The following is a 72,089-nucleotide window of genomic DNA, read 5'->3' as shown; positions in this document are numbered from 1 at the left end:
ATGTACGTTATAGCTATTTAAGATATCCTACAAAATTTTGAAAAATTCGGAATAATTTACAATATAGAAAACAATGTTCAAACAGTCTATTTTACACGCGTATAAAATAAAATAGTCACGCGTGCAATACACTGTTTGAACATAATTTTCGGCATGTTAAACTTTTCTAAATTTCTTAAAATTTTGCAGGATGTCTTAAATAACTATAACGTACATGACCATGAGAAAAAATTTGACTAAAAAATTATTTCGGATGCTAAAACAGATAGGGGTACATCAATATATCCATTTTAAAGGGGTGTATTGTAGAATTTTCCTTATTTTTTTATCTAAGAATAAAATAATATCATAAACTTAAAATATTAAAATTAAGGTAATTTAGGAATTTTATAAATTTAAACATAGTCAGAGTACCAAAGTATGTAATTTTTGTAAATACATGGTATTAATTAATTATTATCTAAAACAGAAAGAAAGTACTAAATATGTATTTTTACAAAATACAGGATACTAAATAAGTATTGGAAAATTCTACAATGCACATTCTTAAAATGGATATATTGATGCACCTCTATCTGTTTTAGCATCCGAAATAATTTTTTAGTCAAATTTTTTCTCATGGTTATGTACGTTATAGTTATTTAAGACATCCTGCAAAATTTTAAGAAATTTGGAAAAGTTTAACATGCCGAAAATTATGTTCAAACAGTGTGTTACACACATGACTATTTTATTTTATACGCATGTAAAATAGACTGTTTGAACATTGTTTTCTATATTGTAAATTATTCCGAATTTTTCAAAATTTTGTAAGATATCTTAAATAGATATAACGTACATGAATATGAAAAAAAATTAGACTAAAAAAATTTTCTGGATGCTGAAACAAGTTAAGGGTGCACCGGTACATTTCTTTTAAGGGAGTGCGTTGTAGAATGACCCATAAATATTTACTGTAATTAGTTATTGTTGCAAGTATATATGTCTTTATAAATGGAGGATATAACTTTTATAAACTTTTTCTTTTTGTGTATATATTCTTAAATGGTGAGTACCTTTAACATGTTTTGGAACCTTAAATATTGAAATTTGATTGGGACTAATTTTATTTTTTTATTCAGATAATCAATTATAAACTTAGGTAATGCTCTTCTCTTTTGTCCAAACCTTGATTTGAGTTTTTGTAGGATTCATGCATTATTATTCTCTATCCATTTAAATATTAATGCACTTATCTTATTAGACTATTTTGATATTAATGTATCCATCATAATTATATTATATATACTCTCTGAGTTAAGTTCAGTTACACATTTTAGAATATATATATACACTATAAATCTCATAATCATAACAATAGTTGTTTATTATTATTATTATTATTATTATTATTATTATTATTATTATTATTATTATTATTATTATTGTTCATCTATTCTCAACACTTATTTTTACTCTTACTCTCATTCATACTCCTATTAACTTCTCAATAAAATAAATATTAATGAAATAATATATACATTAATTACATACTCTTAATTTTCTTTAAAGTTTGAATACTTACTTTTGTAGGGTTTTTTCAATTAAAGTTTTTTTTAGTATTTTTTTAAAGATAAACATAAATTTTTATTAATAGCTAAATTGGGCATAATCCATTATATGTAGAAATCACTCATCGAACAAAATCAACAAAAATAAGTTAACTGTTATAAATATTAATAATTATGTGGATGTCCAAATCTTTTATTTATTACCATGAATTGTAATCAACATTCCTCTTTTCCTTAGTTTCCCTTTTTCTTAGTTTCTTAATATCTCACTCTTGTATTTGTATAAATAGGGGTTCACCCCATTAGAATAAACAACTCAGAAATTCTCATTCACTTTCTCTTTCTCTCTTCATCTTCTTCTTCTTTCTTCTCTTCTACTTTATATTATTTTATATTATTTTATAACACGTTATCAGCACGAGTCTCGCAGCAGCTTCAAGCATGAGTCTCTGCCTAAGACCCAATGTAAGTATTTTGTTAAAGTTCTTGAATTGTTTCAAAGTCACAATACACTAAATATATATTTATATATATACTCATCTGACTGAAATAATTTCAAGAATCATTTGGTTTCCTTTTTCTTTTTATCTATATATTATATATGTATGTATATATTTTTATATATTTATTATTACTTTCATATATATATATATATTATGTTCTTATCATTCATAATATTTACAATGTATGTGTGCCTATGATATGATAGAGAAAATCTATATAAATTATACATATATCCAAAAGATTATGTATTATCGATAAAATATTGCATATATCCTAAAGATTATGCATTATCGATAAAATATTGCATATATCCTAAAGATTATGCATCATCGATAAAATATTGCATATATCCTAAAGATTATGCATCATCGATAAAATATTGCATATATCCTGATGAATATGCGTCCTCAATAAAATCTTGCATATATCCTGAAGATTATGCAAACGTAATATTCATTATATAGTTGATGGATATATAATGAAAGAGATGAATACATATTTATATATATGTTCTTGTATTCTTTGTGGACAATGAAAAATAATCTAATATCGATATAGATTTTGACAAACATTTCCTGAAGTAAATGTTTTATATTTATCGAAGAAAAAAAATGATTGTATTTATGTGAATACAACTAATGAATCATTAAAAATGATTATTATTGATGCAATTTTATAGTGGGTTTTGAATATCCAAAAGAATGTTAAGAAAATTGCATTGAAACATCAAAGTATAAGAATAACAATGAGCATGACTAATGTTATTTAAATACATGAGGCATGTATTTATTGTTCATCATTCACTGCAGAGAATGATACGAATTGAAGTCAATTACTTTTAAAGATTCCTCGTATTAGTCATGTTATTATACATTGTTATTACTTGCAATGTTGAAAATTATTGAATCTGACATATATTAAAGATTAAATTTTGCATACATCTTGGAGACTATGCGAAAATTACATTCATATATTCTTTAAAATATCGTAAAAGAAATTGTTGAATAATTTCTTATATTTTTATGGATGAACAAGTAATAAATTTTTAAGAAATTTATAATAATGTTCTACTTGTTCAACGTCATTCCCCGAAGTGAATGTAATGATTTTAAATAATCAATGACATTATTTACTACTCAAATATTTCCAGAAAAAAGTGGAAACAACCAAAAGATGTGATACCACACACAATCAAAGTGCATGAAATCTATATATCATGTGTGGAATTGAATTATAGTGGTCGCGTACCTGTAGTACGGACACAGTTATAATCAAGATAAAAGTATACTTGATTATTTAATAGAATGTGAATTGTACAAATTTATTGTACATTTAGAATATTTAAATATCATTACCTAAAGAGAATGAATAGACATGAAATTCTATTTCAAAGAATATAGATTTCACATATATTGGTAATGCCAGAAGCAAATTAATATATACATATTTTATTATTTCTTGAAATCAATAGTTTCAAACTATTGGTGGTACAAGATATGTATATATATAGTTACTATATAATTCAGTTTGCATATTCCCAAAAGTGGATATATAATTTACTAATATTTGTTAGTGATCCAATATAATCAAAGTGATAAAGAATCACAAAATGATTATTTGAAAAGCTTCCTGAAGAAGTCTTACATACAATTGCTACTTTGAGTAGTAAAATATTTTTGTATGTACCTAGATATATAACTTTTATCTAGTTATGAAAGTGATAAGAAATAACTTATTATATGTACTGGTTGTACATTTAAATATATAATATATCAAGTCATGATAATTAGACTGATGAATAGTCTAAATAAATTAGACGACTTGTTAAAAAGATACCAGGAAAAATAAATGATATATTATGGTTATATCTATTTAACCATTACAATAACATGATGAAGTTGTCATGTATCTTTTAAATTATACACATCATTGAATTAATGATAGTGATTCCTGAAGAAATATAAAGTTTGATAAACATAATAGTGACTCCTGAAGAGTGTATATGTTTTGGAGAATAATATAATTATATTATTCGTGTATATAAAAATGAAACTTATAATGATTATGTTGTAATAAATTTACATTACCTTTGAAAGTTTCATTGAAATACAAATTATAGTGAACCTGAAGTTCATTAATTGAATTATTTTGACATGATAAATCATATGCAATAAATTGTCAAAGGATTTGACTAAATTTTGTTGAAGAACCAAAAGATTCTTCTCATTGTTAATTTATAAGGCTCAAAAGAAGAATGTGCATATATTTGCACATAGAAAATATTTAAATTATATTTCTTTAACAATCTTGAGCCATTGTTAGATTTTTATTGCATAGTTTCTTATCGATGTGATAAGATTATATGATCATGCATTTACAAAATGTGTAAATTTATGTGTTTCTAATTATACACGTATGACTCATTCTTAAAAATGAATTAAGTTCATAAGTATTGAACTTGAAACTGAAGTTATTGAACCTGAAGTTCAATGTCATATAATATATATGAGTTTAAATAGATATTGATTCATTGTGATATATTGAAATCCCTACAGGTGTATTAATATTATCAGATATCACAATTTTTAAAAATTCTCTCGATCAGGGGGAGAGAAGCAGTTGGGATCGATGATAATTTTTGAAAAATGATCCTTGCACAAAGTATATAAGAACAATATAGTTCAAAATGATATATACCAACTGCAAATCAATATTATTCAAAGTTGAGATAGAATGAGTTGAAAACGCCTGAAGCGTAAATAAACAATGTAGAAATTATTAATAAATGTTCATTTGATTTGCCCTGAAGTTGTTAAATCTAGAGGTACTCATGGAGATACCTTATTGTTATAAAGTATTAAAATGATAACCCTGATGAAAACGGTACTCGAAAAGACTCCCAAGAGAAGTTAGATATAACACATTTGATCATAATTGAATCCCTGAAGTGATTTTATATAGGTATCTATAAATGATAAACATATTTGAAAATATGTAATTTAAAGAGATCTCTATAAGTTATGTCAATATGGGAGGAAATTATCATTTATTGAAATTTTTGTCGACAATAAATATTGAATGTGTGCATATGCAATAAACTAACATGAGATAGCAAGGATCATGGTATTAGATTTGTCGAGAATTATCGGCATACATTTTGTTTTTGGCCAAAATATTATGACGCAATCCAGGCAAATTTACTCACATAAAGTGAAGTAAGACCTGTAGGGTGTGCAAATAAATATTTCTAATGAGAAATTTGCATATATGTATTTGTACATGATGAATTGTTGTACAAAGTTTGCGTAGACATGAGATTGATTGAAGTAAGGCTTAAATATTGAGAAAATATAATCATGATTTGATTATAGCCTGGAATATATTTTATGAGAATTTATAAGCGTCACATAAATGTTGCAACAAAAGGTTATTTATTTGGAGCTCCTAATATAGTATAGTGAGAATTTGAAATAAGCCTTATCTAAAAATTCTAGAAGAATTTAATACATGTCTTAAGTGATATAAATTCTAAGTCGCGCGCACTATATGACAAAGATCTTTGTATGAAATAAAGACATGTAAGTAAATTATTATTTGAAAAATACCTATGGTTGTCTATGCAATATAAATACGTAAATTATACGTTGTGATAGACTCTTGAAGAGTTTTTGATTAATTGAAGAACAAACTTTTATTTCTTTTGTATTTCGAGAAATATTAATGTATAAAGTTTGTTCATTAGTATTGAAGTCCTAAAGTACTTCATATGTATCAAGAATTATAAATATATGATCATTTGATATGGAAATTAAGATCATAAAACAAGATGGAATAAATATATGGTCTCGGAGTACCATGATTGTCACAAATGAAAATTTATAGTACCATTAATGTGTTATGTTCATATCTACTTGAAATTTTAAATTTTCGTATGAACAAAGTTGTGTACACACATGAATGATACAATTAGTTGGATAAAGACTAATGTTCCACGAACCCCTCATCTATAATTTAGAAGTCCATACATACTCTGGAAGAGTTATAGAAAATATATGATCAAAGATTATATATGGTGATATTTTAAAAGTGATAACAATAATCTTATGAGATATATTATCACCAAAAGAATTATGGATCATATGTGCATGAGGGGGAGACATATTCATGTTGCACTCTTTTTTCCTTAGTTCAGGTTTTGTCCCAATGGGTTTTCCTGACAAGGTTTTTAACGAGGCAACTTGCAAATAATTATGAATATGAAATATATATTGTACTCTTTTCCCTAGCTCAGATTTTGTCCCACTGGGTTTTTCTGGCAAGGTTTTTAACGAGGCAACTATAAATCATGTTAACATACTTGCATTTTATGAAGCAAGTAGAGAATGTGTGTGAGTGAGATCATTGACATAGCATATTTGGGAAACATATGAATTGCACTCAATAAAGAAGTATCAACCCAAGCAATTCTCTATGGATAATACTGCTTGCATCGTTCAACTAAAAGGAGGTACATTGAAGGAGATAGAGTTAGAACACATTTCACGAAATTCTTCTTTATACGCTTCAAGAAAATGCATATTGGTGTTCAACATATTTAATTAAGTGTCAATCTTGTAAACTTATTCACAAAGTTATTACCAACATCAACATTTGAGAAGACGGCAGATAAGATCGAAATTCGTCGATTAGAAGATCTCCACAAATGCCTAAATGAGGGGGAGTTAGTTTACACTATACTCTTTTTCCTTTGATCAAGTTTTCAGCAAGATTTTTAATAAGGTAGCTTATTATGGACATCCAAGGGGAGTGTTATAAATATTAATAATTATGTGGATGTCCAAATCTTTTATTTATTACCATGAATTGTAATCAACATTCCTCTTTTCCTTAGTTTCCCTTTTTCTTAGTTTCTTAATATCTCACTCTTGTATTTGTATAAATAGGGGTTCACCCCATTAGAATAAACAACTCAGAAATTCTCATTCACTTCCTCTTTCTCTCTTCATCTTCTTCTTCTTTCTTCTCTTCTACTTTATATTATTTTATATTATTTTATAACATTAACCAAATTGTTTACAATAATTTTTTTTTTTTTTTTAGAAAAATCTAGATTTTAGAAAACCACACCCAAAGAAAAATCATGAAAGAATAGATCATAATTGATTTTAAAAAATGAGCTAATATAAAACAAATGTACGTGAACCTAATCTAATTTCTCAACTTACTCTTAATTTAATTTTCTATATAAACCTAATATAAACATGAATATTTTTTAATAGATCTTACATGAATGCTAATTAGTTTAATTTATATTATATTTTTTTTAAAAGAATATATATTAAAGAATTATTATATAAAAATATATAATTAGTAAAACAAACCAAATAGATGGTTAGTTATTTTAAACAAAATCTTTTAATAATATTATTTTATTATGTAGATATTTAATTTATTTTTTAATTTTCAGTCAGCAATATTTATTAATAAAAAAATTTAAATTTTTAGTAGTTTGTTAGTTATATATATTTTTTAATAAAAAATATTAATATTATAATAAAACCAAAGAAAGAAAATGAATGTTGTGAGTGTATATTATAGAATTTAATGATGGAAGAAATAATAGTTCACTTTTTACTATTTTAAAATCAATTAATTAGGTATTTAAGTTTAAATTTGTAAAATTATATAACTAATTGATTTTTTTTAAATTAAGAAATTTAAAAATAATATTTTTTTAAAAAAAATAACAACTCCGATTTTTTTTTAGAAAAAAAACTCTAAAATTTTTGGCTATAACGTTTTTTTTTTTTGGTTTTGATTTTTTTTTTTAAAAAAAATATATTTAAAAATTAAATGTTTTTTAAAAAATAATAACTCCAAATTTATTTTTAGTTTTTTGGCTTTTAGATATTTAAAAAATGATCATTTTTTCCTATCACTTACTAAACTCTCTATATATATATTTTAATTTATTTCTCATAATTTTATAATTCAATTTATTACTTACCTTATCTTTTCTTCTCTCATGATGGAGTGTTCTTAGTTGGAACATAAATATTAGAGCTTGTAGAATATGAGAAAGAATGGAGAATTGATAAGTCTGATATGATTCATAAATATTAGAGTTTGTAGAATATGAGAAAGAATGGAGAATTGATAAGTCTGATATGATTTTTATTGATAAGAAGGTGATTATTATTTGTATTCATATATTTCCTCTATTAATTTTTTTATCAATTATTAAATACACAACGTGTCTACCATTTATTTTATAGGAAAATCTAATGCATGCAACAATAGGAAAAAATTTAGCTTCTAAGTAAGTTTAAGAAGCTATTGAGTGAAAAAAATTTGTACTGTCTGTAAAATTTGAAAATTATGGCAACCACAGGTAAGTAAAGATCACTTTCAAATGACTATAAAATTTTATTTTTGGTTACAACTTCAGTAGAGAGACTAAAGGAGAAATACTAGTTAACATTCTCACTAATGAGTTTCAATTCATAACTCCAAATTTAACTCATTTACATGTTAATGTTGATGGTGAGTGTTGACGCGGTTTTTCGTCAACGGATCTAAGAAGATCGTAAAATGAGCAAGATGAACACAAGCAATAGTTAATCAAAGTAAACCGGTTTGCAAAAGGAAATTCACCAAAAACAAACACAAGAATTTTATAGTGGTTCACCCCCTTTTAACGGTAATAGGCTAGTCCACTTGGAGTGTTATTGATCTCAATGCTTGAGGAGAGTTCTCCAAAGTTATGTTCTACAAGAGTTCATTCCTCAAGTGAGTTTTTAGAATTTGAGAGAGGGAGCTCAAGAGTATGATCTCGTGAGTATCAATTTCAGGGTCCCTTTACAAGTGATTTCACCCCCTTATATAGATATTCATCTAGGATTTAAAATCCCTTAAATGTAGGTATGCCCTCCCGTAACTATAGTTGTATTAGGTTCAAGATACAAAATAATAATAAAATAATTATTTAAAAAATAAATATCTCTTCACTTATCATTTTTTGACTATATTTTTGGAGCAGCTCTAACAGCACGTGTCCCTCGTATTTAGCGAACCCAGATGGTCATGGGTACCTGAGGGGAGCTAATTGGGTCGGTTCATGCCCATCAGGTCCTTAAGATAATTTGACAGCTGAGGAGCTCTTTGCACCTTAGCACCTGACGGAGTTGGGAGCTTAGTGCGTCCAAAATGCCTATTGAGCTCCTCCTTGGCCAATAAGCTCCTCCAAGGCCCATGAGCTCCTCCTTGGCCCATGAGCTCCTCTTTGGCTATTGAGCTCCTCCTTGGCCCATGAGCTCCTCTTTGGCTATTGAGCTCCTCCTTGACCCATGAGCTCCTCTTTGGCCAATAAGCTCCACCTTGTTGGACCTCCATATCTAGAATAAAAATTCATGCACAATTATTTTGGATTTTTTTGAGAGATAACATTTTCTCCCCCAAGTTTATCATAACTTTATAATGTTATGATGGACTTGTAGAAAAAATAATCCCCGTCTTCTTGGACTCCATACCCGCATATATCAGTACTGCTGAGTGTAGACATGTAGAAGACCACCAATATTTTTAAGCATCTTTGGACACAAACAAAAGAAGTGAAATAATAAGAATAAAAAAAAAATTAATTAACCCTTATAGCCTTTAAATAGGTCCTCTCCTTTCTTTACAAGCCACCCATTCTACTCTTCACTCTACATAAAAAATAATAGCTCTTCTAAAAATCCTCTCAAATAGCTCCAAGAACCATTTCAAAGGAATGCTCAAAGTGGAAACTAAAGATTATTGGAAGGGATTCAAGCTTGGGCATCACTATTGAGTAACTTTCTCTCATCCACTCACTATTTAATTCTATTTTCCATGTTAAAATTCATAGAAAATATAGTGTTCTTTAGACTTTTTCATAAAACCCTCTTTTTACATATTTGCTTTTTTTTTTTTTTTTTAATGTTGTGAAATTTGGCTTGTAATTTTTGGAATCTATGAATGAAACTTAGCAATGTAGGCTATGGGTTATCTTAATCCACTCTTTATTTTAGAAATGAGTGAGATTTATGTATTTGGTGTGATTTGGGTAAACTTTTTGGGAAAAAATGAAGAACATGATGATGATAGTGATGAACATTTGAAATTCCTAGTTTTGATCCAAAAGAAATTTAAAATGGAGGAAAAAATGTGTTTGTGGCTATTTAGGCTTTAGAGGGTAAAGACTAAAAAAGTAGAATAGATTGGAGTATGTAGGAATTGATGAGTGTATATATGTATATACCATCTCCACGCCTCATTTTGCATATGTATATATACATACATATATATATATATATATATATATTTAAATAGACAATTATGCCAATTGGGTCTCCTCTTGTGCCAATTGGCTCCATTATGCCATGCGGCTCCTTTGTTGGAGCTCATGGAACCATTGCAATCGGCTCCACTTTCTCTTGTTGGAGCTCATGGAGCCATTTCAATCGGCTCCACTCTCTTTTTTTCAGCTCCACTTTCCTTTGTTGGAGCTCATGGAGCCATTCCAATTAGCTCCACTTTTTTTTCAGCTCCACTTTCCTTTGTTGAAGCTCATAGAGCCATTCCAATAAGCTCCACTTTTTTTTTTTTTCAGCTCCATTGTAAGAGCCTATGGAGCCATTTGATCCCTTTGTGGGAGCTTATGGAGCCATTTGGCTCCTTTGTTGGAGCTCATGGAGCCACACATATTGTTTTTTTTTTCTTCTTTATGTATATACCAAGAGCATATAGAGAAGGTTGATGCCTCAATAAAATTCTAATATACCAAAAACAAGCCAAAAAATAGAATAAAATACCTTTTTTTTTAAATTAAATTCATTCAGCTTAGTTAATTTAAATTAAGTTTATTCCAATCCAATTTAACACAATTAGATTTTTTCAATTTGATTTACATCAAATTTAGTTTACATCTAATTTTTGTAATTGAATTAGTTTTTATCTAATTTATTTTAATTAACTAGCCTAAATACTTTATCAAGTGATTTTAACTTAGTATTTTTTTTTTTTTTTTGAACATACCCATATGATAATATTATGATGTTCTGTGTGTTGCGATATTAATTTTTTTTTTCTTTTCTTACAGATTCAGATATGTTCCACCAACTGATTGCAAGTTATGGTGAGACTGAGGATGTGAGTGAGTCTGGAGGAGAGGAAAGCGCTCAAAACCTTCCTCTAGTCCCTCGAGCCTGCTCCCAATTGAGGAAGCCTTGTCCTGCAGCGGTAGAAGGCGAGGAGAATGCTCAAGCCTCTCCTTCTGTCCCAAATATCAGTGGCTGCATGAGGAGACCTTCCATCGTGGTTACCAGACTTCGTCCCAACGACGCTACGATTCAGATGCTAGAGTCTGTGCACGACAACATTGACCTCCTTGTTCTACAAACTGCAACTGTTGAGGTGGTGCGTGACATGTCCAACTACGAAGGTGATACTGTCACTAGAGGAGTCCAAGATATCCTTCGGGTAAGTGATGGACTATTCATCAAAATATATTGATAATAGCCTATCTTCTCACGTGCACGCTCATATTTATATGATCTCATATCCTTTTATTGTGCTAACACCCTTTCATTCTCTTATATTTTTTTAGGGTGTAACTCAATTCATGGTCTCCAATCTTAATTCTTCAAATTTACAAGAGAAACTGGTTGCCGCAGAAGCAACCCTTAAGGAGCAGAAGAAGCTCTCTGCTCTTTCGGATGCAAAGTATGAGTGTGACAAGGATGAACTTAAGGACATTCTTGGTAAGAGGTTGACAGAACTCAACGATGCGCAAACACAGCTGAAGGAAAGAAAGGGCCAAGTGGTTTATTACATTGATCAGAACTTCGCTCTTGCAAAGAAGAATACGGAGCTAGAGAAGGACGCTAAAGAACATGACTCAACGGTTAAGGCTTTGAAGGACATTATTCAGAAGCATGAGGAGAGGGCAGCGAAAGACCATCAGAAATACAAGCGTGCCTTCGACGACCAATTTTATCAGTTGTGGAAAAATAACCAAAATCTTAACCTTTCGCACATGCTTCCCCAGACTAAAGATAAGGAGCTTATGAAGTGCAAGGCAAGACTCCTTCGAGAAGCCACGCTTCCTCCCACTACTAATATTCCTAGTGCTGCTACTTCTATGGACCTGCCTGAAGATACTCTTCCTTAAGAGTTTTATCCTTTGTGCTATTTATCCCGAGCGCATGTGCTCCTTAGTTTTATTATCTTTAGACAACTTGCATGGGTAATTTGTGTTTTTCTTTCCTTGGTTACTTTTCATCCAAGTACTTGACACACTCTATTTTTTCTAAGTTATCCTTAGTTAAATAGCTAATTAAATGAGTTTGCTCTTTAAGCTCTCTTGATGAACATGTTTGACTTACTAGTTTTTTTTTTTTTGGAGTTAATACTCTTTTCTAGATTAAGTGCTTATCATGTATATGATTAAATCCACTCTCTATCCATTATAGTTTTTAGTCTAAGTGTTTGTGATTTTAAGAAATTCACCACTTTTCTAAAATTATTTTTGTTTATGGAAATTGTAGGATTAGGAACGAGTATAGTCAAATTCATACCCTTATGCCCCCCAAGTTACTAAGGTTTGATTATTATCCTTGGTGACTTGTTTTTGGGTTTGGCAATGTAACTATCTTTTGAATAAATAAATATTTTTATTCAAGCTTTAAAAATAACAATTATAAGAATTTCTAAGAATATGACAATCTAATAAAGATCTTGGACATGAAAAAATAAATAACTAAGTAATTAACTAAGAGGAAACTTGGCTAAACATCAAAGTAAGGTAAGGACCCATGAATGAGGAGGACTTCCACCTACTGGTAGTATCGCCTCAAGTGCTCACTGTTCCATGCTCGCGGCACTTGCTCCCCGTTAAGGCGAGCGAGCTTGTACACTCCAGGCCTTAAGACGGTTTCGATCTGATAAGGTCCTTCCCAATTGGGCCCAAGGACCCCAGCTGTCGGGTCACGCGTCGATAAGAACACCCTTCTTAACACCAAGTTGCCTATTATAAACTCTCTATTCCAAACACGAGAGTCATAATACTTCTTTACCCGTTGCTGGTGAGCGGCATTACGTAATTGTGACTCTTCTCTTCTTTCATCGAGTAAGTCTAGTGCTTCCTCCAGGAGTAGGCGGTTACGGTGTTGTTCATAGTACTGATTTCGGTGTGAGGGGACTTGGGTCTCAACTAGGAGCATCGCTTCTCCCCCATAGGTGAGTGAGAAGGGAGTATTTCCTGTAGTTGTTCGGTGTGAGGTCCTATAGGACCAGAGTACTTGTGGGAGCTCCTTCGGCCATCTTCCTTTGGCAGCCTCTAGGCGCTTCTTTAATGAGTCTTCAATGTTTTGTTTACTGCCTCAACTTGTCCATTTGCTTGTGGGTGAGCTACTGAAGCAAATTCTTGACTATACCATTCTTCTTACAAAATTCCGTAAATAAATCACTACCAAATTGTTTTCCATTATCTGATACTATTTTTTGTGGAACTCCATAGCGACTTAGAATGTTTTTCACGACGAAGTCGAGCACCTTTTTTGAAGTTATGGTGGCCAAAAGTTCCGCCTCAACCCATTTTGTGAAGTAGTCTACTATGACTACTGCATATTTAACTCCATCCTTTCCTTGTGGTAGAGATCCAATCAAATCTATCCCCCACACATCAAAGGGCCACGGGGAGGTCATAGAAGTGAGTTCCACTGAAGGGGCTCGTGGTATTGTTGAGAAGCATTCGCACTTGTCGCACCTCTTTACGTACTGGCGAGAGTCTTGACTAATAGTAGGCTAGTAGTATCCTTGCCTTATTATCTTTTCAGCTAAGCTATCCACTCCGGCATGGTCCTCACAAAATCCTTCATGGACCTCCTTCAATATGCCTTGTGCTTCTTCAACTGTCACACACCTCAATAATGGCATGGAGTATCCCCTTCTGTACAATTTTCCATCCAACAGAGTGAATCTTGGTACCTTATACAGTAACTTCCCTGCTTCACTCTTATCAGAGGGAGACTCGCAATAGTTAAGTAATCAATAAGTGGAGTCATCCACGTTATTTGAGTATCGAACAGCTCCATGTTAGCCTCTTCGTTCTCCTCCACATTGATACTTGATTTAGGGAGGAACTCTACTGGGACGACGTTGAGTGTATCAGCTTCCTTAGTGGTGGCCAACCTCGCTAAGGCATCAGCATTCGAGTTTTGTTCACGAGGTACTTGTTCTATAGAGTAATACTCAAATTGTTGGAGTTTTTTTGCACTTGCGAAAGGTAAGCTGCCATTTTTAATCCCCTTGCCTGATACTCACCCAATACTTGATTGACTACTAGCTGGGAGTCGCTAAAACAACGAATTGCTTTCGCACCAAGCTCCTTTGCTAACCTCAGCCCAGCCAATAAGGCCTCGTACTCGGCCTTGTTATTGGATGCTTCAAACCCAAACCTCAAGGCTAAATGAATTCTATACCCATCCGGGGTGACAAGAATGATTCCTGCCCCCGAGCCATGCTCGTTAGATGATCCATCAACAAACAAACGCCATACACATTCTGGTAATTCTCTTGCACTATTCTCCTCTGGCAACCCAGTCCATTCGGCGATGAAGTCAGCAAGTGCTTGCCCTTTATGGTCGTTCTAGGATGGTATGTGATCTCAAACTGACCCAACTCGACAGCCCATTTAAAGAGTCGACCTGAGGCCTCTGGTTTCATTAATACTTGCCGTAAGGGCTGATTAGTTAGGACATGGATGAGATGTGCTTGGAAGTAAGGTCGTAGCTTCCTTGACGAATGGACTAGGCAAAAGGCCAGCTTCTCCATGGTGGGATAACGTGACTCCGCTCCCACAAATCGTTTGCTGATGTAATACAATGGCTTTTGAATCTTCTCCTCTTCATGCACCAATGCCGCGCTAAATGCATGCTCAGTTACAGCCAAGTATAGGTACAACACCTCCCCCATGATTGGTTTTGACAAGATAGGGGGTTCAGCCAGGTGTTTCTTCAATGATTGAAATGCTTGTTCACACTCTTCTGTCCATTCAATCTTAGTGATTCCTCGCAATAAGTTGAAGAATGGTAAACACCTATCGGTGGATTTGGACACGAACCGATTGAGTGCAGCTATGCGTCCTGTCAGGCTTTGGACATCCTTCTTTCTTTTTGGGGAAGGCATGTCAATCAGTGCCTTTATCTTCTCAGGGTTTGCCTCAATACCTCTTGAGTTAACGATAAAGCCAAGGAACTTGCCTAATGATACCCCAAAAGGGCACTTGAGTGGGTTCAACTTCATGTTGTATCTTTTCAATATAGAGAAACACTCTTCCAAGTCGTCAACGTGGTTCTTTGAGAGTTTGGACTTGACGAGCATACCGTCCACATACACTTCCATATTGATTCCAGTTTGGTCTGCGAACATTTTATTTACAAGTCGCTAGTAGGTAGTGTTGGGTTTTGTGCCCTAAATAAAACTCATTTCAATATAATCAGATTTACTTATTAATAAAGATGAGAAATAACATTTTATGTTGCATGGTTCACATGATTTATTTCATGAATATATATATAATGTATGAATTCTATTTAAGTCCAGAACATATGAATTTGTTAATGATTATAGTGTTGTCAGCACAGTGAAATATAATCTTAATTATATGTTCGAAAGTTTAATTCCCTGATTTGTCGGTTCTTGGATTTAGACTGGCATGATAATCAGCGATAGGTATGCTTACACCTTGGATAAGTGTTATGTCCTTTCCAGGGCATTGGCAAAGTTTACCAGTATAAGATGTATGGAGTATACATCGGAAGGGACCGATATTGAACTTTGATTAGATATATTAAAATTTACCGTAATATCTATTCAATTCAATATCACTTGTTGATCCTAGATCAAATGATCTTAATCCTGATATGGTTAGGTTCGATCTCAAGAGTATTATACATGTTCTTTGATTTGTTAGTTAAGCCTACTTTTGGGTCAGGGTGATACGTACATTTCGGGAACATGATAATATAATTGAGTGGGAGCGCTAACATAAATATGGAGTCTATAACTTCTATAGGAATTTAGAAGTGAAACGATGATATCCTTCGAGCTTGGCTAAACAGAGATAAATGGTGGAGATCTCATTTCACTTCGCTGAAATATCATTTATACGGAGCTAAGTGTTTTAAGGATAAAATACATTGAAGGTGTAGCGGTAATGTAGTGCCTATTCAATGTAGATCATCTATTAGAGGGTCGTTGATCAAATTAGGATTATAACAATGGATAACTAATAGCGTATATATATCGTGGAACATATAGAGCGTTCTGTATGACTGAGAGTGCAATTTCAAGTTCTAAGTGTGGATTCAATAAGGAATTAATAAGTTAGGGAATTTACTTGGTAAATTTGGTTCGACTTATTGGAAGCTCGGAAATATAGGCCCATGGTCCCCATACTAGTTGCGACCATACTGCTTGTAAGACTCAGTTAATTGATTTTGATTAATCAATTATAATTCTAAAGTTAGACTATGTCTAGTTTATGAATTTTCACTAAGCAAGGGCGAAATTGTAAAGAAAAGAGATTCTAAGTTTATTTATTAATTAAGAGACTTTATATGTCTAAATTAATAAATATATTAAATGAAAATATTATTTAATAATTAATTTTTAGTTATTAAATAATTAGAATCAGCATTTAAGTAGTTAAATTAGAAAATTGGCGTTTTTGAGAAATTGGGATGAAAAAATGACAAAATGGCAAAATTGCAAAGTGGGACCAATCCAACATCCTATGGCCGGCTACACTAAGCATTTACCATTTATTTTTCTATTATTTTAATGCCAAATAAATCTAACCTAAACCTAGGTGGTTACCTATAAATAGGTAGTGATGGCTTCAGGAAAAGATGATGCATCTCATTCCTTCAGAGAAAATCTTCTAGCCGCCACCTTCTCTCTTCTTTTCTTCTTCAATTTCAAAATCCTTGAGTGATAGAGTAGTGCCCACACACATCAAGTGGTATCTCAATCATAGTGTGTAAGACTGTAGGAGATTCCAAACAACAAGAAGGAGAACCAGCATCAAAGGAAGTAGAGAAAGAGATCCAGGTTCAGATCTTAATTATGTTATGCTACAGAAAGGAATCAAGGGCTAGAGATCTGAACGAAAGGAGTCATTATATTCCGCTGCACCCAATGTAAGGTTTCCTAAACTTTATATGTGTTTATTTCATTATTTTAGAATTCATATTAGGATATTAATGAAACATACATGGTAGTAAGTCTAGATCCTGGTAAAATATTTCCAACAGGTAGCACCGGTATTCTTCAACCCAAAGGGCATCACATTGTAACAATAACCCCCATGTCAGTAGTGAAGCTCGTGTGCTCCTGGTCCGCCACATTCATGAATATTTGGTTATATCCAGAATACGCATCCATGAAAGACATAAGTTCATGACCAGCGGTAGCATCTACTAGTTGATCAATGCGAGGAAGTGGGAAGCAATCCTTGGGACATGCCTTGTTTAAGTCAGTGAAATCGATGCATGTTCGCCACTTCCCGTTTGGCTTTGGCACCAAAACGGGGTTTTGTTGCGATATTTTGCACACACAAGTGTACGTATCGTTACAAGTAGTAAACTCACCAGGAGTGAGGTCGATCCCACAGGGATTGTAGTTAAGTACGTTGAAATTAAAATTTTACTTATATTTGGTTAAATAAAAATTAAGGAAGAATTAAAAATAATAAAACTACTAAGAAGCAATTAATTAAGAAAATTGACAGTTAATAAAAACTAGGGCTTCGATTTCAATTGTTTCTATTGATTATGGCCTAATATGATTCTTTTTCTAATGTTAATTTCTATGCAATAGCAGGTTTACTAAGGTAATTTATAGTCTTCTCAGATATATAAATCTCAATTACATGCAAACTTTCTACTCTCGTGATAAATTTAACATGCAACAGGCATTAAGCATAAAAACCCTATAAGCTATCTAAACCATGCAGGTACTCTCGTCCTATATCGAAATTCAGTTCTATTTTACTATAGCATATTTGACACTCACTTCTCAGATCTCGCATCAAAATCATAGACAGTTAAGTGGTGATCAGGCAATTAAAAGTAGTTAAGCACAAATGAAATAGAATACATAGAAATTAGGGGGAAAATAAATCATATTAAAACTATAAAACAATGTTAAACAATCTCCACCTAACCCTATTTAAATGTTTAGCTACTCATGTTTATGAGAGCACAATCACACATATTAACTTTAAGAAAAGAGATGAAAATAGAGAAGCGAAGAATGCTGAAAACCCTCAGAAGAATGCCTCCAATATTGCAGTTGATCTCTCCACTTTGCATCTGTATTCACTCTTTTTTCTCTCTAAAATTTCTTGCTGAAATCAACTCCCTTCTTCCCTTTATATAGGCATTGAAGGCCTAAAAAGATGAAAAAAACGCATATGTTTAAATTCCCATTCGGATTTAAATTTTTGGGAAACCTCAGACGAGATATTTTTTCTACTACGTCGACTGATAGTATTTTAGCCATAACTCTCTCGATATTACTTGGAATTGGAAAATTCAAGATGTTCCGAAAAGATAAAAGAGAGATCTAGAACTTTTATGTTTTGACTTTTTTAAAAATCTAATCAGGAGATAGTCGAATTCAGGCTTGAAGTTTCAATTTTATTTTCTTGCACAATTTTCTGTATTTTAAATATCATCTTTTTGTGAGATATTTTTATCTTTTTTCCCATCTTTTTCTCTAATATTTTTCTAATCTTCTTTTATTTTAAATCTGCAAAAATAAAAGATAACAAGCGTAAAATGCTCCAAACACGATTAAAACTCAATTAAAAATATACTAAACTTAATCTAAAATTAATACTAAAAATAACCTAACATATTCCCCCAAACTAAACTTTTACTCGTCCTCGAGTAAAACACTAAATAAACATTAAACAAGTCAATCTCCAAAACATGAGAAATTTTCAAGTAGCTTCAATAACATGATTATGAAAAAAAATTCACTTAATTACACCTTTGACAGATTTCAATTTATTTTCATTTAGCTCATGAAACCATAAAATGAAATTAACTAATAATTAAACCACTTTATGCATGCCAATTACAATCATCCATCCACTAATCCAAAATTTCATATGCTTGCAATACTTACTATTCTCCACTAATATAAATTAATGCACAACCAAGAATGAGAAGGTCTTTCTAGGCTTGTATTGTTAGGCTTAGGTAAGGGTAGATGAGATGGTCATTTAGGCTTGTCTATACCATAAGCTTTTCCAATCATGTCACCCAAAATATTTTTCACACAATCCCAATACCTCTTTTTTCTAATTAAATGAGAGATATTATGCAACAACTTTATGTTTATCTTTTTTTCTAGATTTGACACTGATTGTCATATTTTTTTCTTTTTTTTTTCTTCTTCCAAGTTGTTGTCAATCAAACTTTTTTTACATTCTCTCAATTTTCACACATTTTCCACACACATACAACAAACTTCCCATCCAAATTCCCCAAAACTAAAAATCTACTTATGGTATGACTAGGTTTGAAATTTTGGATATTTATGGATTTATCTTTTTAGGCTCAATATGTGTAGAACAAAGAATAGGTTAAGGCTCAAAAAAGGGTAACTAGGATAAAAATTGCAAGGATGGCTTGAAAGGCACAATCGATCCAAAAAATTGCCTAAATCACTTTCCTAGTCACGCATAATTTATTATTTTGCCTCAAATAGCAAGCAAGCAAGTTCTAGAATTTATCAAACAACTTTCCACATTTCACAATTAGCATACATAAACCAATTCAATTACTAGAAAATTACCTAACATTATTCCATGTTCTTTTAAAGTATAAAATTGAAATTAGTCACAAGTATAACATCACCAAGCACACAGATTTTTCAAAAAAATAAATAAACTTTTCAAATCATGCTATCTACCTACTTTCAGATTGACTCATATTAAACAAATTAACTCACAAAAAAAAAAAAAAAATTAGAACTAAAAAAAAAATTAAAAATTAAAAATTTAAGTTCACCCCCCCTCCCCCAAACTAAAGTGACACAATGTCCCCAATGTAACATTAAAGAAAAAGGAAAGGAAACTTACCTGAGCGCCACATCAACAAGCGGTTTATGCCCGTAATAAGCGTCATGCAAGACAACTTGAACCTTGTTATTGTACTTACCTTCAAGCTTGGCAAGCGATGAGTTTGAACCAAAGTCAGCACCAACAACATAAGACTTTGGATGATGAGCTTGGGGAGAAGCCTTTCGTAGCTCGCAGAGGATATAATATGGTGTTGATGAAATATATGGATTCATTGGTGGTTTATTTGTCAATATCATTGATGAATTCGAATCAATGATGCCATGTTCTTCCTCATCCTCCAATGTCACCGTATCTACACTTTCATCTAACAACCTTTCTTCTTGTTGCTCACTCTCCGCTTGGCTATCCATACCCTCACTTGTGATTTCATATTCACTGATTTCTTGATCATGGATGAATTCATTATCTTCCATGATTTCATTCACTTCACGACATTCATTATTTACCAAGTAAGAATCTGATGTAGCCAAATTTTGAGTTAATACCACTTCAAACGGATCTTGATCTTCAATTGTAGGCTCATTATCTTCCTTGTATTCAAATAATAACCCTTCTTCATTGTACCAATAACTCTCATAACTTTCATCATTGGAGTTATTACATTCTGAATCATGAGCTATTGAATTATCACATAAGAATCTCACCATGTCAGTTAAGCGATTAATCTCTCCTGGAAGTGATTGTAGAAGTGCTAGTAGTTGCTCCTCTTTTTCAGTTTGTTGGGATGAATTTGGGCAATAAGGTGGGTATTGGTGACTCCAACCCTGAAGTGATGGATCCCAATAAAGTCGTAATCAAAATCTGCCATATTATTCAATAGATCTATTACGCCATAGCCTCTCATTAATAGAGGCGCTCCAGTGACCTCTGCTCCATAATCAACCCATCTTCTTGTTTCATCATTAAGTCTGCTATAAAATAGCCACGTAAAACACCCACTTGAGAAAGTGGGATAACATCTCTCTCCACAGTCTTTAAATCTCCTTCAAGCAGAATAGAATGGCTCATTGTGTTGTTGGGTAAAATCCTCGAGGTATAACATCTGAATTTACCTTGCGAGTCGAAGCTCATCAATAAAACATTAGTAAAATAAAAAAAAATAAAACTAAATTAGTACTAAAAAGATAAAATTTGAAATAACAAAATTAATACTAAAACTAAGAAGAGAAACCAAATTAGAATAAAATTTAATTTTTAATAATATTAACTAACAATTCCCCGGCAACGACGCCAAAAACTTGTTACGATATTTTGCACACGCAAGTGTACGTATCGTTACAAGTAGTAAACTTACCAGGAGTGAGGTCGATCCCACAGGAATCGTAGTTAAGTACGTTGAAATTAAAATTTTACTTCTATTTGGTTAAATAAAAATTAAGAAAGAATTAAAAGTAATAAAATTAGTAAGAAGCAATTAATTAAGAAAATTGGCAGTTAATAAAAACTAGGGCTTCGATTTCAATAGTTTCTATTGATTATGGCCTAATATGATTATTTTCTTAATGTTAATTTCTATGCAATAGCAGGTTTACTAAGGTAATTTATAGTCTTCTCTGATATATAAATCTCAATTACATGCAAACTTTCTACTCTCGTGATAAATTTAACATGCAACAGCATTAAGCATAAAAACCCTATAAACTATCTAAACCATACAGGTACTCTCGTCCTATATCGAAATTCAGTTCTATTTTACTATATCATATTCGACACTCACTTCTTAGATCTCGCATCAAAATCATAGACAGTTAATTGGTGATCAGGCAATTAAAAGTAGTTAAGCACAAATGAAATAGAATACATAGAAATTAGCTAGGGGGAAAATAAATCATATTAAAACTATAAAACAATGTTAAACAATCTCCATCTAACCCTATTTAAATGTTTAGCTACTCATGTTTATGAGAGCACAATCACACATATTAACTTTAAGAAAAGAGATGAAAATAGAGAAGCGAAGAATGCTGAAAACCCTCAGAAGAATGCCTCCAATATTGCAGTTGATCTCTCCACTTTGCATTTGTATTCTCTCTTTTTTTCTCTCTAAAATTGCTTGCTGAAATCAAATCCCTTCTTCCCTTTATATAGGCATTGAAGGCCTAAAAAGATGAAAAAACGCATATGTTTAAATTCCCATTCGGATTTAAATTTTTGGGAAACCTCAGACGAGATATTTTTTCTACTGCGTCAACTGATAGTATTTTAGCCATAACTCTCGATAGTGCTCGGAATTAGACGATTCAAGATGACCCGAAAAAGATAAAAGAGATATCTAGAACTTTTATGTTTTGACTTTTTTCAATATCTAATCAGAAGATAGTCGAATTCAAGCTTGAAGTTCCAGCTTGATTTTCTTGCACAATTTTCTCTATTTTATATATCATCTTTTTGTGAGATGTTTTTATCTTTTTTCCCATCTTTTTCTCTAATATTTTTCTAATCTTCTTTTGTTTTAAATCTGCAAAAATAAAAGATAACAAGCGTAAAAATACTCCAAACACGATTAAAACTCAATTAAAAATATACTAAACTTAATCTAAAATTAATACTAAAAATAACCTAACAGGTTCGCAACCCCATACGGGGTAGAAGGCTTCACGAATAAAATTGCTGGCTAAAAGTTTGCTTACTTCCTCTTTTAAAGGCCGCAGCTCTAACCTCTTCAAGTAATCTCCTTGTTTAAATTGTCGTTTGGCGGGCACGTCCTTGTTTAAATTCAGCACGTGGGTCATTACATTTGGACTTATACCTACCATATCAGAATGTGCCCAAGCAAATACTTCTTGGTTGTTACGGAGGAACTGAATAAAAGCCTTCTTACTCTCCTTACTTAAGTGCTTCCCCACTTTCACGGTTTTTGGTTGGCTCCTTTAAGTTAAGAGCAACTTCTTCAAGTTCCTCAATGGGACCTAGGTCAACACGGTCATCGCCCACACGAGGGTCTATCTTTTCTATATCAGGAATTTCTCTTGCTCCCCTGTTTTCCAATTCATTATCGTTGTTTACGACCAACATCTGGGCCCCTGGTCGGGTTTGTCCCCTCATAGCCACATTGTAGCATTCACGTGCAACTAGTTAATCTCCTTTGACTATTCCATTCCTGGTAGCAGTTGGAAACTTTAAGGCCAGATTCTTGATCGATGTGACTGCCCCCAGCGTGTATAACGCCGGTCTACCTAAAATGGCATTGTAGGCAGATGGTAGGTCTACCACCACAAACTCTGTCATTCGGGTGACTGTTTTTGGGGCCTCCCCGAGTGTTAATGGGAGAGTGATTCTTCCTGTGCTGGCTACGCTATCTCCAGTAAATCCAACCAAATTGGTAGTGCATGGTTGTAGATCTTGCACACTTAACCCCATTTTCTCCAAGGTTATCTTATATAACAAGTTCACGCTACTACCGTTATCGACCAAGACTCTCCTTGCCCTCCTGTTGGCGATTTGAGATGTTATCACGAATGGATCATTATGCGGACTTTGTACATGATGAGTATCCTCATTAGAAAATGTTATGGTTTGGTCCTCCATTCGACTTTGCTTTGGAGCACGTTGTTCTGGTGTGAAATGAGTCTTATTTGAGTTCTTGAGCTCATTAATATATCTCTTTTGAGCCCCATTGGTGGTCCCTGCAAAGTGTGGTCCTCCTGATATGACCAATACGTCATCTCCTTCCACAAGTGGAGGAATGTTCGGGTTATGTCCTAGTTGTCCCCCTTGTGGTTGTGTCGGCAGGTTAGGATCATTATTTTCGGGTGCCCCCTGTGGTTGCACATTGGCATGTGGGGCTACAGGTTGTTGTGCATTTGCTCCTTGTTGGTTGTATTGCCTATTCCTTGCATAATGAACAAGAGGCCTATTACGTATAAGAGTCTCTATCTCATCTCTCAAGTTTCAACATTCGTTGGTGGTATGGCCAATGTTTTTATGGTATTGGCAATACTTGGATGGATCCCTCTTCGCACGACTTCCTTTCAAGGGTTCAGGTATCTGAAAGGCCACCCGATGTTCGTTTGCCACATATATGGTTTCTTGTGTCTCCACAAGTTCGGAGTATATTGTGAACATGGACTGATAACCTTTGCTCTTTTTGGCATTATTCTGATCTCCTCCATTGTTGCCCTTTCTCTTATTATTGTGCCCAAAGTTATTGGTGGCTGGAGGGTTGGCAGTTGTTGCCTTTGGATTGGTGGAAGTTGTTGTTGTAGTAGGTGAAACAGGTTGTCTTGAGGGAAGAGGTAGGTTGTTAGCTAACCTGGCTTCCTCAATGTTTATATATTTTTGGGCCCTTTTCATAAATTCCTCAATAGTGGGGGCACCTCTCCCTTGGAGGCTATCCCATAGTAAAGATCCATGAGTTATGCCTGCCCCCAAGGCCATGAGTCTCCCACTGTCATCAACGTTCTTCACCTTGGCCGCCTCGATGTTGAACCTATTAATATAGTCCTTTAGACTCTCACCAGGTTGTTGTTTTACGTTGGCCAAGGAAGAGCATTCAGGTTTTTGAGACCTGGCGGCACAAAATTCTTTTTTGAAATCACTCAACAATTTGTCCTAAGAGGTGATTCAATGTTTCTTGAATTTATAGAACCATGTTTTTGTTGCTCCTGTCAAGGTCACCGGGAATAAAATGTATTTCAGATTGCCACTCACTTGGCTTGTCCTCATTAATGTGTTGAAATCACTAATGTGGGCTCCCAGGTCAGTACTTCCATCATATTTTGTCATGGTGGGCATCTTGAACCTTTGGGGGTATGGCAATGCCGAAATGTGTGGAGCAAAAGGCTCAAGTTCCTCATCAGAATCGTATCTGCTGACTCTTCCTTGGGCATTCAATAACTGTTGAATTTGTTGTTCTAATGCTGTAATTCGTGGTTCATTTAAAACAGGAGCAGGAGCATTGAGACTGGCTGGTGGAGGAGCGTTCACATTAAGTTGGGGCACATATTCTCCTTGTTGTGGAGGAATGTCATACTGTGCTCGATAAGGAGCCTCCCTCTATGCGTGCCCCCCATTCAAGTGGTCTCTCAAATCAGGTTTTCGCCTTTGGTTCAGATGGTCCCGAAGGTTTGAGCTCCTTCCGTCATGTGGGGGGTATCGAGGATGCTCCTCATAATATGGAGGAGGTGCATTGTCTTGAATGCTCACGAACCGACTCCTTGAGTCGGAACGGTAATTCTCCCCCATGAAGCTCACCGTTCTCTGTTGCTGCACCCCCCGAGGTGCAGGCTGTTGTTGGGCATAAGACTGCATTGCGGCAGCCCGAGATCTTGATAAGTAACTATCATCTCGGGGTGAGTGAGGTTATGCACGCTGTGGTCTAGTTTCCCTGGGTGCTGGTCTCGGACGGACATAGTTATCATGGGAGATGGTGCGTCGTCTTTCCCATACATGTCCCCTAGGTTGAGGTACTGTTATATAGTGAGATTTCTCTCACTTAGAAACTCGAGACCAGACCCCTCTTTGAAGGACACGTGTATCCAGACTTCCAGTGAAGGCTGAAATGTCCAGGGGAGACTTCTCGAAGTTTAGACCTCGCCCAGGATAAAACCAGCGAGGTATCGTGGATGCGACTTAATTCATACCGCATAACTGTAATCCTCATCATACAGGGTAGACCCAGCTCGCATATGTCAGAACATGTGCGAGTACCTCCCTCTATACCTCCGCGGCAAGTATAGAGGCCAATGCCCTATGATGCAGTTTTGGTCCCAATGACCCAATAGCCCTAACGGACCAGTGTAAGTTCGCATGTCCAGATGCTACCAACTTCAGCATGCGACGTCCGTATCGAGCGATCACCTAAGGACGCAGACGTTCCAAACGTACGTGCGACCCTACGAACTCAACAGACGGAACACGAACGGTCAACTCGCAGATGCGAAGGACGCATACGTTGATGAGTTCAGTAACTGTCATATATTTATTAATGTTAACGTTGTCTGAGTTTAATCATGGCAATTCAATGTGTAAATAATGGATTAACAATAAATGTGATCCTCATGTAACCGATTGGGCACCTGCTTTGTATATAAAGGGGTGATCCACCATGAAAATGCACCTACGAATCCCTTGCTACAGTGGACTAAGCAGAACAAAATCTGACTGAACCACTATATTTCATTGTCTTCTGTATTTTTTCCAGCTTTATTGTCTGTTATCGCATTCCTATTGGAGTACTCGCCGTTTTAGGTTGAATACTCGCATTTATCATCTCCCAAACAATTCTATCTTTTACCAGCTAAATTACACTTCTTGGTGTTGTGAAATTCTAGTAACAACATTTGGCGCCGTCTGTGGGAACGATTGTAAGATTTTATTTACCTCAAAGAACATTACTCAACATGGCTGGAAATCACGCTAACAGAGCTAACAATGAATCCATCAACATTGGAACGATGAACGTACCATTGCCTGGAACCGGAGTGCCGCCTGTAGACGTCATCAACGGCGGGGTAGGAAGGAGCAACATCAGACCACTCAACTTTGTTTCCGAAACAAGCTGGTCCTCAAGCCGGAGGCACATCCACACCGCCGCAACCATGCACTTTCCCCCGTCACCCGGCGGTCGTGTCCGAAGGAATGGTCCGGCTCACGACCGATCAATACGCCGCAATCCGGGATCAAGCTCGCGAGCACTACAAGCCGAGGTAGACGGACAGAGTCGCGCTCGAAACCCTCCTCGGGTCCCTGCCGTTCATAATGAAAACCCTCGGGTAACGGTTCTCGACGTCAAACTAACCGTGTACGCGGGGAGCGAAGAACTGATCCTGAAATCTGGGATTTGAATCCCCCGACGTCGAGAGATCACTATGCAAGGGTGCCTAACCGAGCACGCGAACCGACGAGGATCCCGAGCGCCGCAATCCTCGCAGTCGTCATCTTCGAGATAACGACGCGGAATCAGCCTCTTCATCCTCGCATAACCGCACTCCAAGCAGATATACGAGGTCCGGCTCTGTGCAAACACAGCAGGGAGGACGCTACCGTGTACACCGAGGTGATCTGCGTGATCATCTCAATGCTGTCTTTAGGGCGCGCTCCCGCGGCCCGCGCAACACGGAGACACTCCATGACCCCCATATGGGCGATCAGGGTGTCAACGCAGTTGCCAACCCGCCTATCGCGCCGATCGCGACCACAGGGATTAACATCCCTTCCAACCTTGCCGCAGTGGCTGCGAGCCCCACTGTTGTAGCGACTCCACCTCCTGCGACAGGAGGAATCGATCAAAGTATGCTTCTGCAAGCTTTGAAAATGCTCGAACAGCAGCGTAAACCCGTATACAAGCTGCACGGCACCTCTCCATTTACCGCAGAAGTGCGACAGGCCCAACTTCCAAAGGGATTCCGTTTATCTGAATCCCTCAAGTATAAAGGTACATCTAACCCATTAGACTACCTAGAGAAATTTAACACCATAATGGAAGTGGACCAGGTGCCGCAACTCGCGAAGTGTCGCATTCTCGCGGCTACGCTTGAAGAGAATGCCCATGACTGGTTCACCCAATTGCCAGAGGCATCGATATCGACATGGGAGAACTTCGTCGATCTATTTCTCACACACTTCCAGGCCACGATGACGTATAGGCCACCCTATACGACTTTGGCAAACATCAAGCAAGAATCTGGTGAGTCTTTGCAGAATTATTTCAAGCGTTTTAACGCTGAGGTAACGAAAGTTGAGAAGGCTCCCGAGTCTTCGCTTGTGTGCATGTTAATAACAGGTGTCCTGCCAAGAACCGACTTCTGGAAAGAGCTGCAGGCTCGAAGGCCAGAATCCTTGGTAGAATTCTTCGCCATGGCCGAACCTCATAAGAGAATCGAGAACTCCCTGGCGGAATTGGAAAAGGGCAAGAACAAGAGGCGATCACCCATACCGCGGTCGCGATCCCGCAGTCCGCGAGGAAAGAATTCCAGGGGCCGAAGCCCCAGAAGACGCAGTCCACGCAAACCGCGGAGCCCGAAGTTGGCTAAGTCGCCACCTAAAAAGGAGTCCTCGCCCAAAAGAAAAGGAGGACCTCGCTTCGTCAACTATACTGAACTCGCCGTCCCTCGAGACCACATCTATGCGGTTGAGGAAAGGAACGGCGTCTTCAAGAAGCCGCCCCCCATCAGGGGAAATCGCGACCGAAGAGACCCCAAGAAGTTCTGTAAGTACCACAAGGATATCGGTCACACTACCCTTGAATGTTGGGTCTTGCAGGATGAGATTGAAGAATTAATCAGACGGGGAAAATTCGATAAGTATAGAAGAAACGAGGAAAGTCATCCCCGAGCGGATGACAAAGGAGAAAATCAGAATGCGAGTGGCTCTAGAGCACCTCGCAATATCTTGACTATAATTGGAGGACCACACATCGCGGGCGACTCTCGCAAATCCCAAGAACGGTATGCCAGAGAAGCCAAGGAAAAGCCGCTTACCAATGTGAACAATCTTGGTGAACGGCCAGAGAAGCTCTTCAAGAGAGACTGCGAGGACATTGTCTTCATGGAGAGCGATGCGAGATGGGTCCACCACCCGCATTCTGACGCACTTGTAATAATTGCCAATATAGGTGGAGATAACGTCCATCGCATATTGGTCGACAATGGAAGCTCAGTAAATTTACTGAATTTCCAAGCTTTCAAACAAATGGGGCTACAAGAAAAAGATTTGCGGCCCATGACATCGAGCATCTATGGCTTCACGGGAGATGTCATAGCCATAAGGGGGATGATCAAACTCCCAATCACTTTGGGAACTGCCCCGATAACTGCCAAGTCGATGGCCGACTTCGCAGTAATTGATCAATATTCGGCATACAACGCCGTGATTGGACGGCCGATTCTAAAGGAGATGAAGATCGTAACTTCGATCTATCATCTAACAATGAAGTTCCCCACTCCTTCTGGAGTAGGATCAGTGAGGGGAGTCCAATCTGACTCTCGAGAATGTTACAACGCAGCTGTAAAGCTCGCAGAAAAAAGGACGGTGAACGTTATCCACCTTTTGGACGCACCACCACCTCGCCAGGAGATCCTTCGGATCGAAGAGGTACCGCATATAGACAAACCAGACTTGGATCCGAGAATCCTTGATCACACGGCCGCAGCCCAAGCCGCGGAAGATACAATCGAGGTACCTATAGATCCTATAGACAATAACAAGGTTTTGAAAATTGGTTCTAGATTAAATAAACAATTGCGAGAACAATTGACGACTTTTCTAAAACAAAATCTTGATATTTTTGCCTGGAAACATTCAGATATGGTCGGGATATCTCCACAGGTCATGTGTCATCGCTTGAACATTGACCCCGAAGTGCGAGGTGTCCGACAAAAGCGCCGCAAAATGGACCCCGCGAGGTACCTAGCGCTGAAAGAAGAAGTTGACCGCCTCCTTGCCTGCGGCTTTATACGGGAATCATTTTACCCCGACTGGTTAGCCAATCCGGTCACGCACTTTTAAGCTTCATGGATGCATATTCGGGATATAATCAAATCCCGATGTACGAACCTGACCAAGAACATACCTCGTTCATTACTGATCGAGGACTATACTGTTATAAGGTAATGCCCTTTGGTTTAATAAACGCAGGTGCGACTTATCAAAGGCTAGTGAATATGATGTTCGCAGACCTCATTGGAAAGACAATGGAGGTATATGTTGACGATATGCTCGTAAAGTCGCAACATGCGAAGGACCATATCACGCACCTACAAGCCATGTTCGGCATATTGCGAAGATATAAGATGCGTCTGAACCCCTTAAAATGCGTCTTTGGGGTAGGTTCCGGAAAGTTTCTCGGTTTTATGGTAAATCAACGAGGAATAGAAGCCAATCCTGCGAAGATTAAAGCGTTGGTAGAAATGCCATCACCGACTAAGCCAAAGGAGGTTCAGAGCCTCACAGGCAAAGTTGCGGCTTTAAACCGCTTCATATCCAGATCCTCTGACAAGTGTAAAGAGTTTTTTCAGATCTTGAAGGGTAACAAGAGGTTCCAATGGGATGAGAAGTGCGAGCAGGCTTTTCAGGCGTTAAAGACGCATCTGGGGCAACCTCCAATTCTATCAAAACCGTTGCCCGGTGAGGTTTTGTCAATTTATTTAGCCGTCTCCGAGTATGCGGTCAGTTCGGTACTTGTCCGCGAGGACCAAGGACATCAACACCCTGTATACTATGTCAGTAAGCGATTACTAGACGCCGAGACACGTTACCCTCAGATGGAGAAACTAGCCTTTGCCTTAATAATATCGTCAAGAAAATTGCGACCTTATTTCCAGGCTCACAGCATCGAAGTTCTGACAAACTTCCCCTTAAGGCAAGTTTTAGCGAAGCCAGAGGCATCGGGGAGAATATTGAAGTGGGCCATGGAATTGAGTCAGTTCGATATCAGGTATAAACCAAGAACTGCGATCAAGGGGCAAGCCCTCGCAGATTTTATACTTGAGCTACCAAGAACAGAGATAGCGGTTATAGACGGTGGAAATGACGTCGTCATGACAGGCAAAGACGTATGGACATTGTATGTCGATGGAGCCTCAAATAATGAAGGTTCTGGTAGTGGGATATTGTTAATCAGTCCCAACAATTTCAAGGTCTGAAATTGGCCCTCGAGATGAAAGTCGAATACCTACAAGCATTTAGCGACTCTCAAATCGTGGTATGTCAAGTAAGTGGAGAATACTTAGCGAGAGGCGGAAGATTGGTTAAATACTTAGCCATCGTCCGTGAAATCATGCAGAAATTCAAACATGTAGTTATATCTCGAGTACCGCGTACTCAAAATGCCCATGCAGACGCCCTGGCCCGACTGGCCTCCACCAGAGAAGCCGAGTTACTCGACGTAATTCCGGTAGACGTATTGTCACATCCAACCATAGATCGAGAAAAGTAATGCCAAACACCAAAGTCCAATCCCACGGAGTCTTCGGAGACAATTGGGAAGGACCGTACATGATCGCAGATCAAATTGGTGATGCCACTTATCGACTCGCAACACTCGATGGGACCGCGATCCCACGAGCATGGAATAGCGAGAGCTTGAAATTCTATTATCAGTAATATTCGCGTCCTTTGATTCGAGTACTTATACTTAGACATTTATTATTCAATATAATTCCTAAGTATAGGGGCATGTATACCCGCATGTATTACTGATTGTTTGAATAAAAGTGCCTGTTAAGTTTTTTCTACTTTGTTACACCAATTTGTAATTAAAGTCGCATATATATATATATATATAATCGCGGTCACACCAAGTTGTGATCAAAGTTGAAAATAAAATCGCAAGTACCCATGTACTGCGTAAATATTAAAATGCATACTATCCCCGCGTGGATAGAAATTTGTCCAAAAAGTAAGAGGAAATTCTTTAAGTACAAAGTGCGAGTACCCGCGTACCGCATATATAAAAAAAAAACAGCGAAACAAAAGTAAAACTAAGATAGAAAATAATCAAGCAGCGGGAGTAGTCTCATCAGGAGCAGCCTCATCCACGATCTTGCTCACAACTTCATTCTCGACCTCCTCAGCCTGCGCTCCCTCGATTTCATCTGGAAGGTTGCCTTGAGTCCGGGTAGGAGACATCGAGCGAAAGGCTTCAGCCATTTCAGCAGCTTCATCTCCAAGCAGCGAGAAGTCGAAGTCAGGGACCTTAGAGAGAGTAGTATAAATATAATCAGACACAGCCTGATCATACTGTTTTTTCCCACTCTCTCTCTCAGCCTCTAAGTCGCGAGCCATCTCAGCGATCATGTCCTGCGACTTCTTGAGCTCGAGCTCCAACTGTTCTTTGGCCCTGTTGGCTTCCTCGAGCTCCTTGTGAAGTTCCTCCATCTTGGCCACCTCCTGCTTCAGCCTCTTTATGTTTTCCTGAAAATGGGCGTTCTGCCTCTTCAGCGAGTCAGTTTCCTTCGAAGGCGTGGCCACGGCTTTCATAAACAAAGCCACAGATTGTGCGGCCAGTTCAGTTGATCGAGAAACAAGTTCCTCATAAGGAATCTCGGCCAGTAATTTTTCCTGCATAGCCAGGAAGTCGCGAGGGCGAACCGGAGAATCAATGACAACCTTCTTCCCCTTATCCTGAGTGGTCTTGGCCAACTTCTTGGAGGAATCTGCAGCGAGCGAAGTCATCACATCGCTCTTCCTCTTCTGTGCGACGACTGGTGAAGAAGCCGGTGTCCCACCCTTTTGCTTGATCTTCAGGACAGGGGCAGACTTCAGGAAAGTCATGTCTGCGAGCATAAAAGACAGATAAGTAAAAAAAAAATCACGACACTACTCATCACGTTATGGCGAAAGGACGAGTTACCTGAAGTTTCTCGAGGAGTTTGCTTGGAAAGCCGTTTATCTATCCGCTCCTGCTGTCTCTCAGATGGTTCTTTATATACTGGCTCCCGTTGAAGACTCGCGTTCTCAGGGATCAGTTTGTGTTCTCGCAATTTGGCAGTCGTACACAGCAATCGCCAGTCGCGATCTTGTGCGGAAGACTCCCAAGAATTTCAGCTACCCCCTTTTTATGAGCGTTAAGCGTTGGTCGAGCTGGTCTATCTGCGATGACAACAAAAGAACGAGTTAGCAAAAGATCTCGAAAAACAGAGTAACAAACCTTATCTAAGTCAACAAATATGCGACATACTGGGTCTGCGATTAAAGTCGGTTCTGATCCCAGGAACCTTAAAAACGTAGAACCATTTTGACTTCCAATCACCCATGTTCGAAACCATCCCCTCAACCCCGTTGATTTCAGAAGTCGCCCATTTACTAAAGCAAAAGAAGCCGTTATGAAGGCCCACGCTCTTTATGTCATAAAAATAACTAAATTCCTCTACTGACGGAGCTCTATGGGCGTACTCCATGTACATCGCATAGAAGGCTAGAACGGATGCGATAACTGTTGGGTGTTAGCTGAAAAGGCGATACGTCATAGCGTCTAAGAATGGCTGCGACGAAAGGATGAAATGGGACTGTTACACCACATCGAAGAATGGGTATTGAGATGACCACGTCCTCCGTAGGGATGATCGCAGGGTTGGTGAACGGAAGATGCGCTCTCTGAGAGGGTTTGGGACTCTGAAACGCAAGCCGCAACAGATTTAACCTCACGAAAGTGGTGAAGTCAGACTTGACGACTCGCGAGACTAGGTCTTCGCATGAGAAAGGCTCGTTCAGTTGGGAGTCGTCAACCGAGTCCATCCCGCTCCCTTCCGCTTCCTCTTCTTCCCCACCTGACTCGCGGGCTGGAGTAGTCCATCCCTCCTCCACCTCCTCGACCTCGATGTCAGGAGCCTGCCTCGTACGGATGAGGTAGTCGCGAGCTGACACTGTGGATTCGCTATCTCGGATATCGATTGCCCCAGGTTCGGTAAGCTCCCGTACCATCTTCTCGATCTCCACAGAAGACATAGGACCTAACTCTATCTCCGCGGCCTCCATTTCGGAGATGTCCGTAGGGAGAAAACTGTCCCTCTCCTGGTCCGATTCCCCGTCAAAGGCGCGACCTCCTGATCCGAGCTGCTGGCTATCCGATAGATCGCTCATCTGAAAGATACAAGATCTTTTCAGCGTGATGAATGTGTGAAAAGATAAAGATAAGTGATCTCACCCGCAGTAAACTATAAAAGTCGCATTCAACAAGAAAGTCAGACTCTGTGCGAAAACTGACCCTTCTATCGATATGCGAGAAGAAACGTAACTATCTTTGGGCGAGTAATTCACGCATCCTTGGTTGTGCGGTGTACCTCCAGAAACGGCTGGGAGTTTCCCAGTGACTCAAGAAGTATGCATTTTCGAGCATAACCCTGAAGTTACTGGGAGACACCCACCGTTTCGAGACAACCTACCAACCAAAAAATACGATCATTCGAGTATTAACGCACGTCAACAAATGGCTGGGCGTATCACAGTATCTCAAGGGACATATAATCGCGTATATGGCCATTAGAATACTGTGACACACCCACCATTTGAAAAGGCAGTTAATACTCTTACCACTCAGCCCGCGACACGAAAAGATCCTAAAAAGTCTAATCAACAGTTAAACAGAAATAAGTTTGGAAACATGCGATTATTCAAGTTGTTCGACCGAGCCCTCGCGAGTATTCAAATTGTTCATCCGAATATCCGCGAGCATTCGAAGACGTGAATCAGTAGTGATCAGTTTTTTGCGATTATGTCAATTTACAGGCCCTACACTATGAGTATTACCCAGTATCATTTACCAAAACACATAAATACCCACTAGCATACCTTCCTAAAAAGAGTTTTCCATGAGCACCCAAAACCAGAAACACATTTTCTTCAAAATGCAGAAAACGAAAATGCAGGGGTTTAGAAGCTAACCTTTAGTTTCGATTCCTGCGGTTGTTCTCGATCACTTCTGAGAATGAAAATGCGGTGGGAAATGACAGAAAAGTTGGAATGAATTTCTTTTTTCTGGGCTGTATATACTGGGGAGAAGTTAAGAGAAAGGAGGGAAAAACGGGATATTTGATTCGTATCAAAGCGTTTAAATACCCCTATCCCTTATTTATTGGGATTGTGACACGTGGCAACCAGAATGCCTAAGGTCGCCCAATCCAACGGCCAGCTATGGCCACGCCTACACGAAAACCGAAGAGTTTCGTGACGTGGCATCCTAGAGATAATGAAAATTAATCATTACAGCCGTCATTTTTCGAAACCCTCGATGGGACAACCAAAAGGTCACCTCCTCGTGACAACCTTTCACCTGTCTCTCGAGCAGTAGTTTCCCTCAGTGACCGCTCAAGTCACATCGCGAAACTAGGGGCATGTGTTATAGTGAGATTTCTCTCACTTAGAAACTCGAGACCAGACCCCTCTTTGAAGGACACGTGTATCCAGACTTCCAGTGAAGGCTGAAATGTCCAGGGGAGACTTCTCGAAGTTTAGACCTCGCCCAGGATAAAACCAGCGAGGTATCGTGGATGCGACTTAATTCATACCGCATAACTGTAATCCTCATCATACAGGGTAGACCCAGCTCGCATATGTCAGAACATGTGCGAGTACCTCCCTCTATACCTCCGCGGCAAGTATAGAGGCCAATGCCCTATGATGCAGTTTTGGTCCCAATGACCCAATAGCCCTAACGGACCAGTGTAAGTTCGCATGTCCAGATGCTACCAACTTCAGCATGCGACGTCCGTATCGAGCGATCACCTAAGGACGCAGACGTTCCAAACGTACGTGCGACCCTACGAACTCAACAGACGGAACACGAACGGTCAACTCGCAGATGCGAAGGACGCATACGTTGATGAGTTCAGTAACTGTCATATATTTATTAATGTTAACGTTGTCTGAGTTTAATCATGGCAATTCAATGTGTAAATAATGGATTAACAATAAATGTGATCCTCATGTAACCGATTGGGCACCTGCTTTGTATATAAAGGGGTGATCCACCATGAAAATGCACCTACGAATCCCTTGCTACAGTGGACTAAGCAGAACAAAATCTGACTGAACCACTATATTTCATTGTCTTCTGTATTTTTTCCAGCTTTATTGTCTGTTATCGCATTCCTATTGGAGTACTCGCCGTTTTAGGTTGAATACTCGCATTTATCATCTCCCAAACAATTCTATCTTTTACCAGCTAAATTACACTTCTTGGTGTTGTGAAATTCTAGTAACAACAGGTACCTATCGAGCATGGTTGTCTCGCTAGTCCTCTTGCCCGTTTTGAGGGGGTCGAGGCAAGTCTTGACTTGGAAGGCGACTAGGAGGTGCTTCCCTCTGTCTGACCTCTCCCTTGGGGCTGGTGCATTAGTACGTGGAGGCTCAGGATGCCTTATTGGTGATGGGGGGAACCGATTGGTGAAGGAGGGTTCCGAACATGATCTCTTCCCCTCTCGTCCACACCAATATCCCTAGGTGCTGGAGGTGGTTGAGATGGTGGGATCCCATTATTGCGTGTTGTGCCCCTCTCCTCACGGGAGTCTCCCCGTGGGGGATCTACAGCATTGTCTCGTGGGGTAATAGGTCTTTGTGCATCCCTCCTAGTTTGTTACTGTGTAGGAGGGGGTACATTATTCCTCCTATTCTCAAAACCTGAGGTTGTTACTCGTGGTCTTTGTTGGGATGGAGGACGCTCGCTCCTCCCGCCGTGGTTTTCGTTCTCACGAGAAGGTCGTTGTGGTATGGTACTAGCATCACGACCTTGGGTTGTTGGTGACCTAGATCTCTCTTGACCTTCAGGAGGGTAACATGTTGAACGACTCCCACGGGGCCGTCCCTTTCTCGCTGTACCAGGATGCCCGTGGATTCCTCTTCTTTGTGGCCTTGTGGCCTCCTGGGCTCCATACCTCTCTTGCCACTCTCTGTTGAGTCTGAGAGTTTCATCTAAACGCTGGCGCAATGCCTCGTTCTCCATGAACACCTCATGGACATTGGTAGATCGCCGTACACCATGGGATGGTGATGATGAGCATCCTGCATCTTGGACCTGACCTTCGTCGTCAGGCATAGCTTGTTTGTCTGGACGTCGAGAGGTCCCTTCGCCAGCGGGCTCAGCGGGTTGGTACTCTTCACGGTGTTCCACGGTGTTTCCTTCGTTCATAGGGTCATCATGGTCCTCCTCCTCATAGTTTGTCCGTCTTGTACTCACCATGATGGTAAAGGGTGATTAACACTTGTGTTCCCTGCTCTCAATGAAAGCACCAAACTGTTGACGCAGTTTTTCATCAACGGATCTAAGAAGATCGTAAAACGAGCAAGATGAACACAAGCAATAGTTAATCAAAGTAAACCGGGTTGCAAAAGGAAATTCACCAAAAACAAACACAAGAATTTTATAGTGGTTCACCGCCTTTCATCAATAATAGGCTAGTCCACTTGGAGTGTTATTGATCTCAATGCTTGAGGAGAGTTCTCCAGAGTTATGTTTTCCAAGAGTTCACTCCTCAAGTGAGTTTTTAGAATTTGAGAGAGGGAGCTCAAGAGTATGATCTCGTGAGTATCAATTTCAGGGTCCCTTTACAAGTGATTTCACCCCCCTTATATAGATATTCATCTAGGATTTAAAATCCCTTAAACATAGGTATGCCCTCCCATAACTATAGTTGGGTTAGGTTCAATATACAAAATAATAATAAAATAATTATTTAAAAAATAAATATCTCTTCACTCATCATTTTTTGAATATATTTTCGGAGCAGCTCTAACAGCACGTGTCCCTTGTATTTAGCGGACCCGGATGGTCATGAGGACCTGATGGGCATGAACCGACCCAATTAGCTCCCCTCAGGTACCCATGACCATCCGGGTTCGCTAAATACGAGGGACGCGTGTTGTTAGAGCTGCTCCGAAAATATAGTCAAAAAATGATGAGTAAAGAGATATTTATTTTTTAAATAATTATTTTATTATTATTTTGTATCTTGAACCTAACCTAACTATAGTTACGGGAGGGCATACCTATGTTTAATAGATTTTAAATCCTAGATGAATATCTATATAAGGGGGTGAAATCACTTGTAAAGGGACCCTGAAATCGGTACTCACGAGATTATACTCTTGAGCTCCCTCTCTTAAATTCTAAAAACTCACTTAAGGAGTGAACTCTTGGAGAACATAACTCTGGAGAACTCTCCTCAAGTATTGAGATCAATAACACTCCAAGTGGACTAGCCTATTACCGCTGAAAGGGGGTGAACCACTATAAAATTCTTGTGTTTGTTTTTGGTGAATTTCCTTTTGCAAACCGGTTTACTTTGATTAACTATTGCTTGTGTTCATCTTGCTCGTTTTACAATCTTCTTAGATCCGTTGACGAAAAACCGCGTCAACAGTGAGGATTGGTTCCATTTCAGTTTGTCATTCATCAATTGCGATTGGTCAAAGGCTCGTCTACGATGGGGAATTATCAAAGGTGGCAGATTTCTATTGTGGTATCTTTTTCAACATTTCTATTTTTTCTTTCGTGTATAATTTTGATGACTTTTTGTGCTAATAAATCCAACTATCTATATTAGTTCATCTTTAATTTGAGCATCATTAAGCATTGTTAGTGGTACTCTGTATATGTCAAATTGAATTAGACCTTCTATTAATATTATTCTATAAAAAAAATATGTATGACAGTGATAATATAAAGGAGTTTTGTTTGTTATTTTGAATTTTTATTGATAAGTGAGCATGATCTTAAAGTATGAAAAGATTTGAAAAAAAAGTATAGTTATTGAATTAGTAGTAATTTGTTTTATTTTCTTTGATTTGGTTCATATTCATAATGTTAATCAACATTGTTGTTTTTGTGCTAAAAAAAAGAGGAGTTTGAGAACCCTCAAGGTTGTTGATTCATGATTGTGCTTTAGTGTTCATTCATACATACTACTTTCAATTTCTGAACTTTTAAGCCTAATAGTTACTAATTTGAGATTATATCTTTTTTTTTTTTTATGAAAGTTAAGGATTATATCATGGTTGCAAGTTTTTTTTATGCCGATTTTGATGTTTAATATAGTTTTTATTTGATTTCTATATTTTTTTTTTCTATTATGTTGCTTGTGCAAGTTCACCGTTTGTTTTTTTCTTTGTTTGTTTTGTGTGTGAAAATAGTGTGTGGTGGTGCTTAATAAGGTAAAAATTTCTATTATTAAATTAGTGTCCAATAAATTTTTGAATCCCCTGAAAACAACAAGTATGAACTTGAAATTTCAACAAAAGACAAAAAAAAAAAAAAAACAAGTGTGAACTTGAAATGTTTGACAGAGAGATTTTCTAAATTCAACATATTAAAGTGTCTTTATATGCCTCTTTTGAACAAATATATTGATATTGTCTTTATTTTTCTTGGAGGAAAGATAAACAAATAAGAAAAAATATTGCGATCTCACTACTAATTTCATTAATCTTTATATGCCTCTCTTGTGGCACGACATGACTGTTATTCTAAATAATCACATTTGTATATTTTCTTGTTCATAGTTTTTTATATTAGTGTATTGTCTTTATTTAGTTTTAATTGAACAAATATATTTATATTCTCTTTAGTTCTCCTAAAAAATGGAAGAAAAAAATATTGAAGTCCCATTGCTAGTTTTATTAATCTCTATATTATTTTCTCTGTTTAGTCTGCTATTTCTGAAGAGTAATCATCTCTGTTTGTTAATTCTTATATAGTTTTATTAATCTTTAATATATCATATTTGAGAAAGGCTCTATATAATTAATAGTAGTTTGATTTTTACTTCGAATTGTTATTATATGAATTAGTTGTGGTTGTTAATTTGCATGTCAATTATAATTATTCGACTTCATATTTTAACATAGCTTTACTTTTTGTAATCTAATTTTTTTACTTTGTGGTTACATATGTTGGGATTGAATATCTAACTATGCTTATAAGATTTTGTCATCCTAGTGTTCATTTCCAAATTATTATATATTGTGCAGATTATTTATTGTATTGTTATTTTTCTCTAGTTCTTTGCCTAGAAGATTTTGTTTTTAAAGGGAGATTAGGTTCAATAGATTATTTTGTAATAACGAAGTTTTTTATAAACTAAATTACCAATAGCTGATAGTTTTTTCATTTCTTGTTTCCCTTTTCTATTTGTGTTATAAAGATTATGAAGTAGAAGCAATAATTGAAATTAAATTTTCGTATGTTAGCTTATTGATTTTATTCTTTACAGTTGAATGTGTTATTATTGAAATTAATTCTTTTCATGTTGTCACTTACAATATATTATAACTTTTAATTTTCAGATAAAGTCACAAGTATAGGAATGTGAGAAAAAAAAAAGATAGCTTATGGGAGAAATATTGTGCATTTTCTTTATTTTTGTATCTTGGAAAATTTATGGTATTAATTATGTGTTAATAATTGTATATATAAAGTTATGGTGGTATGAATATATGTAAAAAATATTTTGATTATCATTTATAAATATAATTTGTATAGGGTAATTCTATAATACACCCCCTTAAAAGGATATACTGATGCACCCTTAACTTGTTTCGGCATCTAGAAGAATTTTTTAGTCTAATTTTTTTTTTCATATTCATGTACGTTATACCTATTTAAGATATCCTACAAAATTTTGAGAAATTCGGAATAATTTACAATGTAGAAATAATGTTCAAACAGTCTATTTTACACGCGTGTAAAATAAAATAGTCACACGTACAACACACTGTTTGAACGTAGTTTTCGGCGCGTTAAATTTTTTCGAATTTTTTAAAATTTTACAGGATGTCTTAAATAACTATAACGTATATGACCATGAGAAAAAATTTGACTAAAAAATTATTTCGGATCCTAAAACAGATAAGGATGCATCAATATATCCATTTTAAGGGGGTGCATTGTAGAATTTTCCATTTGTATATATGTGAAATATACATAATATAGACAAAATATGTATGTGTTAATATATATAAGGGATAATTATATAAGACATTATTTTTTTGTAAAAAAATTATATTTTTACGGTTAATTTTTTTTTACATATTTACTTTCCATAAAAATAACAAGAAAACTACATAAAAGTAACATGAAAATAACATCTATATAACATCAAAACAACAACAAAAAATAACATACATATAACCAAAAAAAAAAAAAATAAAAAATCAACAACAAATTAACATGAGTACAACATAAAAAGACTGTATTTTTTGTAAATAAAATAAAAAAAATCGTAAAAATATTTAAAATTCCGTGAGACCGTATTTTTGTAATTTTTTTGTTGTTTTTGTGTATTTGTGAAATAATCCCTATATATAAGGGTAAATAGCGGCATAAATACTCAAAGTCTTATGTTTGTAAGTGGCATAATTTAATGTTTATTTTTTGGGCATAAGTACCCAACATTTGTAAAACTGTAATTTTTTTTTTCTAATTTCGTCAATACAAATTATGTTATTGTCTTAAACAGGGCACATATAAGGTCTAAATTCTTGATCATTGGGTATAGATAGAAATGTGTATTATCAATTACTTCCAAATGCTCTTTTAATAAATTCAAAACAGAGTTTGCACTGATGAAATTAGAAAAAAATTACAGTTTTACAAACATTGAGTACTTATGCCGCTAAAAATAAACATTGTGTTTATGTCGCTTACAAACATAAAACTTTGGGTACTTATACGACTATTTACTCTATATAATATGAGAAGAATATGTATGCATTAAAAACATAGGACTTTTTCTTTTGGTTTTTATAGAAAAATTAAGATTAAAAGGTAGGTGTTTATTCCAGTTATTTATAAAAATCGAGATAGAAAATGAAAATGGAAAATAAAAAAATTAATAAAAATTACGGGTAAAAGTTTTAATTTCGGTTTTTTTATGAAAATCAGGATAAAAGGGTATCTTTTTATCCCCATTTTATGAAAAAATTAGAATTAAATGTACAATTTTATTCCAGTTTTTATGAAGACTTTTTTTCTTACTGACATATATTCCGATCTCTATTTTAACGAAAACGTGAATAAAATGGGACAAAAACTTATTTTTGTAGTAATGAAAAATAAAATAAAAATATAAAAAAACGAAAGAAAGTAGTTACTGTCAAATGAATGAAAAATTGGGATAAAACACGTTCACAATAAAAATATATGTTTTATAAGGTGGTTTTGAGAGATACAGTTCACCCTCCCTCTTAACAGAATGCATGTGTACTCCATTAATTGTTAATAATAATTTTAAAATATAAAAAAATTAAATAAGAGCAATTATTGGAGAGTTTCTTTCATCACTCCACTACCCATTCATTATTATTCAATTACGTTCTACTGTATCTGTATGCACCATCTCCAGACCTACAACTGTATATTAAGTGTTACTACTTATTAATATCTTTTGTGTTTGCTACACTGTTTTTTCTGTCTTTTTTTGTGCTAAACTTGTTTGATAGACTGTTGCATTAACTTTTGATAAGGGGTACTTTGTCTAATATATAGAATACAATATACTTTATAAACTATATATATAAAGTACCTTGAACCTCAGTACCTCCACTGAAGAAAAACTTGCTCTTGAGTATCTTCACAAGATTTTCTAGCTACAGGCCCAAAGCTTAAGGAAACCCATCTTTAGAATTTGATTAAAAACAAAATTCTGTCCTCTTATAAAATCCATGGCTTTTTCCTGCACCAACTCCTCAACTCGTTTTCTCAGTCACCTTGTGGCCAAGACCCCCACAAGTGTTAATATTGAGAGTAGGCTTTTTGGGATTTCATGCAGTGGAAGAAACTTGAAGCAAAATGCTGTGTGTGGTGTAGTCCAGACCATATTTGATGTGAGTTTGGAAAGTCATGTAACAAAAGTTACAAAGCCAAAGGTATTAGATGGGAGTCGTATGGAGCTTGATGTTGTTTCAGAGAAGGAGTTGAGAGAGAAGGGTTTTCTGGGTTTGAGGAAGACTAAGTTGGTTTGTACTATTGGACCTGCTAGTTGTTCTTTGGAGGAGTTGGAGAATTTGGCATTGGGAGGAATGAACATTGCTAGGCTCAATATGTGTCATAACACAAGAGAGTGGCGCCATGAAGTCATTAGAAATATCAAGTGGCTGAATGAGGAAAAGGGGTTCTGTGTTTCGATCATGATTGACACTGAAGGCTTTCAGATTCATGTAGTTGACCATGGACCTCCTTCATCTGTTAAAGCAGAGGTAAACGAAAATAATAATTAGAAAACCATTTTATGTTTGCTAATAATGATATGTAATACTCTTCTTCGAATCATCAGGAAGACTCACTCTGGCTTTTTACTGCTGAGAAGTTCAATGGGTCTCGTCCATTTACAGTTCAAACAAACTATGAAGGTTTCTCTGAAGGTAGCCATTAATGCCTCCAACAAATCAAGAAATTCATACATACATACATATGATGATATGAATATAAATATATATTTATGCTTTTCTTTTTTCCATTTGAATATATTTTGAATGATAGGTATCAATGTGGGTGATGACCTTGTAATTGATGGTGGAATGGCATGCTTTGAAGTCATTGAAAAGATTGGAAATGACCTTAGTTGCAGGTGCTCAGACCCTGGCTTAATTCTTCCAAGAGCCAGAATTAGCTTTTGGAGAAATGGAAAGCTTGTGGAGAAGAATCATAAGCTCCCAACTGTTAGGACCTAGGATTAGTGTGGTGTTCTATCATATATTAAATAAAAGGGTAATTGGGTCATTGTATTAAGGGGAGTGTTTGAGTGAGATTACAATAGTATATATAGAATACTTAGGAGGATTGGTGGTTATGCAATGTTTTGAGTAAATCTCTAATTGCTTCAAAGGGGCCTAAGGGCTCCCTTACTTTGTAATTGAGTTTTTCATACATTCAATACACATTTTCTACTGTTTTGGCTATTGTTCTACTCCTATTATTGCTATTGTTTTGTTGAGTTCTTGATCGGAAGATCTCGGGGCTTATCAATTGGTATCAGAGCGAGTGATTCCGGTGGAGGCCGACTACTCGAATGGAGGAATTAGAGGAACAGTGGAGATCGGAGGCTTATGATCGTCCCTCTGAATTTAATACACTGGAGGACCTTGCTTCGCTTTTGGATCAAGTACTTCTTGGGCAAGTAAGGCTACTCCGCCTCTCCCGCGATCTCCGAATTCATGTCACAACAAGATCGGAAGACAACGAACTCAATGAGTGGATCCACCAAGCTGTGCAATCTGTTCGGGTTCGCAAACGAGAAGGAATACAGAACTGCTACGCGCCGAATCTACCTTCTGGATCTCCTTCACCACTAGAGGCGGAGGTTGAATGTGATGAAAAGATGGAAATGGCAATACGGGAACACAAACGAGCCTTTGCTAGACTCGACAGTTTCAGCAAACACAAACAGTAGGCAGCAATACAATCGGAGTTCCTAAATGAAGACTCTCTGCCTTCGGCGGCCTCACCTGAGATTTTTGATGTTGCGAAGATCATCTCCGATGGAGAAGAAGATAAAGGGTTAGAGAAAAATTAGCAACGAGATTCGCCGCCTGAAAGGAGGAAGGAAGAGGTGCGGCTGCTGGTGGAGTCGTCTGAGGAGAAGGACTTGTCGGGATCGGCGCCGGATCTGGAAGTTGTTCCATGGAATTCGATCGCACCACGGCAACGAGCGACATCAGAGAAGAACTACAAGAAAGAGGTTAAGGGGGTTGCGTCGACGGAGATATCGTCCCTGGTGCCATCGCCGGAGAAGAAGGCTTTGTCGGAGTTGGTGCGGGACGAGGAAGGGAAGTCGAAGACGCCGTTAGTGCGAGCGGCAGAGGAAGACGAACGGCTGGGAGCGGCGTTGGAATGGATTTCATCGCTGAAGTCATCGCCGGAGTCGGAGAAGACGGAGGCGTGGTCGCTGGTAGCTTCGCCGGAGATTCCAAGCTTGAAGACATGGCCAGCCGCACAAGGGGGACGGCTGAAGAAGAAGATGGTGGGAAGGAGCTTCTTTTCACCCAAACCCTATCAAGTAAGGCCCAAGCCCAATTTCTTAAGACTTACTTCAGCTTTGGCCCACAAGAGTAAAATTAACCCAATGGGTCAATTTGATTTACTTACTCCATCTTGGGCCCAGCCATTCCAAAGTCTATATGGCTTTGACCAAGTTGTGGTCATGGTTCAATTAAACAAAAGAATGGGCCATTTTATTTTTAAAGGGGTGCAACTTAGGATGTCCTACCCAAAATGTTACATTCACAATCATGAGACAAGAAATGGGAAAGAACACTTGGAAGTGACTTTTTTGCTCATAAATGGTGAAGGTTGTCATGTTATTGGAGGCAAAAATAAAATACCTTTGGTGGATGAGAAATTTAACCTTGGTGTTTTACTAGTGCCATTCAAGTATTGGGTTTTTGATAGAGGGCGCCAAACACGACTCCAACCAACCAAGGGTGCATCGAGGACACGTCAAAATACCACACTACTAACTTGGTTCTTTGACAGAGGTCGCATACAACATAGTGCTCTAGATTTGAGTGAATTCATCAATCACCTTGAGGACAAGGTGAAACTCGGGCGGCCGGTAATGTTAGGACCTAGGATTAGTGTGGTGTTCTAACATATATTAAATAAAAGGGTAATTGGGTCATTGTATTAAGGGGAGTGTTGAGTGAGATTACAATAATATATATAGAATACTTAGGAGTATTGGGGGGTTATGCAATGTTTTGAGTAAATCTCTAATTGCTTCAAAGGGGCCTAAGGGCTCCCTTACTTTGTAATTGAGTTTTTCATACATTCAATACACATTTTCTACTGTTTTGGCTATTGTTCTACTCCTATTATTGCTATTGTTTTGTTGAGTTCTTGATCGGAAGATCTCGGGGCTTATCACCAACTCTATCAGCAAAGGTTTTTTATTTTTTCCCATTCTCTTTTTCAGGTTCTGTAATATTGTCTAGTTTGTAGTTTAAGACTGACATTTTCTTAATCTGAAGGATTGGGAAAACATAGATTTTGGTATTTCTGAAGGGATTGATTTTGTTGCCATGTCTTTTGTGAATGATGCTGAATCTGTTAGGCATTTAAAACAATATCTCTCAGCCAAATCATCCAAGTAAGGCAAACGTGTTATATTTACTTGTGCCATAATAAGCAATATTTGCATTTTAGAATGGGGAAGAGTACTACATATAATATAACATCTAATCTAAGTAGTTATTTCAACAGATCCATAAGCGTTTTGGCCAAAATTGAGAGATGGGAATGTCTTCAGAAACATGAAGAGATTGTAGAGAGTTCTGATGGTGTCATAATTGGCCGGGGTGATCTCGGAGATGAAATACCACTCGAACAGATTCCAACAGTTCAAGAACAGATTGTGTATGTTTGTAGGCAACTAAACAAGCCAGTAATAATAGCAGCTCAACTTCTTGAATCCATGGTCGAATATCCTACTCCCACTCGTGCTGAGGTACCATACAAACTCTCAATTATCATACACACCTAGCTCATATCTGTTTAGGCATTTCACTGTCTTTTATACCTGTCTTTCTTTTGTTAATGCAAAGGTTGCAGATGTTTCTGAAGCTGTGAGACAGTATGTCGATGCACTAATGTTGTCTAGCGAATCAGCAATTGGAATGTATGGTAACAAGGCTCTTTCTGTCCTGAAGATGACCTGCAACAGAATGGAGCTATGGAGTCGTACTGAAAACCAGCAACCTCCCATCAAGCTTCACCAACTCGGTGTCTCATTGCCCGATCGCTTTGCTGAGCAAATATGCAATTCTGCTGCTGAAATTGGTACTTCAAACAACACTCGGAAACAAAAACAAGAACAAAACAGAGCTATTTCTTTATTATCTGTGTACTGTTTATTTGTGAAAACATAGCAGCCTTTACTAGAATAGTTTCATAGTAATGAAGGGAGTCTCTGTCACAATGTCACATTTGTAAAACTTAAATGTGAAATATGATATCTTTGTAGTAAAGGGAGTCAGTGACTATCACATTATAACAACTGGATGTGCTTTGTTTGCAGCCAACAACCTTGCTGTGGATGCCATCTTTGTCTACACAAGCCATGGGCATATGGCATCTTTGCTGTCAAGAAATCGGCCGAACCCTCCCATATTCGCGTTCACGAACAATGAAAGCACTCGTAGGGCTTTGAATTTGCAATGGGGAGTGACTTCTTTACTTGTTGAGTTGTCAGATGACATGGAAGCTAACATCTCATCTACTATAAGTCTTATAAAATCTCAAGGATTATTGAAAGAAAAAGATACTGTTTTGGTTGTCTCAGATGTCATTCCTACACTCACTACTCCAGTCCCAATATTCCAATCAATCCAGGTAAAGACCATTGGTGACACTTGACCCGAATCAAACCAAATAGAAAGGCTAAGTTAAAGAGATAACATAAACATCAGAAAGTATATTGTAACATATATTTGATCATTTGAATTGTATTATTAGGTGATATGTATGGAATCACGTGTCTTGCACGTGCTTATTTTTGTGAGAATAACTTGGCTAACCTAGCTAGCAATTTAGCAACGAACAAGTTTTTTCTTTTCTAAATCAATAATAATAAACAGGCTTTTCTTTCTAATCACAAATATCACACTGGTTTAGTACTGTTTCCCTTAAATTCTATTTACTAGAAAACTCTCTTAAAATGTATATATTAAGGTGCAATAAATTCCTTTTTTTAAAAAGAAAAAAGTTGCAATAAATTCAACCCACATTTACTGTATAAAATAAATGTTTTCTTGGCCTTTTTGTTACCTTACATGTAGCAGTGGGCCATATGGTAGAATAAGATATAATTAAGCCAAGTCACATGAGTACAAGTGTCCAAGAGGGCAGATATGATTTAGACTTGTTGGAACTTTATGAAATCTTACAAAAATAAATATTGAAGTTGTGAGTAATTGGAGTACTACGGGATAGAAACACTTTATTAGAAGTGTATAAATAGTGCAAGTTTGAGATATGGGTATGGCCCCAAGAGGTACCTAATTTTGTGCACATGGACGAAGACTCACACATCGGACAACAATATGTGCATCGTCGTCCGACCGTCTCGAGCTGGGTTGGCGGGTGTGTTGTCACTTTATTTTTTTAGAGAAAATTTATTTATTAAATTATTATTTATTTATTTATTTAATTAAAACAGTTTCTCTTAAAAATGTGTTTGATTAATTGGTAAACAGAGACTTCTTGATTTTTAGTATCGTTCCCACGATCACATATTCTAACGTTCCCTTCAAGTAACGTCTTTATTCCCGTTACTACCTTCAGTGCATTGCCTATGTAATGTGTCTGAACCAACAAGAGAAATACATCTTTTTTTTCACTCTGAAAAACATATACGATATATACATACGATTATATTACATATTTATATTTCGAGCAGTACTCAGTTTATGGGTGTAGTATTTCGACGGTACTCTATCGTGTAATAGAGTTCTGATACAGTGTGTTCGACTGGACTATTTTACCCTGAGGACGACGAGGCTGATAGTCTGCTTGCACAAATCTGGACAGTGCTGCGAATGTCTTAAAGAGAGTGACCTAGTCTGCAACTCAACCCATATTCTAATTCGGTAACTTTTTTCCTTTTATTTTCTACAACAACTATTTTACAACAATTTTAAGACGTTGAGTTTCTAGCATGACTGCCGATGAGAATTCTGGTCTTATTAATATAAACAAACCTTTTCGTTTTAAAGGGAAATTATTTTATAAGATGGAAACAGAAAATTTTATTTTTCCTCACTACAAAAAAGGTTGCTTATGTTCTGACGATTGATAAACCTGTTGTTTCTAATACTGCAAAGGATGATGAAAAGCATAAGAAAACTGCTGATTTAACAAGTTGGGTCGAGAATGATTTTCTGTGCAAAAATTATATTCTCAATGGTTTATCTCACGATTTATATGACTACTATAATTTTGACAAAAATGCCAAGGAAATATGGAATGCACTTCAAAAGAAATACGACACTGAGGAGGCTGGAACTAAGAAGTACACTGTCAGCCGCTACCTCACATTCTAGATGACTCACGATTAGTCAGTGGAGGTATACACATGATAAGTATCGGGATAGGTACGGGCTCATCTGATTAGGCGATGCGATATATGGTGTCAGGCTATGGCACAAGCTTGCCTGATTAGGCAACGCAGTACAAGATTATTAGATTAAAGCATCGACTTGCCTGATTAGGCAATGTGATGTAATGAAGATGGTTACTTTATGAGGTAACATATATATAAATTATATTTTCAAATGAATATAATTCTTATTATTGGTATTATGGTTTTGTATTACCAGATATCCGTATACTGATGCTTATTCATGGCAGATGCCAGTAGTGATTTGGATTTTATCTTATGAACAATGCGTAATGGTTTGATTCTGATTGTGTATAAACGATAATATTTGAATAAGAAACTATATGATCACTACTATTGTTTTTCTTGCTGAGTCCTTGTGACTCACGGGTGCTATGTGGTGCAGGTAAGGGCAAGGAAAAGTTAGAGCTGCCATGAGGTGACTGCATTCTCCAGCAATATACATATTGACCCCACCACCTGCGTGCTGAGTTGCCAGGAGTTGTTTTGGACTAGCTGTATTTGTTGTATTTTGAATTGTGTTTTGACTTGCTTTTGTCTATAGTCTTTTGGCAAAACATTTTATAGTAGGGATCCTCAGAACACGTTTTTTATGTTGTTATAATGTCCGTTTTCAGTCTTTTATTTTAGTTAAGTTTTTAATATTATCACAGTTTTTAATAACTAATTAATCTATTAGTATTAAATTAGTTTATAAAATCACATATGTGGTGTCCCTATGGAATAGGGCGTTACAGATGACATTAAAGTTTTTTCGAGAATTGCAACAGAAAGAATATTGATTTTGCATTCTTGATCGATTACCAAGCTCTAATTTGTGAGAAAATTACAACTAATGGCGCAGAATCAAATCAACTAAATTTTAAACATTCAAACAATTAGCAATGACAAGACTAACAAACACAAAAAATAATTGGAGGAAAACGGGAATAAACAGAGTATGAACAACCAGAAAATAATTAAAGCAATAAACAAAAAAATTAACACCAACATACATACTAGTTCAAGTCCGATAGATCGATGTGATCTATGACTCTATTCCAGTTCTAGAACACCACCAAATTCTCTTTATTGATTGAGCAAGAACAAGTACAATACAGTCGAGATCAATTCTTTGATGAGTTCTCTCAAAGTCTTTTAACTCTCACACTCTTACTCAAGAATCTTCTTCATCCACAGAATATTCTTCATACAAAACTCAAACCAAATCTCTCTCTCTCTCTCTCTCTCTCTCTCTCTCTCTCTCTCTCTCTCTCTCTCTCTCTCTCTCTCTCTCTCTCTCTCTCTCTCTCTCTCTCTCTCTCTCTCTCTCGCTCTCTCTCTCTATCTATCTATCAACTCAATCTGATCGTTCTTTTTGAAATGATATTTGTTGGTAGTACATAAAGGATTAGGATCAAGATCCTAAAGTTGGTGGCAGCAAGAACTTAGGTTGTTAAGTTAGTTAGGCAATAACTAACTTAACCAACTCTCCTATGAGCGAGATCTCCATGTCAGCATAAGTAAGAGCGCATCCGGGAGAATGTATGAGAGCTTCTAGAATCATGGACCAAGGTACTTGCTGAAGGAACTTCCTGGATAGGAAAGAGCCAACTAGAGTCGACTATCCGAGACTCTTTTCCAGGAGGAACAACTAGCCATCCAGAACTCCTTTTTGGAGGAAGGCTAGCTTTCTGAGGGCTACATCTGGCCTGGACATGATAGTCAATTGGGAACTCCCTTCTAGATGGCAACTATCATTTCACGAGACTTCTTCTGAATTGATATGTTACCTATCTGAAACAGAAAACAGATAACTTTCCAAAAATAATAATAATAATAATAATAATAATAATAATAATAATAATAATAATAAAAGTAGATAAAACTTATTCCAATGCTAAAGCAATTTAGATATTTAGGTGTCGTTTGTTATACTTTTGTTTTCTAATTTTAAATCTCTATTTTTAAAATTTGAAAAAAATGAAAATATTTTTTAAAAACATGTTTTATAATTTTAAAAACAGAAAACAAAAGTGTGTTCTATAAAGTTTATTTATATTTTTATTTTATGATTTTATTTAAGTTGGGTCTTGATCTGAGGTCAAATTCAAGTTCGAGTCAGAGGTCGGGTTCAGTGCCAGGGTCGTGGGGGAATTTAGATTCGGGTCTAGCCAAAAATATTATTAAAAAAAAAAATCTATTTAAAAAAAATATTAAAAGTGATTTTTGTTTTGTAAAATTTTAGTTATGAATAAAAGAATTAAAAAATAAAAACAGTTTTATTTAACATGTTTTTAAAAAATATTTTTATTTTTTTTCAAATTTTAAAAATAGAGATTTAATTAAAAAAAAAAAAAAAAGTATTAACAATCTTCAACTTAGGGCCCGTTTGGCACAGTTTTTAGAAAAGATAAAAGCTACTTTTCAAAAAAGCTGTGACAAAAAGGTGTTTGGTAAGTAGTTAAAAAAACAACTTATTGAAGAATTTATGAAAAAGCTACAGCTAAAAGCTAAAGCTGGTACAACCTAGAAAAAGCTGTTTTGATTAAAAGACTCTATAATAAATTATTTTTTACTAAAAATTTATTTAATTATTTATTATATATTATAAAAAATAAAAATATTTTTTTAAAGGAAAAAATATTTTAAAATAAATAATATTTAAATTTCTAATTTTTTTATTTTATTTTATTTTATGTTTATATTTTTATTATTAACAAACAATATCAATTTATGTTTCTTATAAAGTACATTTTTATCTTTTACAAGTGATAAAAATATAATTTAAAAATATTAAAAATTATTTTTTTTAAAATTATATTTTATCAAATGTATATAAATTTATACTATAAAAAAATAATTAAAAAGATATAAAAAAATAAAAATTTTATATAACATATTTATCATATATATCTGTGATTATAAAAATGAAAATATTTTTTAAAAACATGTTTTATAATTTTAAAGTTTATAATTTTAAAAACAGAAAACAAAAGTGTGTTCTATAAAGTTTATTTATATTTTTATTTTATGATTTTATTTAAGTTGGGTCTTGGTCTGAGGTCGGATTCAAGTTCGAGTCAGAGGTCGGGTTCAGTGCCAGGGTCGTGGGGGAATTTAGATTCGGGTCTAGCCAGAGTCTAAAATATCATTTTTTAAAAAAAAAAAACCTATTTTGTAAAACCTCAGTTAGGGTTTGAGGTTTTTAATACCTCAAGTTAGACAAAAAAGAGAAATACTGATCATTCAAGTTAGAAACTTGCTACAAACAGTTTTTTATTTGAAACTACACCGTTTTCTAAGTGAAAAAAATACTCAAATTTAGTTTTTTAATTTATTTTGAAATAATGTATATAATTAGGGGTATTTATGTAACCTTATTTTATTGTTCATTTGTATGTTTTTTTGGGTATGTTGTATTTGCTTTTAGCTGTGTTGCATCTCTTCTCTCTCATGTTCCGACAGAAGCTCTTTTCAATCTCTTTCAGTATCCGAATCAAAACCATCGAAGGAATCTTCTAGCTTCTCCTCCAATGAGATTGATCCGTAAGAATTATCTCCAATGACCTATATTTTTGTCTATATTATGTTCTGTTTTTTTTAATAATTTTCGATTTTGTTCTATTTTTAACAAAAAAAAAAATTTGCATATGGAAGAGGAGAGTCTATTAATGTTCAATTAGTCTAAACTACTGGATGGCCATATAGCAAGATCGGTGCCGAGAAACCCAAACATAAATGCAGCTGGAGCAAAATCGAAGCAGGAGACGACTGACAGGGCCGACGATGATTGTCAGAGCTAAGGACGATGATTGATGATCACTGAACACTACGAGAGAGAGAGAGAGAGAGAGAGAGAGAGAGAGAGAGAGAGAGAGAGAGAGAGAGAGAGAGAGAGAGAGAGAGAGAGAGAGAGAGAGAGAGAGAGAGAGAGAGAGAGAGAGAGAGAGAGAGCAATCTACTCACACAAAGACTTTTTTTAAGTGAAAACTAAAACCAAAATACTATATATATGTGTGTGCGAGATCTATCTATTAGAGAAATTTACCTTTGATTATTATCAAATCCTTGAGTTTGTAGCCTCTCATCTAAAGTAATTTCTTTTGTGAAGAAAAAGAAAAGTGAAGAAAATTGAAGAGCTCTTTTGAAGAGAAGAAGAGCTTTAATCCTTTTTCTTTTTCCTTAAAAAATAAAATAATAATAATGGCATTTAATATCACATACCGGTTGCCAGTTTCTTCTATTTTTACCCTTACTACACAGTACATAATTCCTCACTCTTAGATTCCAAACATTTAATTTGTTTTATCATCCAATGGTCACAATGTATTGAGGTGTTGAAAACCTCAAATGCCAACTGAGGTACTACATCTTTGGCCTTTAAAAAAATATTAAAAGTGATTTTTGTTTTTGTAAAATTTTAGTTCTGAATAAAAGAATTAAAAAATAAAAACAGTTTTATTTAACATGTTTTTAAAAAATATTTTTATTTTTTTTCAAATTTTAAAAATAGAGATTTAATTAAAAAAAAGTATTAACAATCTTCAACTTAGGGCCCGTTTGGCACAGTTTTTAGAAAAGATAAAAGCTACTTTTCAAAAAAGCTGTGACAAAAAGGTGTTTGGTAAGTAGTTAAAAAAACAACTTATTGAAGAATTTATGGAAAAGCTACAGCTAAAAGCTAAAGCTGGTACAACCTTTTTTTTTTTGAAGAAAAGCGTAATAATACATTAAATGAAATTAGACCTCATGGTCGTTACACAATAAGTTCTCCGGAACGCAGTTGATCGGAATCAATCCATACACCTGGTGGGTGAAAGCCCACTTATCAACATTATGAGTGGCATAGTTGCAGTTCCTACTAACATTCGAAAAATTACAACAAATAAAATAAGGAGAAGACCTAGTACAAAAGGAGACATAATTCTCTAGGGCCCAATGGGATACCTTCCCATTGAGAGCATTGATTGCTAGTCTCGAGTCACTCTCCACAATAACATACTTATACTTTAGATCCAAAGCAACAAACACCGCCAAGCAACAGGCCGCCGCTTCTCCACAAAGAGCCTCCGAGAAATCCAACCGGGACGTGTGAATAGAGGTCACCCTCCCCAGGTGATTCCTAGCTACAACAGCTATGCACATACTCTCCAAGCCCACACGAACATCACAATTCAATTTTATCCAGTCAGAGGTGGAGGTGTCGAGCAATCCTGCACAGGCGGCGGAGGACTAGGCAAGAGAGAAGTATGTGACTCTGCGTAAGAGAACCCAATTTGATCAATACATTTTACAATATCAGGAGCTCCATTATTGTGTATCACCTCATTACGCATTCTCCATATATTGTCCACAACAATAGAAGCATAAAGAAAGACATCTTCAACTCGGATGCCCCTCTTATTGAGGCTCCAAATGAAATTCACCCAATCCCAAACTCGAATACCGGAACTACACACAGGAAAGATTCCCCACGGTGATGAACGCCACAGGTGCATAGCTACATCACATGAAAGAAACAGATGTTCCATAGTTTCCTCACTCGAACCACATAACGGACAGCTAGCATCCTCAATCTGCACTCTTCTTTTAATCACTGCTCGAACCGGGAGAGCTTGAGAGAGTATGCACCACCAAAGGACTTTATGACGCTCCACTATTTTACTATTCCAAAGTTTGTTCCAAAGAGCTGGGGCGACATTACAAGGAGGTGCTCTCTCCAAAGCCTGAGACAGATAAGCCGATTTACAAGAGAACCGCCCATTACTCTCCAACGTCCAAATCCAACTATCTTTTCCATTACCAGAGGGGACCATCTTTTAGAATAGCAGAAACAGTCTCATGATCGAAAAGACTATTTAACTTATGCAAATCCCACCCACCCTTAGGAGACAAGAGATCAGCCACACAGTTGTTGTCCGTTACTACACTTTTGTTTGGTTTCGGGACGAAACCTTTCAAGTGAGGGATCCAAGGGTCCCTACAGATGCTAAAGCTGGTACAATCTAACTTTTAGAAAAAACTGTTTTGATTAAAAGACTCTATAATAAATTATTTTTTACTAAAAATTTATTTAATTATTTATTATATATTATAAAAAATAAAAATATTTTTTTAAAGGAAAAAATATTTTAAAATAAATAATATATAAATTTCTAATTTTTTTATTTTATTTTAAAAAATATTTTATGTTTATATTTTTATTATTAACAAACAATATCAATTTATGCTTCTTATAAACTACATTTTTATATTTTACAAGTGATAAAAATATAATTTAAAAATATTAAAAATTATTTTTTATTAAATGTATATAAATTTATACTATAAAAAAATAATTAAAAAGATATAAAAAATAAAAATTTTATATAACATATTTATTATATATATCTGTGATTATAATAAACTAGATTAAAATATTATCATTATTATAATAGAATTTTAGTGCATGTTTGGCCTCATAACTAAAAAACTGTTTTTTGTTTTTAAAAACAGAAAATTGTTTTTAAAAATAATTTGGCTTGTTTGGCCTTGCTTTTTAAAAACAGTTTTCAGAAAACAAAGTTACAAAAAACAAGAATTTTGAAAACAACAAAATGTTATTTTCTGTTTTAAAAACCAATTCACTTTTGGTCCATATTGTTTTTAAAAATCACTAACCAAACGTGACTTGTGTTTTAAAAACTTCAAAAACTATTTTTTGTTCTCATTTCTAAAAACAATTTTTTAAAACAAAAAACAGAAAACAATACCAATCATACTCTAATTATAATTTACTAACACTCAATTTAATTTTTTTCCACAATTCTACTTTTTCCGAGAGTAAATTTGGCATTCATCTATCAAAACATTCCGGCGTGTACTATACACTTCTCCTGTTACTGTAATAACATTGAAGGAAATTTTGAACATTTTTTTTTTGTTATTTGTTTTATTATTCTCTGATTTTCTTTTTGTTGCTTTGTGGGTGAGAGAGTCTACACGTAATTTTGTAGCCACAAAACTAATCCACGCCACGCAACACATCCCGCGCATGAAAGCCACGAAAGCCTATCATACGCTAACATGCGCCGGCACTTCTTCGTCACCACTTGCTTTGTATTCACTCACTCTTCTCCTTGCGTCTCCTCCTCTACAATAACAAAGCTTTCACTCTCTCTCCCCCCCTCTCTCTCTCTCTCTCTCTCTTCAAAGATTAATAATATAAGATTTAATAGCAGTGAAATGAATGAGTTTGGATTCTGATTGATGCAGAAAACCAAATGGCTTCTCTACAATTTCTGAAGTATAATCCTTCTCCATTTCCCATCTCCCAACCCAACTTTCTAGGAAAACCCAACTCTTTTTTCTCCCAATTTTCTTCCAGGAAAATAATTCATTGCTCCCCAAGCTCTAATGGATCAAGATACTATATGACCAAGAGATTCAGGTTCTTCTGTGCTGCTCAAGACTCTGACAAAGATAGCAAAGGCAAGTTTTATTTTTCCTTTTCTTCTTGCTCTGTTTCAGTGATTTCTTATACTTTTATTTAAATGAAGAAAAAAAGGGGTCCTTTTGTTGGTGAATTGCATAAAGGAAAGAAATTTCTATTTGGCATCTGAGAAACCTTGGTGGAAAATTTGTATGGGAACTGGAAAGTTCATGCTTTAAATTTAATTTGTCAAAGTAATAGATAGTATTTCAGCTCAGAAATGTTTTGATATTACCGCTTATTTGAAATGCCAAGAAATAAGGGAAGAGGTGTAACTTTTTTTTTTGTCAGTTGACACTTTTTGATGTAGTATTTTCAAAATTACCTGCTTGTGCTATGAATTTTTATGGGGATATTTTTCTTTTCTTTAAAACTTTGTTAGTTATTTTAGTTGGTCATTGGAGGACTCTTCCATTTGTGTTTTTTTTTTTTTTTTTTTTGCCTCACAAATGTGATTTTCAGGTGAAGAACCTCCTGAATCGTTGTTCATGAAAGAATTGAGGAGAAGGGGTATGACTCCCACTTCGTTGCTTGAAGAAGAAACCAATACAAGTGAATATGGAGTCAATAATGAGATTGGGAAAGAAGCTAGAGCTTTCATACAGAGAAATGCAGTATCAACTGAAATTGAGAAAAGTCTTGCTAATCAAAGGGAGCGCTCCTTGAAATTGAACAGTGAAGGACTTGAGGTTGACCCTTGTTTCCTTTTCTTTTTCCCTTCAATTTGTTTATTGGTTTCCTTTATTTCTTTTTGAGCGTTAGTTGTTATATAGCTTCACCTTTCAAGGTAACATACTTGAGATTTTCATCTGTTTCAGGGGTTAATCCCTCGAGCCAAACTGCTACTAACACTTGGAGGAACATTTTTCTTGGCGTTTTGGCCTTTGATCCTAATAACAGTAGCATCTTTCTCTGCTCTATATTTTGTAAGTGCTCTTTCCTATCTTCAGTATTGTAACTTCCTCTATCCATTTTGACTTCCTTTTTTTTGTTGTTGTTGTTGAATAGATGATAACCAGATTTCTTCAGAGATATTAATTTGCTTATCTGACGTATACACACACACACACTTGTAAATATAATAACACATAATTCAAAGTCTGCTAAAATTCAGTGATGGACTCAGAGTTTTTAAATAATTATTGAACTTCCATAACTTAGTTTGAATTAGAGTAATCCTTATTAAGAACCACAATGTTATTAGAGATAATAAGTGGGAATTAGAATCAGAATATGGGCTGGTAATTATTACTTGGGAATAGTGCTTATTATTTTTCTTAATATATATTTTCTCAAGTCTATGGTTCTCCTTTTGTATATGTATGTTACTTCTTTTTGGTTTATAAAATATTAAGCATTGATTGTTGTCTTTTATTGGCCAGTACTTTGGACCAGCTTTTGTTCATGATGGAACCCAAACTCCAATTTCACCACCCCAGTATGTGGATCCATATGCACTTCTGGAAGAAGAAAGGATCTCAACAATGGCACCGCGTGTAAATTGAAAGATGCATTGTTTAAACACTTGAACATATATTTTAGATTCTTGTATCCCAATTACAATGGCCAAAAGGTACATACAAGGCCAGAAATGAAATATGGAAAATCCTTACTACATGCTTCATTGCCATTTTAATGACTTGTTTATTCTTTTTTCTGTGCAAATCTCAGTTTGATTTATGTATATATATATGTTGATTACTAGGTTTTTCATTCTAAGTCAAGGAGTGCTCATGCTCATATATATATATATATATATATATAAATATATATGTGGTGGTGCCCAACACTACTAGTTTTCTACCATAGTTATTAAATTAAATATGTGAGACCACTAACAGAAATATGACACATTGAGGTGGTGTTGGGTACTATTGCATTTTTATCAAAAGAATGTCTTTTCGTGATACTTATTTTTTGTTTTTCTTTTCTACTTCTCATTATTGTTCTAATGAATCTCAAATTGCATATTGGTGCAATAGATGAACATGATTAAACTAAAAACCAAATTAGTAAAACTCTAATAAAATAACAGAGAAGGCCAATTCTGGTTCACAAGGATACTAACACTAAACAATGATTAGTTGATTAAAGCTTTAATCTAGTTGAAAACTCAAGGTAAATAAATTCAATATAACAGTATTTAAAGTACACTGTCATCAAGAATCAAGATACAGACATGAAAGGCCTGTATGTCTTGAGCTCTATAATTATGCCTCTAACCGAACCAGCAGCAGCAAGCAGAGAAACAATTAGGCAAGCTCCACTTAGTACTTTCAGCCCCCACCATTTCATAGAATAGCTCAAAACCCTTGTCTGAACTATGTGCATTTCTATGGGGAAGTACACAGCTAATGGCCAGAAAACTAATGCTCCAAGTAGACCTAAAATGTCATTGAAGAAAGGAAATATAATTGACAGAGTAGTTGTTGCCGTCACATACAATGATCTCGACACAACTCTGAAGAAATTCAACTTGAAAGTACACAAAAATGGAATCTTAATGGGATACTCTTTCACTACAAAAGCTGTCTCCGGCCACCATTTTCGACTCTTCTCTTCAACTGAACTGAAAACAGGTTGGGAAAATACCTACATACAATTCCATATCAGAGATAAACTCGAGAAGGAAAAGTAAGAGCAAGGAAATCAGAGTGATTGTTAGAGAATTATGGTTTCAGTACCTGATAAGCACCAACGAGATGAACAACAATACAGGCATTAGCAAAGTCAACAAGCCAGAAAGGCTCATCAAAACCAGTTAGAAAATTTCCCGGCGCCTTGTTTCCAAATGCTATGTAGCCTAGTATTCCACATAGCATGTAAAAGAAGGTTGTGATAGTGACTCCAACTGTGGTAGCTTTCTTCATTACTTTGTGTTCTGGTGGGCTTGATTTCAGTGTGTCCTGCAACAATTTTGTTCAAAGATTATACATATTGTCTTGACTATTTCATTTGAAGACCAAAAAGAGAGAAGCTCTCACCTGTATCTCTATAAGGATTTGAGAGAAAGCATAGGCAAATGCAATGTTTCCAAGAGCCTGAAAGCAGCGCACAATTTTCTCTTCACTTGTGACATCTACACCTACTTCTACACCAGTTATACTTGTCTTGGGATGTTCCCCTCCTACAATTCAGTATTAGGCATACCAATATTATTATTTTAAGAAAATTCTATCAAAAGGGTACAACCATGTTAAATGGCCAGGATCATGGACTACACCGTACCAGTAAGATATAAAAAAATTATATCTACAGTAGAATTATCATTCTATTTTACTCAAATCTTCACAAACAAAAACACTAATTGTAGTTTTTGATGTGACTGACCTGCGATTCTAGAGATTGATAGACCAATGCCAATGAAAGAGTAAGTGAAAGACATGATGGCTGCTATGACAGATAGTCCTGATAGCTTGCTGATATTTGGTATTTGGCTCAAAACAATCTGAACAACACCAAATATGAGCATGGAGAGCTCGTTTGATGCATGACAAGCTGCTGTATGACCATTTTTATGAATACAAGTTGCTCTTTTTATGGCCCTGATTTCAATCAAGAACACACACTCGACCAGATTATAACCTTTAAATTGCTAAAAATGTGAGAGACATTGAATTTTATATAACACTACATATGTGAATATAAATATATAGCTTACCCAATACCAAAGGCTGTGGTGATTGTATAGCCAATGGATGATCCTACAAGATTAATATATTGAGCTATACCACAAAACCTGTACTTCCTTCCTCCTAAAAAGACATAACGAAAAATGGTTTAAACATAAATACGTTTTGAGGATTTTTTTTTTTTTTTTGACAATTTAGTTATGCCCTTCTAGTTAAAGTGTATTTTTTTTTTTAGTTTTTTTATGGACGATTTCAAAACTTTGTTTTTTCATCTTATTATAGTTTCAAATTTAATATATTTATATTAGGGAATTTACCCCATATACTGGTTTTTATTTTTTATTTTTTTTAAATTTACTGTTTGGATTTTTAAAGTGGTTGCAATAGGAGTTTCTATAAGATTTTTGTTTTGCAATTTAAGTTGTGACGCTAATTGCAATAGATGTTTCTATGTATAATTTCATAAAAATGCAAAAAAAAAAGAAAAAAAAAACTGTTTTAAGGTGTAAAACTGAAAAAGACCCTTTATATTATAGTTGCAAATGAAAAATTACAAATAATTGTTTCTCAAAAAAAAATTACACATAATTGTATAAAATTATTCAAAAACTAAGAATTTTGTAAGAAAAAAAAAACAATTAATATATAAAGGCTACCGTTATTTATAAGAGAAAAGATCCCTCCCTCCCTTCCTCTTTTTTTATTCTCAAAATCAAACTAAAAAGATCCTTTTTTCTTTCTCAAAATCAAACTGCCAAACAGTAATATAAATACTGCAATCCATAAGGAAAACTAATAACAAATGAGTCACAAAAAAAAATAAATAAATAAAGAAAAGAAAGAAAGAAACACAAGGTTAATCTTTGAAGAAAAAGAGAAAGAAGGGTTATGAGATTAGAATGTATACCTAAGTATGTTTCAACAGCCTGCATGTAAGTATAGTTTCTTGTTCCAGTAATTGGATCTGGGAACCTGTAAAAATTAGCCAAAAGACTAGAAGTAAATAAAGTTATTATAGAGAACATAATAAGAGCCAAAGTGCCTGCAATCCATCCCAACTGAGCAACTGCCCAAGCCAAAGAAAGCACTCCAGACCCAATAACAGCTGTTATAATATGTGCACTTGCAGTCATCAAAGTCCCTTCAAAATCCCAAAACAAAGAAGAATGAGAAAAATGAACCATAGAAACGACACCCAGAATGCAAAAACGACATGAGAAAATAACATAAGCATGCATAAACACATACCATTTCTTCTAACTCGACCATCATCATCAAAAGCATTACTCTTGTCGCTTGATTCAACATCTTCTATTGAAAAGTTTTGATCACTAGTACTTCTACTCCTCTCATGATTATTATTATTATTATCTACATTCATATCTACTAATGATACTAAATAGTTATGTTGAATCTTGTATCTCTTGACTGGAAGTTATAAGAAAACTGAAGAATATTGTGAGTGTAGAATTGGAATCTTGGAGAAGAGATTTATAATCAGGGGATCATGTTAGGGTGTTAGAATGTTATTGTCTCTCTATTTGTCCACTTATATGAATGTAATTAAGGATCACATATTTCACAACAAATTGGAAAGAGCAATAAAATGAAAACCCAAAATGGAATAAATAAATAAATAATATAATTTTCTTTTAAAACATAGAAAAAGGAAAAGAATAAACAAAAAAAAAAAAGTTTTACCGATTCAAATGTAACTTTTTTGGTATCTGAATTTGTGCATGAAAAGCATGTAAAAATTAATTGTCAACGTTGACACTTTTTATTATTTTCACCAATGGTAATATATAAATGCCATAAATGTATATAGGAATCACATACACTTGTCTTCTGAAAAATATCATAGAGAAATTTTATCTGAAAAATAATGTTAATTTTTATTTTGTTTCTTTCAAGAACTTCAAATTCATTCTAGAAATACTGAAAATTAATTTTGAAATAAAATACTTGCCAATTTAGTTGATTTTCCATTAAGGGAATTTAAAGAATTAAAAAAAAAAAAAAAGTGTTTCGATATGTCTTGGTTTTTGTTACTCGATATAGATATTTAATTTTGGAATACACCCTTTCTTAATTTTCATACATTACAAAATTACAAAGTCAAAAAAAAAAGTTCAAAATTACCATTTTTTTTTTAAAAGAAATTTGAACGAAGAAAAAACACTTTCTACACCCTCTATTTTATAAAAACAGTAATAATAATTGCTGCAAAAAGATATAGTAATAATAATAAAGAAAATATGATAATATATAATTTGTTTGAAGAGATGATGTAATTTTATTAATAGTAATCATCTAAAATAAAACGAAAAACGAATTAACTAATCGGCCGTCTGATTTTCGAATCGTTTGACAAAAAAAAATTAAAATAAAATCAATCGAAAAAGATTGCAACATCACAGTTAATTTTAAAAATACCTATATTCAGTTTCCTCCATTGCTAAAAAAACACAATAATATCTCTTGCCGCATTCATTCAACTCCTTATCTTGAACATTTAACTATTGTGCATAGGTATGTAATTGTACTACTAATAACCATTTTAACCGTAGAGAACTTGTTATTCCCAACTAATAGCAATATGATGACGAGATATCAAAGAATAAATAAGATGGACCAACAACAAAATAAAATTATGTAATAGAGACAAAACTAATCGTAATAACAAAAACCTAATTGGTAACTAACTTAATAATTATATTTCTGTTAAGTATGTATAAATCATACAATACAATATACTTCAAATATATATATATATTAGTAGGTATTCATGTAGAATAATAGGAATGATTCTAACAAAAAAGGAAAAGATATAGGGTAAATATCATTTTAGACTCTGTGTTTTGCAGAAGTTATCAATTGAACCCCCTATTTTGTTAAATGACAAAATGGACCTTATATTTTCTACCATAGAAAAAATAGGATCCTAAGCTCAATTTTTAATAATTTTATTTTTTTTAATATAACCAACTTTAAAAAAATTTCTAACACGAACAGACATAGAAATTGTAACTAATTTTATCATAACATCTCTTAATCAGATTATTATTAAATTTTATTTTGACGAAAAATCAGTTCAAGTCTTATTTGTACAATTTAAAAAATATAAATTTTATTTTATCATTTAATAAAATACAAGGTCTAATTAATAATTTTTATAAAATACATAGTCCACAATAATATTTACTAAAAAATATATGTGAATTGAAGCACATTTTAAAGTTCCTTTAAAAGAATGCTTTCATAGTTCCCCACAAATCTCACATTTTTCTTCCTATGCCCACACATCTTGCGGGGGTCTCGCCAATGTGCTTGATCAAACAAAAATTGTTAACACAGTTATAAATTAAAAGAACAAATGTAGCCTTACAAAATAAAAAACAAAAAAAAAAAAAAAAACAAAAAACAAAAACAAAAGAAAAAAACAAATGTATAGCTCCTATAAATGTGTAAATTGATTGATAAATGTGTGGGCAACGGTGGATCTGAAATTTTTATTTTGGTTTAGTGGGGCTTAAAAATAAAATTACATTTATTAACTTATATTGATAAAAACAAAAATTGTAATGGTCTATCTCAAAAGATATATATTTTTTTTATATATAATGTGTTTATCGAGTAGAATTAATTTTATAGATATATATAAATATTAATATTATTTATGTTAGATTAATTTAAATATATATATAAATATTAATATATTTATTTTCTTTAATTTTTAAAACTTTAAATATTATTTTTTTTAAAAAAAATAAATAATAATAAATGGTTTCTTTTAATTTTAAAAATACAGATAACAAAAATTAAAATTAAAAATATAACTAAGTATACGAGTCATGGACGTAACAATAACCTAGTATATATATATAAATATATTAACGCAAATTTTCGTTAACCAATAATAAGTCTTTTTCATAATAAATATAATACATAAATAATGAGAAATAAATAATATATAAATAACACAAGATATTTTTACGTAGTTTTGCAGTTAAATCTGCATACTCTACGAGTCTATCTTATTTAAGATATTTTTTTAATACAAGATACAATATATAATTGATCGTATATTGTCTCTCTCAAATACTTCGTCCCTTTTTCTAAGGAATTTGCCCCTATTTATAGGAATATAAGTTGACAGTTATTTACATTCAATTCAAAATATAATCGTTGATGACATGTGATCAATTCTCATGTTTCATTTAAATTGTATGTGGATAATATTAGATAACCGCTTAACTGCTCGTAATTCTTATCCTTATAGATGATTAATGCTGATTTGGACAATTATATCTCGCTTATCTTCGAGTTATTATCCTTGGCTATTATAATGTGGAAAAAAGGCTAAGTGTTAGCAAATGATTCTCCTCGTCAAGTTTCTTTAGAACAGCGAGGTGATTGTCTCACTATTCATAACCCGAGGTTGCTTTGCATAACTGTATTCACTCCTTCGAATAAATGAATTACCTTCTTGGGCCTGTGTACTCCGAGGCACGCATGTGTCTCGTCAATATAGGTTTTAATAGTCTTCTATCCTTGTCTCGCTTAAGACTACATAGTCAACGAGTTATGAATATTTTCTATTAATCCTTTATTTAACGAGTTATTCTTTTTCTATTAGGTGGTTCATATTCCACTATAAGACACGTGTCAATCTCTGAAGTGTAGCCGAATTTTGGGTATAACAATTGCCCCTTAAACAGTTCTTTTTTAATAAAAAGAGCTTTTTAAATGATTGCAAGGGTATTTTGTCTTAATCCAATTTTAAAAAATTGCATGCTTTTAGTTTTGGCGATTCATGATTTCGAGGCACATCATTAGCATTAATTGCCAATCTTTTCCAATTCTTCCGTGTTCTCATCCGTTAGATCTTTTTCCTCTTGATCTAACGGTAATTACTCTTAAAGTATAAAATTCAAGAGAAAACAACTACTTCACCATTTTTCCCTTTCAAACCTTCGAGCTTTTCTGTGAAAATCATTCTCGACTTCTCAATACCTTGCATGCCCTCTCTATCATTGACCTATTTTCTGCGAGTTTCTTCAGATTTAACCTTCAACCTCAGGAGTCAGAGTACGCTGATTCATTCGTCTCAATCCCAGTTACAGATTTCTTCCTTGTGGGAAAATTCACATCTGAACAGTAAGTGGTTTATTCCTTCTTTTTGGTAATTCTTTTTTCTGGGTTGGTACTCTTATTTTTGTGATTAATTGCATCATTGCTTACTCCGTTTGATTTAAGTAACTTCATTTTAGTTTTTTGAATAATTTCTAGGGTTTAGGAGAGAAAAATCTTAGGTTTAATACATTTATAGGCTTCTGGTTTGAATAAATTTCTTCTAAAGATTGAGATTATTCTTTTTTATAAAAATGTCCCAATCTGGTTTTGAAATTTTAACTCAAGATTTCCTCGAAATAGAATGTCCTAAGGAATTAGCCCTTCCATTCAAACCCAAAATCCAAAAACCTCAATCCAAACTTGAGATAAATGATGCTAAAATTAGGAACCATTTAATAAAAACCAATTAGGATGAAGTTTCCAGTCGCTATAGGCAATTTTTACAAGAGATAACTGAGAGTAAACTTCGTTATCTGCGAGATGCAGCCTAGCCTGAACCTCAATCTTTATCTTCTATTCCTTTAGCGAGACCCATGTTTTTATCTCAAGTCACTGTTGCTTTTTCATCAGGTGACCTTGATTTTGAAATCATGTCCACCAAGCCTCGTAAATCCCCCAGGATCCTAATGTCACATTTGAAGCTAAACTTATTGAATCCAAGGTGAGAGCCATTGGAGAGTATGTGGGTGGTGTATTAAAGTCCTACGGCATCAAGCAAAGGCAAGGATGCCGCATTAGATTCGTTGCTCCAGGGGAATTCAGCTACTTCCCTCCAGATTAAGTTATCCACGAGTAGTACGGTGGTGCTAGTACTAGTGGCTCGTCTGGGATAGGCACTTGAAGCCTCGAGCACATCAAAGTTGGAGCAGTTCTCCCCTCGAGAGAGTACTACAAAGAATTCTGTAATTATCTTGGAGTTGCCCCATTTAAGCTGAAAGTTCTTAATTTTTATTTTATCTTCTATTAAAATAGTCTTTTTTCACATCTTTAAATAGAATTGTCATCCACCGAAATGGTGAAAAAGTTATTCTTACCTTCTAATGTTTAAAAATTCAATTAAACAAAAGAATGAAATAAATATTAATTTTTTTTGCATTCCATTTCATTACCCCAAAGTCCTAAGTTATGAAACATATGATATGAATACAATACACGAGACAGGCATAATCATGCCAGATTTATTTATACCTGTAGATCTGATCTGATATGTGATGATGATACAGAAAGGTAGACCTTGCTACCTTAGAAAATGTTTATTATATGATAACAGATGTAGTTAGTTCTTGATCTCCAGAAAGGTAAGCAATTTTTGTATCCAAGATTCCTATCTAGAACAAACTACATCTGTTATAGAAGCAGGCTTGTCAGTTGTCAAGCAGGCTTAACACGATCCCATGCGCCATTCTCGTCATCAAAGTCCTTTATTGAAAGATTGTGGTTTTCTTGCAAATAGATTAACCCAGTCCATATTCCTCTGATGAGTAAGATGCTCGCAAAAACTACACTACCGATGGTGCAAACCACCTGCAATTTCAAAACAGATAGAAATTTGATTCAGAATTTAAGACTACATTTTGGTTAAAGATATCTTAATTCTTAAATGTTGCATCACTACTCATGTTATCTTGGCTTTTAAATTAGAAGCTTGATGTATTCAATAATCAATTTCAAACCATGTAACATTATGGATACGGGTGTTTAACAGAACTAGAACTAACTTCTCAACTCAATTATTATCATTAAAACACAATAAACAGCAACAGCTCCAATAAATTGCATATAGTTAGGCAAGTCATCATAACTTAATCCAATAAGCAGTACAAAATTAGGCACGTCTTCCAAACTTGTACAGTGAACTGCTCAAAGTTAGGCACATTCTCTGAACTTTTTATCACATAAGCATATACACCGCAAGTAGCTTAGGCTTATGTAAAACCAGTTGCAGAAGCATTAGGCAGCCTCAATCTACAAGACAAGCTACAGGTATTGTTAAAATTTACTTCATGGTGGTGTGGGCTTATAATCTAATGGGTGATTTTGAACCATGTTTTCTCGAATTGTATACCAGATGTATTGTAATGTAGTCCTATGCATAGTTCTACTTCTACTATTCTTACTGGGCTCGAACAAGCATGGACATCAAATTATTAAACATGATAGAACATTACATATTGGAAACTAAATTTAACTAGTGAAGCAGTTAAGATCCGATGTAACTAAAGAATTAAGATGAAAAGTTACTACAGTACTGCTATGAATTATTAGTCAAAAGCATGACAAACATGCCAATGCCAAATTCTTAAGACAGAGGAACCTCAAATATTTCAAAACCTTCTGTGAGAAGCACTTGCAAGACCCATTCAATTAGAGATCATACACAACAGTGATTTTAAGTGGTTTAATGTAAGAGAAATGATTCATTTACCTCAAGAAACGCCTTCAAAATCCACAAAAAAGCAAGAATTAGCACTCCATTGACAGAAAATCCCACCTAATATCGAATTTCAAGAACTAGGTCAGATGCAAATTTATAAAGATCAAATTACAAATGAAATGAAACCCCAGTTTTTCATTTCATGATAATAAATCTATGCTGAGAAGAACCGAGTATTTGCACCAGTTTGGTTGGGATAACTATTGGAAGAACTGATCGTACAGCTCGTCGAGCACGCCTAGAGATCTTCTTAAAAACATTCTGGACGAACTTAATCAAAAGATCAAGACTTCTATCTTCTTCTTCTTCATCATCATCATCGTCATCTTCATCATCACCATGTCTACTGTATTCAGAGCTGATAGAACGGCTCCAACTGCGTGGATCATCCACAAGAGTATCACTACCCTGAAACAAAATTCTAAGCTAGAATCATACTTTAACAATCACTATACATGTAATACAACCATGTGACATACAAAGAGAAAAAACCTGGGGAGAATTGGAGATTCTTCTTGAGGCTTGAAGGCGAAAAGGAGTTTGAAAAGGTAAAAATCTGAGTCTGAAATTCAAGGTGTGCCGATGGAGATAAATGGAGTGAAATACTTGTTGACGAGATTTAAGTGTTTGAAATGATAAGGGAGAGAGTGTCGCAGCTAATGACATGGTTAGGGAAGGTGTGACGCTACAACATATGCAGATCACGGTTGTGTGATACAAAATTGTAAATTGAAAATTCTAAGTCTTCTAAAATATGGTTACAAAAATGTTGAATGCCATAGCTTCCGTTGTTTGCATTACAAGACTCAAACTGCTATAGCTTCATTGATGGCTACACCCATATCCCTAAAATATAAAGAAGAAGAAGAAAAGACAATAAAATGCATGGCAGAAATGATTGAGAATATACACAGTAACAAAGAACACAAAACAAAACAAGGCTTCTTTGATAAACAATCAAGTTAATTCCTATGCAATTCTAAACAATTATGATCACCCGTCAAATAATTTTGTCTCCAATTTTATACATAAATATATAAAAGAACTAACAAATTCAAATCAATCTTTAAGCAGAGATCGTTGTAATACACCTCATAAATGACAGCAATAAGATTTGCTTCATAGTATCTGTTTTATTGATATAAATCAACCCTTAAATTACCTTTTCCTCTAAATAAAACTAATCAATAACTCCAGAAGTGTAGTGATTATAACTATACGAAAACTATTCCGAAATTAAGCATAGACGGATAAAGAAGGAGCAAAAGGATAGATAGAAATTGAAGCTTCATCTTTTAATCTAGGGTTAGGGAGTAATCACCTGTTCTTGAATTGAAGATGAAAACCCACTCGTGCACAGGGGAAAGCTATCTGAAAGTTGGGCGTAGTTAGGTTGGTTGGCACCAAACAAAGGGAACCGAGTCAAGCCAGTTATGTTATGTGAAGTGGCTAATATCATAAACGACCAAATTTCAGTTTTCTGGTTTTTGTCTTATTGATTTATTTACTTTTAAAAATATTATGATAATAATAACAAATCTATTATTTATATGATCTAAATTATTATAACTTGTTGATAGATTTAATGGTTTAATTTTAATCAAAGTCCAATTGTTAATAAATCTTATAAATAATTTGTAATTAATAGATTTTGTATTTCTTTCATCATTGTTAACCTATTATTAGAATCACTAAGTCAACTGTTTTTACTATCCTAACTGCTTCTCCAATTTATGCTCATTCGGTTATTTCAGTTTAGTTGTGTCAGATAGGTTAGTTATTTTAGTTGAGTCGGTTGGTTCTTGTTCTGGTGCTTTGTATATGTTAAATTGGGTTGATGTGTCACCCCTGCTTTTCCCTTATATATATAGCCTTGTAAATTGTTCTTTTCCATTCATTTCAATAATACAATTTCATTCTGCCTTTTCTCTTTTCGCATTATGGTATCAGAGCAGGAGAGGAATGCTTTCCCTTGATCGAGCCTGTCCTTCCGCAACCTCTCGCCGTATTCCCATCTCCGGCAACGCCATTGTTGCTGTCTCTACTCTGCTCTTCTTCCCCGAGTTGTCCCCTCGGCGCAACCAATCTTGTTATCCTGAAATTCTTCCTTGTTGATGTTTCACTATGTCGAATGAAGACCAGACCCGATCCAGATCTAAAATCGGAGATTCCACTCCCTCTGCAACACAAAATCCCAGCTTACAGACCAATCCAGTTCTTCAGATTGGAAGCGTGAAGAACCCCCTTAAGGATCCAACAAACCCATATTATCTCCACCATGGAGATAATCCAGGTAACATTCTTGTATCTCAATTACTAACTGGCCAAGATAATTATGTTTCTTGGAGTAGAGCTATGCAACTCTCTATTTCTGTCAAGAATAAATTGGGTTTTCTTGATGGTAGTATTCCCAAACCTCCTCCTTCCGATTATGTCCTTTATAATGCCTGGGTTAGAAACAATAACATAGTGATTTCATGGATTCTAAATTCGGTTTCTAAAGACATTTCTTCTAGCATTCTTTAAGATGAATCTGCTGCTGCTATTTGGGCAGATTTAAAGGTTCGATTTTATCAAAAAAATGGACCTCATATATACAACCTTAAAAAAGCTCTCATGAATCTAAGGCAAGAAAATCAAAATATTAGTATGTACTTTACTAAGCTCAAAACTATTTGAGAAGAGCTGTCCAATTATGGACCCACTTGTACATGTAACTGTTATACCTGTGGAGGAATAAAAAAATTGCAGGAACACTACCACATGGAGTATGTCATCTCCTTCCTAATGGGGTTGTCTGATCAATTTTCCCAAGTCCGTGGCAGTATCCTCCTAATGGACCCTCTCCCTGAAGTCAGCCGTGTGTTTCACCTTGTCACACAAGAAGAAAACCAGAAAAACAATGCTATTGGTGCGGCCGATTCCAACTCGAACATGGCATTTGCTTTTCAGAACAACAGAGGAGGTGCTAACAGACCAGTTTGTCAAGGAACCAAGACTCATCCACCTAAAAGAAACAGACCTTTTTGCACACATTGTAACATTCTTGGACACGCCATTGAAAAATGTTACAAGATTCATGGATATCCACCAGGTTTTAATAAAAATAAAGGCAAGAAGCTGCTGCCAATCAAGTGCAAACCAGCAACGAAAATAAAACTACCGTTGATGATAGCAACACCCTTCTTCCTCAACTAAATGCTGCTCAATATTAGCAACTTCTCAACCTATTAGCAAGTCAACAACCAGCTGTGACAGCCCCCGATCCGAGATCCTCAACAGGTAACTCAGGTATGGGTTTAACTTGCAATAATATTTCTATTTCTAAACAAAGTTGGATAATTGATTCTGGTGCAACGCGACATATCTGCAACAATGCCAAATTATTCCAATACATATGTCCCGTGAGTACTACTAACTTGATATTACCCAAGAATGAAACCATTGTTGTCAATCGAAGTGGTTCTGTCAAGGTTGATGAGTCCTTAACGCTTAAAAATGTTATTTGTGTCCCTAATTTTAAGTTACAATATAATATCTGTTAGTTGCCTTATTAATGATAACTATGCTACTGTTATTTTCAATACTAATGATTTTCATGTCCAAGAAACCCTCAACAAGAGAATGATTGGCAAAGGTAGAATCAAGAATGGCCTTTACATGTTGGACCCTACACCTAAAGATGTCTATGTATGCACGATTACTGCTGACATATGGCATTCGAGGATGGGACACCCTTCTAAAAATCGCCTTTCTTTACTTAGCAATACTTTGAATTGTAATTTTGATTCCTTGCACAAAAAATAGCCATGTTACATTTGCCCCTTAGCCAAACAAAAGAAATTACCTTTCTCAAATAATAACAAATTTTCTACTAATAAATTTGATTTGATTCATTGTGACATTTGGGGTCCATATCACATTCCTTCTCATTCAAATCATAAATATTTTCTTACTCTTGTCGATGATCATTCTAGATTCACTTGGATATATTTGCTCAAAAATAAATCAGATGTTATTACTATTATCCCTCAGTTTCTTGCTTATGTTCAAACTCAATTCAATTGTGTTTTTAAGAAATTCAGGTCCGATAATGCCCTGGAGTTGGTGTTTAAAGAACTCTTCTTAAAACATGGTATAATGCAAGATTTCACTTGTGTTGAAACCCCCGAACAAAACGATGTTGCTGAAAGAAAACATCAACATCTCTTAAATGTTGCTCGTGCTCTATATTTTCAATCTAAATTACCTATAATTTTTTGGACAGATTGTTTGATGACATCGGTTTTTCTCATTAACCGAACTCCCACACCAAATCTTGGAATAAAACTCCATATGAATTGCTTTTTAATGAAATACCTGATTACACTAACTTGAGAAGTTTTGGTTGTCTTGTTTTTGCTTCTACTCTTACAGCTCATAGAACCAAGTTTGAACCAAGGGCTAGACCATGCGTGTTCATAGGCTATCCCCAAGGATTTATAGGGTATAAACTATATGACATAAACTCAAAACAAATATTTGTTTCAAGAAATGTTTTTCATGAAAGTGGTTATCCTTTTCACAAATTAAATACTGACACTAACACCATAGACCCTTTTTCTCATATGGTTTTACCTTCATCTAGTGTTACTCTAACACCTGTCCAAGATTTCCCTATA

The 72,089-nt window shown here is 35.1% G+C and overlaps 6 protein-coding genes across 7 annotated transcripts; 3 read left to right on the top strand and 3 right to left on the bottom strand.

The window, feature by feature from the left end:
- The first annotated feature begins 27,070 nt into the window (after window positions 1-27,070).
- On the top strand, window positions 27,071-29,626 carry LOC133033250 (uncharacterized). The gene is made up of 2 exons (XM_061107923.1): window positions 27,071-29,349; window positions 29,477-29,626. The coding sequence occupies exons 1-2, from the start codon at window positions 27,313-27,315 to the stop codon at window positions 29,516-29,518; spliced, it is 2,079 nt and encodes a 692-aa protein (XP_060963906.1). The 5' UTR covers window positions 27,071-27,312; the 3' UTR covers window positions 29,519-29,626.
- Window positions 29,627-31,668: 2,042 nt separating this feature from the next.
- On the bottom strand, window positions 31,669-33,081 carry LOC133033110 (uncharacterized). The gene is made up of 2 exons (XM_061107711.1): window positions 32,525-33,081; window positions 31,669-32,447 (listed from the first exon to the last, which is right to left on the bottom strand). Exon 2 carries the CDS (start codon window positions 32,443-32,445, stop codon window positions 31,669-31,671), a length of 777 nt encoding a protein of 258 aa, XP_060963694.1. The 5' UTR covers window positions 32,446-32,447; window positions 32,525-33,081.
- Window positions 33,082-41,954: 8,873 nt separating this feature from the next.
- LOC133033198 (pyruvate kinase isozyme A, chloroplastic-like) lies at window positions 41,955-47,191 on the top strand. Its single transcript, XM_061107838.1, is given in 7 exon segments — window positions 41,955-42,858; window positions 42,936-43,023; window positions 43,142-43,320; window positions 45,592-45,746; window positions 45,860-46,103; window positions 46,201-46,435; window positions 46,674-47,191. Coding segments are annotated over 7 exon segments (1,773 nt in total). The 5' UTR covers window positions 41,955-42,324; the 3' UTR covers window positions 47,012-47,191.
- Window positions 47,192-55,789: 8,598 nt separating this feature from the next.
- LOC115700650 (uncharacterized) lies at window positions 55,790-57,843 on the top strand. The gene is made up of 4 exons (XM_030628638.2): window positions 55,790-56,225; window positions 56,689-56,915; window positions 57,045-57,152; window positions 57,609-57,843. The coding sequence occupies exons 1-4, from the start codon at window positions 56,018-56,020 to the stop codon at window positions 57,729-57,731; spliced, it is 666 nt and encodes a 221-aa protein (XP_030484498.2). The 5' UTR covers window positions 55,790-56,017; the 3' UTR covers window positions 57,732-57,843.
- Window positions 57,844-58,328: 485 nt separating this feature from the next.
- On the bottom strand, window positions 58,329-61,460 carry LOC133033216 (amino acid permease 1-like). Its single transcript, XM_061107877.1, has 7 exons — window positions 61,107-61,460; window positions 60,766-60,999; window positions 59,888-59,981; window positions 59,557-59,771; window positions 59,211-59,353; window positions 58,911-59,132; window positions 58,329-58,818 (listed from the first exon to the last, which is right to left on the bottom strand). The coding sequence occupies exons 1-7, from the start codon at window positions 61,237-61,239 to the stop codon at window positions 58,393-58,395; spliced, it is 1,467 nt and encodes a 488-aa protein (XP_060963860.1). The 5' UTR covers window positions 61,240-61,460; the 3' UTR covers window positions 58,329-58,392.
- A 4,608-nt stretch (window positions 61,461-66,068) lies between these two features.
- On the bottom strand, window positions 66,069-68,902 carry LOC115702543 (protein SHORT HYPOCOTYL IN WHITE LIGHT 1). 2 transcript variants are annotated; one of them, XM_030629992.2, is made up of 5 exons: window positions 68,750-68,902; window positions 67,921-68,274; window positions 67,612-67,836; window positions 67,420-67,485; window positions 66,069-66,518 (listed from the first exon to the last, which is right to left on the bottom strand). In XM_030629992.2, exons 2-5 carry the CDS (start codon window positions 68,092-68,094, stop codon window positions 66,366-66,368), a joined length of 618 nt encoding a protein of 205 aa, XP_030485852.2. In that variant the 5' UTR covers window positions 68,095-68,274; window positions 68,750-68,902; the 3' UTR covers window positions 66,069-66,365. The 2 variants fall into 2 exon arrangements, with proteins under 2 accessions (XP_030485852.2, XP_030485922.2); XM_030630062.2 differs by lacking the exon at window positions 68,750-68,902 and adding an exon at window positions 68,591-68,719.
- Between the last annotated feature and the right edge of the window lie 3,187 nt (window positions 68,903-72,089).

This window comes from Cannabis sativa, unplaced genomic scaffold (genome assembly GCF_029168945.1).
Source record: "Cannabis sativa cultivar Pink pepper isolate KNU-18-1 unplaced genomic scaffold, ASM2916894v1 Contig3, whole genome shotgun sequence".
NCBI lineage: Eukaryota > Viridiplantae > Streptophyta > Magnoliopsida > Rosales > Cannabaceae > Cannabis > Cannabis sativa.
This window is presented reverse-complemented; position numbering and strand designations above follow the sequence as displayed.

Excerpts from the sequence above, each read along its gene's own strand:
- LOC133033216 (XM_061107877.1), bottom strand. The coding sequence starts at position 61,239 with ATGAATGTAGATAATAATAATAATAATCATGAGAGGAGTAGAAGTACT. Across the intron at positions 59,982-60,765 it reads GGCTGTTGAAACATACTTAG|GAGGAAGGAAGTACAGGTTT; the intron begins GTATACATTCTA and ends ATGTCTTTTTAG. Across the intron at positions 59,133-59,210 it reads AAATCCTTATAGAGATACAG|GACACACTGAAATCAAGCCC; the intron begins GTGAGAGCTTCT and ends AAATTGTTGCAG.
- LOC115702543 (XM_030629992.2), bottom strand. The coding sequence starts at position 68,094 with ATGTCATTAGCTGCGACACTCTCTCCCTTATCATTTCAAACACTTAAA. Across the intron at positions 67,486-67,611 it reads TAGTTATCCCAACCAAACTG|GTGGGATTTTCTGTCAATGG; the intron begins GTGCAAATACTC and ends ATTCGATATTAG. Across the intron at positions 66,519-67,419 it reads TTTTGAAGGCGTTTCTTGAG|GTGGTTTGCACCATCGGTAG; the intron begins GTAAATGAATCA and ends TTGAAATTGCAG.
- LOC133033250 (XM_061107923.1), top strand. The coding sequence starts at position 27,313 with ATGGGCGATCAGGGTGTCAACGCAGTTGCCAACCCGCCTATCGCGCCG. Across the intron at positions 29,350-29,476 it reads CCGCGGAAGATACAATCGAG|ATATGGTCGGGATATCTCCA; the intron begins GTACCTATAGAT and ends GGAAACATTCAG.
- LOC133033110 (XM_061107711.1), bottom strand. The coding sequence starts at position 32,445 with ATGACTTTCCTGAAGTCTGCCCCTGTCCTGAAGATCAAGCAAAAGGGT.
- LOC115700650 (XM_030628638.2), top strand. The coding sequence starts at position 56,018 with ATGGCTTCTCTACAATTTCTGAAGTATAATCCTTCTCCATTTCCCATC. Across the intron at positions 56,226-56,688 it reads CTCTGACAAAGATAGCAAAG|GTGAAGAACCTCCTGAATCG; the intron begins GCAAGTTTTATT and ends TGTGATTTTCAG. Across the intron at positions 57,153-57,608 it reads CTTTCTCTGCTCTATATTTT|TACTTTGGACCAGCTTTTGT; the intron begins GTAAGTGCTCTT and ends TTTATTGGCCAG.